The following is a 72,089-nucleotide window of genomic DNA, read 5'->3' on the forward strand; positions in this document are numbered from 1 at the left end:
GGGACACTTTCATTAGTGATCTCCACAACACGCACCCAGGCATCGTAATGATGAAAGCGATAGCCAGATCCTACGTGTGGTGACCCGGTATCGATGCAGACCTAGAGCCCTGCATGCACAAATGTAATACATGTTCCCAGTTAAGCAATGCACCCAGGGAGACACCACTAAGTTTATGGTCATGGCCCTCTAAACCGTGGTCTAGGGTCCATGTCGACTATGCAGGCCCATTCTTGGGAAAAATATTTTTAGTGGTTGTAGATGCGTACACAATGGATTGAATGTGTGATAATGTCGGCAAGCACGTCCGCTGCCACCATTGAAAGCCTACGGGCCATGTTTGCCATGCACGGCCTGCCTGATGTCCTTGTAAGTGACAATGGGCCGTGCTTTACCGGTGCCGAATTCAAGGAGTTCATGACCCGCAATGGGATCAAACATGTCACGTCTGCCCCATTTAGACCAGTGTCCAACGGTCAGGCAGAACGAGCAGTTCAAACAATAAGGCAGAGCTTGAAAAGGGTAACTGAAGGCTCACTGCAGATTCGCTTATCCTGAGTCCTGCTGAGTTACCGCAAAAGACCCCACTCGCTCACTGGGATTCCTCCCGCTGAACTACTCATGAAAAGGGCACTTAAGACAAGGCTCTCGTTAGTCCACTCTGATCTACACGAACAGGTAGAGAGCAGGCGGCTGCAACAGAATACATATCATGATCGCGCAGATGTGCCACGCGAAACTGAAATAAATGATCCTGTATTTGTGTTGAATTATGGACAAGGTCCCAAGTGGCTTGCTGGCACTGTTTTGGCCAAAAGAGGGAGTAGGGTGTTTGTGGTCAAACTTGCAAATGGATTCACTTGCACGAAATCAAATCAAATTTACGGACTATCCAGAACAACCCACAATAGACTCTACTTTTTTTGACCCTCCAACACACACACAGGTGGCACCGACCCAGCGGTTGACCACGAAGTAGAATCCATCACCCACAGCAGCCCAACAAGACTCACCACCCCCAGCAGCCCAGCAAGGCCAGCTGTGCAGCAGCCCAGTGAAGGCCCAACAAACGACTCACCAACATCAGCATTTGCACCGAGACGATCAACCAGGGAAAGGAAGGCCCCTGATCGACTCACATTGTAAATAGTTACACTATTGACTTTGGGGGGGGGGGGGCGGTGGGAGTGTTGTTATGTATGTAAACCTGTAAATACCATGTCTAACCACCAGAGGGCTTATCCCTTGGAGTCCCAAGGGATCCCACAATCCCTTGGGAGCACCTGTATATAATGAAGCCTCACAGGCTGGAAAGGCACTCTGAGATCTGTAATAAAGGACTGCGGTCACACTTACTTTGAGCTTGCAGTATCTAGTCTGACTTTTTATTCAAGACATAACAAAGCTGGTGGCCTCCAGCAGTTACAGTGGAGTCCCGGAGAGTGTGGTGCGAGCCCGAGTGGAATATGCGCATCACAGGCACAAGCTCTGCTTCAGCTTGGGCGATGATGCAGTCCATGCCTGCCTCCATACTCTCTGCATTCCCCACTATCACACGGGGTTCCGAAGCGGGCCAGCAAGGTGCTCCGGTTCTACGGACCAGCCCTGTCGGTGACTGAGTGGCTCCAGGGATATGGGAGGTGGTGCCATTCCTCTGGATGACAGCATTCCATCTCCCCCGCATATCAGTCGCCAATCAAGCATCAGCAACGGTTGTCACCCAAACCACCAGTGAGTGGCGACGCCGATGAAGAGGCTAGCCGATCAGAAGCCGGGCGTTCCATGCCAGGAGCTGGTCCAGTGCATCCCCAGATGGCGTCTCCATTGTCTCCCCTCCCCCAACACAGCAGCGCTCTGGCAGTCTTACTGCACACCTTGGTGCCACTTTGATTAGGAGCAGCAGATAAGGGAGGGGGATGAAGGGAAGGGGAGGGGGGGATGGGGAAAGACGGTGGTAAAAAATAGTGGGGCAGGAATTGATGTTATAGTATCACACTGCTGGACTATGTTCTTGATACTGGATGCACCGTATATTATGTTACAGTATCACACGACTGGATTATGTTCTTGATGCTGGATTATGTTCTGATAACGTTCCTGAAATAGCACACTGCTGGATACAGCTCATTATTTTATTTAAGTCTCACAATGAAGGTTACAAAGTTTACAATGCTACAATGTTCAACACATTTTTTCTTTACCTTAGCCATTTCTGTGTAGTGTCTCATTTGCAGAATAAGAGGGGGAATAGCCAATATGGTGGGATAGAGTGGCCAGGCAACACTCAAATGTGCCGCTCACTCTTCAAACAAAGCGTTCAATTATGAGCTGCCGACATAAGGCTTTTGCAGCAGCAAAATCTCCACAATGCCTCCCCTGTGGTTGTGGTGGTGGTGGTGGTGGCAAGGTTCCTCGTCAGGCTCCTTTTCCTCGTCTTCATCCTCCTCCTCCTCTTTCTCCTGAGGTGGTCCTGCAATCCCCATTGGCAATTCCTGTCCCCTCATGGGGCTCAAATTTTGACCTGAGTTGCTCCTATTTTTTTGGAGCAACTAGTTTAGAATGGAGCATCTTAGAAATTGCAATTCTCGGCATTTAGTTTGCTCCAGTTCTAGTTAGAATAGTTTCATAGAAACATAGAAACATAGAAAATAGGTGCAGGAGTAGGCCATTCTGCCCTTCGAGCCTGCATCACCATTCAATAAGATCATGGCTAATCATTCCCTCAATACCCCTTTCCTGTTTTCTCTCCATACCCCTTGATACCTTTAGCAGTAAGGGCTATATCTAACTCCCTCTTGAATATATCCAATTAACTGGCATCTACAACTCTCTGCAGTAGGGAATTCCACAGGTTAACAACTCTCTGAGTGAAGAAGTTTCTCCTCATCTCAGTCCTAAATGGCCTACCCCTTATCCTAAGACTGTCTCCCCTGGTTCTGGACTTCCCCATCATCAGGAACATTCTTCCCGCATCTAACCTGTCCAGTCCCATCAGAATCTTGTAAGTTTCTAGGAAATCCCCTCTCATCCTTCTAAACTCCAGTGTATAAAGGCCCAGTTGATCCAGTCTCTCCTCATATGTCAGTCCCACCATCCGGGGAATCAGTCTGGTGAACCTTCGCTGCACTCCTTCAATAGCCAGAACATCCTTCCTCAGATTAGGAGACCAAAACTGAACACAATATTAGAGGTGAGGCCTCACCAAAACCCTGTACAACTGCAGTAAGACCTCCCTGCTCCTATATTCAAATCCCCTAGCTATGAAGGCCAACATACCATTTGCCTTTTTCACCGCCTGCCGTATCTGCATGCCAACTTTCAATGACTGATGAACCATGACCCCAAGGTCTCGTTGCACCTCCCCCTTTTCTAATCTGCCGCCATTCAGATAATATTCTGCCTTTGTGTTTTTGCCCCCAAAGTGGATAACCTCACATTTATCCACATTATACTACATCTGCCATGCATTTGCCCACTCACCTAACCTGTCCAAGTCACCCTGCAGCCTTTTAGCATCCTCCTCACGGCTCACATGCCACCCAGTTTAGTGTCATCTGCAAACTTGGAGATATTACACTCAATTCCTTCATCTAAATCATTGATGTATATTGTAAATAGCTGGGGTCCCAGCACTGAGACCTGCGGTACTCCACTAGTCACTGCCTGCCATTCTGAAAAGGATCCGTTTATCCCGACTCTCTGCTTCCTGTCTGCCACCCAGTTCTCTATCCACGTCAACACATTACCCCCAATACCATGTGCTTTAATTTTACACAACAATCTCTTGTGTGGGACCTTGTCAAAAGCCTTTTGAAAGTCCAAATACACCACATCCACTGGTTCTCCATTGTCCACTCTATTAGTTACATCCTCAAAAAATTCCAGAAGATTTGTCAAGCATGATTTCCCTTTCATAAATCCATGCTGACTTGGACCGATCCTGTCACTGCTTTCCAAATACGCTGCTATTTCATCTTTAATAATTGATTCCAACATTTTCCCCACTACTGATGTCAGGCTAACCGGTCTATAATTACCCGTTTTCTCTCTCCCTCCTTTTTTAAACAGTGGTGTTACATTAGCTACCCTCCAGTCCATAGGAACTGATCCAGAGTCGATAGACTGTTGGAAAATGATCACCAATGCATCCACTATTTCTATGGCCACTTCCCTAAGTACTCTGGGTTGCAGACTATCAAGCTCCGGGGATTTATCGGCCTTCAATCCCGTCAATTTCCCTAACACAATTTCCCGCTTAATAAGGATATCCTTCAGTTCCTTCTTCTCACTAGACCCTCGGTCCCCTAGTATTTCCGGAACGTTATTTGTGTCTTCCTTCATGAAAACAGAACCAAAGTATTTGTTTCACTGGTCTGCCATTTCTTTGTTCCCCATTATAAATTAGAATCTGACTGCAAGGGACCTACATTTCACTAATCATTTTCTCTTCACATATCTATAGAAACTTTTGCAGTCAGTTTTTATGTTCCCAGCAAGCTTCCTGTCATACCTTATTTTCCCCCTCCTAATTAAACCCTTTGTCATCCTCTGTTGTATTACAAAATTCTCCTAGTCCTCAGGTTTGCTGCTTTTTCTGGCCAATTTATATGCCTCTTCCTTGGATTTAACACTATCCTTAATTTCCCTTGTTAGCCACGGTTGAGCCACCTTCCCCTTTTTATTTTTACTCCAGACAGGGATGTACAATTGTTGAAGTTCATCCATGTGATCTTTTAATGTTTGCCATTGCCTGTCCACCATCAACTCTTTAAGTATCATTCGTCAGTCTATTCTAGCCAATTCACGTCTCATACCATCAAAGTTACCTTTCCCTAAGTTCAGGACCCTAGTATCTGAATTAACTGTGTCATTCTCCACCTTACTAAAGAATTCTACCATATTATAGTCACTCTTCCCCAAGGGGCCTCGCACAACAAGATTGTTAATTAGTCCCTTCTCATTACACATCACCCAGTCTAGGATGGCCAGCCCTCTAGTTGGTTCCTCGACATATTGGTCTAGAAAACCATCTCTAATACACTCCAGGAAATCCTCCTCCACCGCATTGCTACCGGTTTGGTTAGCCCAGTCAATATGTAGATTAAAGTCGCCCATGATAACTGCTGTACCTTTATTGCACACATCCCTAATTTCTTGTTTGATGCTGTCCCCATCCTCATTACTACTGTTTGGTGGTCTGTACACAACTCCCACTAGCGTTTTCTGCCCTTTGGTATTCCGTAGCTCCACCCATACAGATTCCACATCATCCAAGCTAATGTCCTTCCTTACTATTGCGTTCATTTCCTCTTTAACTAGCAACGCCACCCCACCTCCTTTTCCTTTCTGTCTATCCATCCTAAATGTTGAATACCCGGGATGTTGAGTTCCCAGCCTTGGTCACCCTGGAGTCATGTCTCCGTGATGCCAATTACATCATATCTGTTAACTGCTATCTGCGCAGTTAATTCGTCCACCTTATTACAAATACTCCTCGCATCAAGGTACAGAGCCTTCAGGCTTGTCTTTTTAACACCCTTTGCCTCTTTAGGATTTTGCTGTAATGTGGCACTTTTTTCTTTTTGCCTTGGGTTTCTCTGCCCTCCACTTTTACTTTTCTTCTATCTATCTTTTGCTTCTGTCGCCATTCTACTTCCCACTGTCTCCCTGCATAGGTTCCCATCCCCCTGCCATATTAATTTAACCCCTCCCCAACAGCACTAGCAAACACTCCCCCTAGGATATTGGTTCCCGTCCTGCCCAGGTGCAGACCATCCGGTTTGTATTGGTCCCACTTCCCCCAGAACCGGTTCCAATGTCCCAGGAATTTGAATCCCTCCCTTCTGCACCACTCCTCAAGCCACGTATTCATCTGTTAACTGCTATCTGCGCAGTTAATTCGTCCACCTTATTATGAATACTCCTCGCATTGAGGCACAGAGCCTTCAGGCTTGTCTTTTTAACACCCTTTGCCCCTTTAGGATTTTGCTGTAATGTGGCCCTTTTTGCTTTTTGCCTGCTCGGACTAGCACGTGGCACTGATAGCAATCCTGAGATTGCTACTTTTGAGGTCCTACTTTTTAATTTAGCTCCTAGCTCCCTAAATTCATCTTGTATGACCTCATCCCATTTTTTACCTGTATCATTGGTACCTATATGCACCACGACAACTGGCTGTTTACCCTCCCCCTTCAAAATGTCCTGCACCTGCTCCGAGACATCCTTGAACCTTGCACCAGGGAGGCAACATACCATCCTGGAGTCTCGGTTGCGGCCGCAGAAACGTCTATCTATTCCCCTTACAATAGAATCCCCTGTCACTATAGTTCTCCCACTCTTTTTCCTGCCGTCCTTAGCAGCAGAGCCACCCATGGTGCCATGGATTTGGCTGCTGCTGCCCGCCCCTGATGAGTCATCCCCCTCAACAGTACCCAAAGCAGTGTATCTGTTTTGCAGGGGGATGAATGCAGGGGACCCCTGCACTACATTCCTTCCACTGCTCTTCCTGTTGGTCACCCATTCCCTATCTGGTTATCTAACCTTAACTTGCGGTAAGACCAATTCACTAAGCGTGCTCATCACTTCATTCTCAACATTGTGGATGCTCCAGAGTGAATCCACCTGCAGCTCCAGTGCCACAATGCAGTCTGTCAGGAGCTGCAGCCGGATACACTTCCCACATATGTAGTCATCAGGGACACTGGAAGCATCCCTGACTTTCCACATAGTACAAATTAACTTAATTTGGCAACAATAATGCTAAAGGTTACTTACTGATGAAAAAGAAAAAGAAAAAACTACTCACCAGTCACCAGCCAATCACTTACCCCCTTGGCTGTGTTGTCACCTTTCGATTTCTTTCTACTTCTTTTTTGCCTTCTCTCCCACATTATACTACATCTGCCATGCATTTGCCCACTCACCTAACCTGTCCAAATCACCCTGCAGCCTCTTAGCGTCCCCCTCACAGCTCACACCGCCACCCAGTTTAGTGTCATCTACAAACTTGGAGATATTACACTCAATTCCATCATCCAAATCATTAATATATATTGTAAAGAGCTGGGGTCCCAGCACTGAGCCCTGCGATACTCCACTAGTCACTGCCTGCCATTCTGAAAAGGACTCGTTTATCCCGACTTTCTGCTTCCTGTCTGCCACCCAGTTCTCTATCCACATCAGTACATTACCCCCAATACCATGTGCTTTGATTTTGCACACCAATCTCTTGTGTGGGACCTTGTCAAAAGCCTTTTGAAAGTCCAAATACACCACATCCACTGGTTTTCCATTGTCCACTCTACTAGATACATCCTCAAAAAATTCCGGAAGATTTGTCAAGCATGATTTCCCTTTCATAAATCCATGCTGACTTGGACTGATCCTGTCACTGCTTTCCAAATGTGCTGCTATTTCATAGAAACACAGAAAATAGGTTGCAGGAGTAGGCCATTCAGCCCTTCGAGCCTGCACCGCCATTCAATAAGATCATGGCTGATCATCACCTCTGTACCCCTTTCCTGCTTTCTCTCCATATCCCTTGATCCCTTTAGCCGTAAGGGCCATATCTAACTCCCTCTTGAATATATCCCCGAACTGGCATCAACAACTTTCTGTGGTAGAGAATTCCTCAGGTTAACAACTCCCTGAGTGAAGAAGTTTCTCCTCATTTTGGTCCTAAATGGCTTACCCCTTATCTTTAGGCTGTGTCCTCTGGTTCTGGTCTTTTACCTCCGGCTCTTCCTCCCCCCTCACCCTAACCCTCCTCCCTCACACCCCACTCCCTCGTATCATGACCCTACCCAAGTTGACACCAAGACGTCGTGCAGCCTGACGGCCAGAGTTCTGCTGTATTGGGGGGAGAGACAATGGAGACGCCATGTGTGGATCCACTGGAAAAGTTCGGGGTATGAAAGGTCCGGCTTCTGAGTGGAAAGCCTCTTGCTCGGCATCGCCACTCACAGGTGATGTGGATCTGGGTGTGACACTGGGGTTTGCAGTGTCACAGATGGAGGCCATCAATTGCGCATGGGCATTGACAACTTCGCAGGTTTCGCGGCTCACACGGACAATCTGTGACCCAACCTCCGTCATGTTTGCAGATAGTGTCGTGATGCTTGGGGGAATCCTACCCAATACCTCTAGGAGCTGTCTGGTGAACTGGACGCTCTCCCTGGACAGTTGTGCGTCCGCCTGTCTATCAAAGACCGGCTTTGCCGACTCACCCTCTGGAGAGATGACATACGGGATTCAACCCCGGGAGTACATTGCTGCACGTCACTAGTTCTTGGGGCTTCGGATGGATGAAAGCCCAAGAATGTTTCATCCTTGGACGAGGTGGTGTCCGGAGGGAAAAGTGGTGTCGAATGCATCGGCCCCCCCAACCCCAACCCTCCCGGAGCAGGCTGCTCTGTCCGCTTCTCTCCTTCAAGTTTTTCGTCCTCGCCCTCATCTTCCTCCTCCACCGCCCCCCCCCCCCCCCCCGCCCCGCCGCCCGACATGACGGCATGAGGTGGAGGCTTCCATTGAAGGATTTGGCGCGTGTGCCTCCTCATCCTCATTATCGATTGAGGGGTTCAGCACTCCCACGGGCAGTTGCCCTTCCTGGGGCACCGATCAGACCAGCCACTCTCTCCTCAATGTCTGTCAGAGGCATGCCTCGGGGTGGACCGCTGCCTGTCTGCCGCTGCTCCCAGTGGTTTTGGGACATCTTTCCTCATATGCCACCACCGAATGTCTTGAAGCAGGGCTGGAGGGTCGTAGGTTTTTATCTTTAATGATTGATTCCAACATTTTCCCCACTACTGATGTCAGGCTAACTGGTCTATAATTACCCGTTTTCTCTCTCCCTCCTTTTTTTAAAAAGTGGTGTTACATTAGCAACCCTCCAGTCCATAGGAACTGATCCAGAGTCGATAGACTGTTGGAAAATGATCACCAATGCATCCACTATTTCTAGGGCCACTTCCTTAAGTACTCTGGGATGTAGACTATCAGGCCCTGGGGATTTATCGGCCTCCAATCCCGTCAATTTCCCTAACACAATTTCTCGCCGAATAAGGATATCCTTCAGTTCCTCCTTCTCACTAGACACTTGGTCCCCTAGTACATCCGGAAGGTTATTTGTGTCTTCCTCTGTGAAGACAGAACCAAAGTACTTGTTCAATTGGTCTGCCATTTCTTTGTTCCCCATTATAAATTCACCCGAATCCGACTGCAAGGGACCTACGTTTGTCTTCACTAATCTTTTTCTCTTCACATATTTATACAAGCTTTTGCAGTCATTTTTTATGTTTCCGGCAAACTTCCTCTCGTACTCTATTTTCCCCTCTTAATTAAACCCTTTGTCCTCCTCTGCTGTTTCTAAATTTCTCCCAGTCCTCCGGCTTGCTACTCTTTCTGGCTAATTTGTATGCCTCGTCCTTGGATTTAACACAATCCTTAATTTCCCTTGTTAGCCACGGTTGAGCCATCTTCCCCGTTTTATTTTTACTCCAGACAGGGATGTACAATTGTTGAAGTTCGTCCATATGATCTTTAAAGGTTTGCCTTGCCTATCCACCGTCAACCCTTTAAGTATCATTTGCCAGTCTAATCTAGCCAATTCGCGCCTCATACCATCAAAGTTACCTTTCCTTAAGTTCAGGACCCTAGTTTCTGAATTAACTTTGTCACTCTCCATCTTAATAAAGAATTCTACCATATTATGGTCACTCTTCCCCAAGGGGCCTCGCCCAAGATTGCTAATTAGTCCCTTCTCATTACACATCACCCAGTCTAGGATGGCCAGCTCTCTGGTTGGTTCCTCGACATATTGGTCTAGAAAACCATCCCTAATACACTCCAGGAAATCCTCCTCCACCGCATTGCTACCAGTTAGGTTAGCCCAATCAATATGTAGATTAAAGTCGCCCATAATTACTGCTGTACCTTTATTGCACACATCCCTTATTTCTTGTTTGATGCAGTCCCCAACCTCACTACTACTATTTGGTGGCCTGTACATAACTCCCACTAGCATTTTCTGCCCTTTTTTATTCCATAGCTTCACCCATACCGATTCCATATCATCGAAGCTAATGTCCTTCCTTACAATTGCATTAATTTCCTCTTTAACCAGCAATGCCACCCCACCTCCTTTTCCTTTCTGTCTATCCTTCCTAAATGCTGAATACCCCTGGATGTTGAGTTCCCAGCTTTGGTCACCCTGGAGCCATGTCTCCGTGATGCCAATCACATCATATCCGTTAACTGCTATCTGCGCAATTAATTCATGCACCTTATTCTGAATACTCCTCGCATTGAGGCACAGAGCCTTCAGGCTTGTCTTTTTAACACACTTTGACCCTTTAGAATTCTGCTATAAAATGGCCCTTTTTGTTTTTTGCCTTGGGTTTCTCTGTCCTCCACTTTTCCTTTCTATCTTTTGCTTCTGTCTCCATTTTATTCCCCTCTGTCTCCCTGCATAGATTCCCATCCCCCTGCCATATTAGTTTAATTCCTCCCCAACAGCACTCGCAAACACTCCCCCTAAGACATTGGTTCCGGTCCTGCCCAGGTGCAGACCACCTTCTCCAGAACCGGTTCCAATGTCCCAGGAATTTGAATCCCTCCCTTCTGCACCACTGCTCAAGCTACGTATTCATCTGAGCTATCCTGCGATTCCTACTCTGACTAGCACGTGGCACTGGTAGCAATCCTGAGCTTACTACTTTTGAGGTCCTACTTTTTAATTTAACTCCTAGCTCCCTAAATTCGTCTCATAGGACCTCATCCCGTTTTTTACCTATATCGTTGGTAGCTATATGCACCACGACAACTGGCTGTTCACCCTCCCTTCAGAATGTCCTGCACCCTCTCCGAGACATCCTTGATCCTTGCACCAGGGAGGCAACATACCATCCTGGAGTCTCGGTTGCGGCCGCAGAAATGCATATCTATTCCCGTTACAATCGAATCCCCTATCACTATAGCTCTCCCACTGTTTTTTCTGCCCTCCTGTGCAGCAGAGCCAGCCATGGTGCCATGAACCTGGCTGCTGCTGCTCTCCCCTGATGAGTCATCCCCCTCAATAGTACCCAAAGCGGTGTATCTGTTTTGCAGGGGGATGACCGTGTGCTATTCACATCATTCTCAGCATCGTGCATTCTCCAGAGTGAATCCACCCGCAGCTCCAGTTCCGCAACGCGGTTCGTCAGGAACTGGAGACAGATACACTTCCTGCACACGTAGTCGTCAGGGACACCGGAGGCGTCCCTGATTTCCCACATGGTACAGGAGGAGCATAACACATGTCCAAGCTCTCCTGCCATGACTTAACCCCTAGATTAACTTAATTTGGCAACAACAATGCTAAATGTTACTTACTGAAATAGAAAAGAAAAAGAAAAGCTACTTACCAATCACCAGCCAATCACTTACCCCCTTGGTTGTGATGTCAGCTTTCGATTTCTTTCTACTTCTTTTTTGCCTTCTGTGCCCGCTGCAGCTGCACAAGCACGTCTTTATAGGCCTCACTCACGCTGCTCCCACCTCTCGCTGACTGCCGCCGCCTCAGGAACACCCGCTGGGCCTTTATAGGCCTCACTCACGCTGCTCCCGCCTCAGGAACACCCGCTGGGCCTTTATAGGCCTCACTCACGCTGCTCCCGCCTCAGGAACACCCGCTGGGCCTTTATAGGCCTCACTCACGCTGCTCCCGCCTCAGGAACACCCGCTGGGCCTTTATAGGCCTCACTCACGCTGCTCCCGCCTCAGGAACACCCACTGGGTCTTTATAGGCCTCACTCACGCTGCTCCCGCTTCAGGAACACCCGCTGTGTCTTTATAGGCCTCACTCACGCTGCTCCCACCTCTCGCTGACTGCCGCCGCCTCAGGAACACCCGCTGGGCCTTTATAGGCCTCACTCACGCTGCTCCCACCTCTCGCTGACTGCCGCCGCCTCAGGAACACCCGCTGGGCCTTTATAGGCCTCACTCACGCTGCTCCCACCTCTCGCTGACTGCCGCTGCCTCAGGAACATCCGCTGGGCCTTTATAGGCCTCACTCACGCTGCTCCCGCCTGTCGCTGACTGCCGCCACCTCAGGAACACCCGCTGGGCCTTTATAGGCCTCACTCACGCTGCTCCCGCCTGTCGCTGACTGCCGCCACCTCAGGAACACCCGCTGGGACTTTATAGGCCTCACTCACGCTGCTCCCACCTCTTGCTGACTGCCGCCGCCACAGGAACACCCGCTGGGCCTTTATAGGCCTCACTCACGCTGCTCCCGCCTCTCGCTGACTGCCGCCGGCTCAGGAACACCCACTGGGCCTTTATAGGCCTCACTCATGCTGCTCCCGCCTCAGGAACACCCGCTGGGCCTTTATAGGCCTCACTCACGCTGCTCCCGCCTCAGGAACACCCGCTGGGCCTTTATAGGCCTCACTCACGCTGCTCCCGCCTCAGGAACACCCGCTGGGCCTTTATAGGCCTCACTCACGCTGCTCCTGCCTCTCGCCGACTCCTCCGCTTCAGGAACACCCGCTGGGCCTTTATAGGCCTCAATCATGCTGCTCCCGCCTCTCACTGACTGCCGCTGCCTCAGGAACCTGTATCTTTACACGGTATACAATATACCTGTACCAGCAGTAGTTGCAACTGGTGGGACCTAGGAGGGGGGAGGGGTGTGGAGAGGGAGAGGCGGGCATGGAGGGTAGCCTTTTGTGGGGGGGCGGGAGAGAGAGACGGTGGTGGCAGGGGGGGAGACTGGTGGGGGGGGAGAGAGAGAGGCAGGGGGGAGAAAGAGGCGGGAGGGAAGCCTGCTGGGGGGGTTGGAGAGAGAGAGGCGTGGGGGAGCCTGATGGGCGGGGGGAAAAGAGAGAGAGAGCCTGGTTGAGGGGGAGAGGGGAGAGATACGGGTGGGGGGGGGATCGGAGAGGAGAGAGGGACCTCAGGGAAGATGGATCATGTTCTTCCATCCCCTTTACACCCACACCCGATTTCTCGCAAAGCTCGGTGCATGTGTTATAGGGGACATCGTTGGGGTGGATGAAATCCAGAAGGCACGACACCATCACTATTCACTTCATACCCAATAAACCTGTCAACAATCCGCACACAATGCCCCATCTATGGCGGTGGGGTGGGGGGAGGGTGGGGTAAGGTCATGCACTTGCGCTGGGGTAAGGGACTTCGGCTGGGGGAGGGATGCACTTGTGCTGGGGTAAGGGACTTCGGCTGGAATTTGGAAGACTTTTGCCGGGTTGTTCAAGATCTGTCCTCTAGGTCTTCAGAAGTCAAAAAGGATCAAATTACAATTTGCAAAGTCAGTGAGAACTTGGGCTGGGTGGTTCCATTTACACATTCCAGAGAAACTTCAGGGTGTGACTTATCCTCCAAGGGGACCAATCACCAATATATCATGTGATAATAGAGAGCCAATCAGAGATACGGCGGCCAAATAGTTAGTACAAATACTTGGCTCCATAAATTTAGCCTTTTCTAACAAGTGCAGTGCATAGGGATTTGGTGGTTAATGTAAAAAAAAAGCAAAAACTATGTAATGCAAATGGCATGCTTAAAGGGGAAGAAACCTAAGATCTCCGTTAAAAACTAGTTATTAAAAGAATAGAGACTCTAACAGCAAATTAACTACAATCACTGGATTTTGAAACATCCTAACAAAATGAACACATTTTGCAAAATTATGATAGTCACATGGGAATGCAGAAATAGCTCAACTACATTAAAGAATGACAGATTTTAAAGCTGGCTCAAAATAAAGATGTAAGAAGAACAGGGAAGGCTGTGGAGGTGTGAGGAGAAAACTGACCATCCCAAAAATAAAAGTTCTGTTTTTTTAAAAACCTGCTTAGAGAGAGGAGGCTGCACCCACAATGTCCTCGGATACTGGTGAATTATCTGTCAATATTTTAAAATTATGTCATGTAATTTACTGTATAAAAATATCACCCGGGTGTGGGCTAATATGATAATGGATGCCAATATTGCACCACATATATATTATGCATTTTAATATACATTTCAGAAAGCTTTTAACAAGTTGCCTTGGAAAGATGGATCTCTCAGCATCTGAAATGTATAATTTGCATTATATATATATCATCATAGGCAGTCCCTCAAAGCGAGGATGACTTGCTTCCACGCAAAAAAGGAATGAGTTGACAGGTGTTTCAATGAAGGACCTAATATTCCGGATCCCAAACTACATCTTGAAGGATGGAAGATGCCTGTGCTTGGATTTTTTTTAACGTGTGGTGGCCATTGCACACCAGCCATCACACAGGCTTGACAGAGCTAGGTCTTGGTCCAGTGGCAAGGATTAACCAAGACGACCGGAGACCAGCTCTGCCGCACAGACCGAGCGCGCACACATATCGCAGTGTGGGCTGGCCCGTGCTGCCCCTGGGCCTTCTACAAACTCTTGCTCCTTCGTCCCTCCTGCTGTGCCTGCCCGCACTGCAATCAGCGACCTGACTTCGCAGCCGTCGCCCTCCTGCAGTGGTATGCCGCTGCACGCTGCTCTCTCTGATGGCCCCGGCCTGCTGATGGTCTTATAGGCCGGGACCGTGCCGATTTCTGGCCGGGCGGCTGTACGGCCGGAATATATATTCACATACCGTATATACTCGCGTATCCTACGATCTCACGTATCATGCGACCCCTAAATTTTCGTCCCCAAAACATGATTTTATCATATATCTCATGTATCATGCGAGTCACTTTTTTGAGATACCAGATGCCACTAGGCTAGGCTTTCAAACAAGTTTAACAAGTACCCAACACGTAACAAGTACCCTAACACATAACAACGATCGAATACAGACCTTAACAACCGAATCATGAAACATCGAGTGGATTCTGTTGTGAAAGCTGTTCGCGAATCGAACACCGATATAGCAATCATTCCAGCTGGCTTGACTAGCGTCGTTCAGCCACTTGACGTATCCATTAATAAGCCATTTAAAGACAATATAAGAAAGAAATGGAATGACTGGATGATGGAAGGAGAGAAATCATTTACGAAGGGAGGGAATATGAAGGCTCCGGATTTGCCTCTACTGTGTTTGCGGGTAAAAGAAGCATGGGCTGAGATAGATGGAGATTTGATTGTTAAAGCCTCTAATAATGCAGTAAACTTCAGAGGGAGTTGTGGGTGGCGATCTCTAGACCACAGCAAAGATACAGTACAAGTGACAATAGAGGCTGCAATCCAGCCCAGGAGATACCTGCCGAGATTCAGCGTGGATACGGTCTGCTTAACAGCCTAACAGCCTAATCTTGGCCAGCACTTCACACCCGCAAATTTTGTATCTCGCGTATCATGCGACCCCCCAAATTTAGGTTACAATTTAGGTCTTCAAAAGTCGCATGATACGCGAGTATATACGGTATATAGCATTTGCTACTAATACCAGAAATGTTACTTTGTTAAAATCTGCCACCTTAGTAGCAAAGCAGAATCTCCTCGTAGGAGAAACACTGAAATGCCTATATCTCCAATTTCAGGTTAGTTGATTTATTCTCTACATACAGGTAGGTTCTGTCCTGGCAGAAGAGAGCAGATACACGCTTAAATCTTATAGTTGGGGGTTTGCTGTTGCTCCCTCTGGTGGTCTCTTGATGTGTTACAATATTTTCGACATGTTATTAACAATATAATACACCCATTTTTAAGGGCTCAATTTTTCCTAACTTTCTGCGCCGTTTTTTTGGCGTACACTGTTTTTTTTGGGAGTAAATAGAAATCTCCAAGTTTCCCCAAAGTTTCTGCGCCAGCGTAATTCACTTAGGTACGATTTTTTTAGGTTATTTTTTTTGCAAGTTTTAAGCAAGTTTGGCCAACTTACATTTTTCCTAGGACGGCGTATGTGACCACTCCCAAAAAACCGCCTGGGCACTTAAGAAAAATCAGAGTACATTACAAAATCAGCGCAGAAAAATTATTTTTAGCCGAAGTTTTGGAGGGAGTGAAGAAGGCAGAGAATATGCATCACAAATCTTAATTTTTTCAAAGTCAAAAGGGAGAAATTGGAGGTCTAATGCAATTCTTGAATTTTTGATTTTTTTCAAAGTACCACCACCGATCATCTCCTCACTGGGCTCAAGGATTGGAGCGTCCGCCGGCAAAATCGTTCCATCACAGGGGCTTGGCTTCACAAGAAGTCTGAGGGGGGGTGGCGGGGCGGTGGTGGTGGAGAGAGAGGAAAGATGTGTGCGTGCTTTGTCCTGCTGTTTTGAGGTTGTTGCAAAGTTACAATTTAATTACGGAGGCAATATTGACAATGCCAGACCTCGTGCAAGCCTTCTGCATGATGGTGCTGCGGAGGAGAAGATTGATTCGACAGCATCACCTGAGGAACCTCAGAGCACGTAGGATGATGGGCAGGAGGCCTTACCCACATCGGGTATATCTAGACAGGCATTCATACCTGCACCTCAGTGAGGCAGACTGCGCGAGAAGGCTATGTTTCCACAAAGAAGTTGAAACCGAGATCTGTGAGTTAATAAAAGCAGACCTGCACCCTAGAAGCGTCAAAAGGATTGCTTTGTCAGTTGAAGTAAAGGTTGCAGCTGTACTTTCATTCTATGCATCTGGATCATTCCAGGCCACAACTGGGAATGTGTGTGCCATTTCTCAGCATACAACACATATTCGGCAGGTGACTGCAGCACTATATGCCCAGAGGAATGACGACATAAAGTTTCCTATGACCACCTAGGCAATGCGTGACAAGGCTGTGGGTTTCTCCAGGATTGCTGGCTTCCAAAAGGTACAGGGCTGCATTGATTGTACCCACATCGCCTTGTGAACACCTTTGGAGGATTCCAAGATATACAGGAACAGAAAAGGCTTCTACTCCATGAACGTACAGTTCATCTGTGACGACATGCATCACATCATTTCAGTTGATGCGAGATACCCTGGGAGCACCCATGATGCAGTCATCCTACGCGAGAGTGCTATATCTGCCATGTTTCAGCAGCAGCCAGACGGGCAAAACTGGCTGCTGGGGGACAAAGAGTATGGCCTCGCCACCTGGCTCATGACACCCCTACGCGTAACCCGGACGGAAGCTGAGCGGGAATACAACATGTCGCACATTGTGATACGCAGCATAATAGAGAGGACCATTGGCATCTTAAAGCAGCGTTTCCGATGCCTAGACCATTCCGGAGGCTACTTGCAATACTCCCTTAAGATTGTCGGTCAATTTACTGTTGTCTGCTGCATGCTGCACAACTTGAGGCAACAACAGCTGGTAGTAGAAGACCCACCTGTGGTGAGAGTGGCTGGTGATGAGGAGGAAGATGCTGATGACGAGGAGGAGGAGGAGGAGGATGAGGAAGCGATGCAATTACTTGAACCTGGAGCACAACGGCGGAGGAAGGCAGGCCGTCGTGTCCCTTTAACGATTGCTCGAGCCTTGTGCCAGCTGCTCATCCATGAATACTTTGCTGCCTGAAGGCTCAGCGGCAACTATTCCAAATGGACCATGTTTACTGTTTGGACATGTTCCATAATGTGTTGTGTTAATGGAACAAATAATGGAAATGAGTCTTCTTCAGTTCAAAAAGTTGTGTTTGTTATATATGCATACTATAGATATATTCTCTGTAGTCACTGTATAGTTGCATAAGATGGAGATTTGTTCATCAGAGGTACCATCAACAAGGTTCACACTGTATACATTATGCTGGCACCACCACAGGGCGCAACTGGTGGAGGCCCAGGGGTCACCTGTACACCACAGGTAGCCAGGTATAAAAGGAAGTCCACCATGTGGTATCCTCACTCTGGAGTTATATTAAACTGACTAAGGTTACTACAGTTCAAGTGCAATACTTTGCCTCGTGGAGTTATTATCAGAGCATCTAAAGACATAACAATTGGCAAAGAGATTACGGACTTTCACGCGAAAATGGCTAACTTTGGTACATTGCAGCAGTTCGCCGATGGGGATGATTGGAATGCCTTTGTGGAGAGGCTCAACCATTTCTTCACAGCAAACGACCTGGCAGGCGATGATCCGGCCACACTGGCTGATAAGCGCAGAGCTATTCTGCTAACCAGTTGTGGGCCCACCATCTATGGCCTCATCAGGGACTTGCTGGCACCAGCGTATACAACGACCAAGATATGCGAGGAGTTTGTAATGCTGATCCAAGAACAACTCAAGCCCAAAAGAGCATCCTCACAGCCAGACACGGGTTTTACACCTACCGACGGCCCGAAGGCCAGGAAATCGCGAAATATGCTGCAGCCCTCAGGAGGCTGGCGGCACCGTGCGATTTCAGCGATCACCTCACCGAAGCGCTGTGGGATATCTTTGTCATCGGAATCAGCCATAAGGGCCTTCTTCACAGGCTACTATCTGCGGATACCACAGTCACACTGAATAAGGCCAGGCATTCATGATCTCGACCTGCGGCTCTAGGCGGCTGACTCATCCTCAGGACTCAAACCCGGCAAGTACTGTACACAGAATGGCACCTTTTAGATGCTGGACTGTAGAATGTGAATCTCCTCAGGAGAGAGAGAACAGGCCCCCGAGACCCTTAACTCTGAGTCCGCCGAGGGGGGCTAATCGGTTAGCACCATGCTGGCGGTGTGGAGGAAATCACCGGGCTCACCAGTGCCGTTTTAAGGACTATGTGTGCAAAGGGTGCAGCACAAAGGGCCACTTCCAGCAAATGTGTAAAAGAAATAGGACTCACCGTGTTGATGAAGAGTCTGCAGATGGCCATGTATCCAGCGCGAATTATGAAGAGGTGGTCAGAGAGGCAGCTCAGCCCCACAATGAGGTGTACGGAATGTTTACCTGCACCACAGAATGTTCCCTGTTGAGAATGGAAGTCGAGATAAACGCGCTGCAGTCTTCATGGATGTGGACACGAGGGCGAGCCAGTTAGTAATGAATCAAGAAGCCTTTGAGAGGCTATGGGACAATCAAACTGAACAAGTTGGTCCCAGTTCAAGAAAAGCTGCTCACCTACACCAATGAACTCAGCCCAATCGTTGGTAGTGTGAATGTTAAGGTACTCCATGATGGCACGGTGCACAAGTTACCACTGTGGATTGTTGCAGGTGATGGACCAACGCTACTCGGAAGAAGGTGGATGGAGAAGATCCATTGGAGCTGGGAAGACTTCACCCCTGCAACGATCGACGTCCCCTGCATTCAGAGGCAAAGCAAGCCCCCACCTGTGGTTGGATCCGGCACCAGAGATCTGACCAGCACAGCACCCGAGGCACAGACCACTCAGCACGACTGCGTGGAGATGATCCAGCTGAGATGACCCGAACGCACCTTCCAGGCTCCAGTGGCAGGACTCCAGAGGAAGAAAATCGGATCCAAAGGCGACTTCCCAGCATTGGTGGCAGAACCCGGGGAGAAGAGGATCACAGGAGCCGACATCATGGATGGAAGAAAGATGGCGCCCAAATCACGAGGTGAAGCGCTGAAGGAAAAGATGGCGGCGGCCAGACCACGAGGTGCAGCGCTGATGGAGTAACACGTTGCACCAAGCGAAGAAGAGGATTGGGGTAAAGATAGCAAGGCTCTCTTAAAGGAGGCCAGCAACCCACCACACTTAAAGGTACAGTCCCACATTCTCACACAACGTAATAACAACTGTGAGCTAAATGTAAAGCTTGTAATTGATGATCAGAGTTTTATACATGTAATAAGCAAAGAAAAGTCGGGCGATTGCGATTGGAGTACAGTTTATCTACAATAAGCAAGGAAACGTTGTGCGATGCAGGATTTCAACTGTATTCTGATTATGTAGCGGGCAAACACCCATCGGAAGCACACAGGTCCAGCGGGCTACCCGATGCTGTAGCCTGCGCCCCTGGGACCAGGGTGATGCACCACAGAATGTGGCCACAAGCAGCTAAAATGGACAAGCTGCAGAGCAAGCGACCTCAGGAGGGCAACGGCACCGGTATCGATACCCTGCCCCTGATCAGCTCCACCTTTCAGGCACCCGATGGCACCAACCGCCACGAGCCTGAAAGAGCAAACTGCACTAAGGCGCAGCCCCCAGACCCCATCGCCGCCAAGGCTATGCCCGGGATCACCCGCGGCGGTTCTCCCAATTGGGACCGGGACCAGCCAGGATCCCAAACCAAATAACGCCCAGGCAAGCGAGTTAGCAGTTCCCTGTACATTGCTAGATGACTGCTCCTCTGGGAGCAGCAGCCACCCGGGGTGCAAGGAGAGGACAGGGAGGTCACAGGCATCTGTGAACTTGCCCAACAATAGGAGTAAAGACAAAGGCCCCGAGAGCAGGCAACTCGAGCCAACTGGGTTCCCACGGCCAGCACTGGACAACGTGCCGTCACCAGATTGCCTGGACACCATCCACCAGTGCTGACCCCAGCACTGGTCCCAAAGATGCACCATCAATGCATCTCACCAGTCAAATGTACTTGCCTCACAACTGTACCACAAATGCAATGATGTAAATGCAAATTTCCTTTTCTGGACTTGAATGTATATGAATGTATATGAATGTGATGAGCCACCAGCATGAGCTACATGTGGAGGGTGGGGGGAAATAGATGCATGTAGCCATGGACACACAAATGGATCACACCCAGAACCCACTGAAGTCCCACTGTATCATCACACCATCCCAACTGGTAACTACTATCCAATGTTGTGGCAATAAGGACTTGGGGGTTAACAGGGAGAGAACCAAGCAAAAGCACAGCCAAGGTGCAAGGGCTATTGGCACTTAGGTCTGGGGAGAGCCAAGCCAGAACACATAGTGCAAAGGTATTGGCACAAAAGACTTGGGGGAGAGTGATGTTATATATGCATACTATAGATATACTCTCTGTGTAGTCACTGTATAGTTGCATAAGATGGTGACTTGTTTACTAGAGGTACCATCAACAAGGTTCACACTGTATACACTATGCTGGCACCACTAGAGGGTGCGACTGGTGGAGGCCCAGGGGTCACTCATGGCGTCATTATCAGAGCATCTAAAGACATAACAGTGTTAATCATGGAACATATAATGTAAATGATTCAGTTATAATTTAAAATATATATTTTATTCAAAATTTTAACACTTGTTCGTACTTAACTTTAATAAAAATATTCTTGTATCAAACTTTAAAGTATTCAGTTAAGATCACTTACAAACTTTAAGATCACTTACAAACTTTTAAACTTGTAAATTTACATCACTTACAAAAAAGTTTTAATTTGAAGTTACAACAGTAACAACAGCAGCAGCAAACAAAGGCTGCACCCATCTCTCCTCCACTTTATTCTAAGACTGTCCACTGCGCTTGGTCTTGGTGACTCCACCCCTGCCCCTAGGTAGTGGCATAGCATTTCTCGGGTTGGTACCAAGCTTATTCTTTCGAGCATCTCGGGTAATGTACACTTCCTGTCGGCCACGAGGTCATTCTTTGCAAGCTGCTGTCCGCCGAATCCCTACAGTGGGCAGGCGGTAATGTGGAAGGCCCGGCTTGGACCTCTTCAGATGTTGGTCTGGGGATTGGAGTGGGAGTGGCAGTTGATTCTGTCAATGGCCACGGGGTCTGGGCGTGTTCCCTTATTGCAGCAGCTAACTCCGACATTCCCTCCCTCATGTGTCCTGACAGTGTTCCCATTTCTCGCAAGAGCGTTGTTGTTATGTATCTAAACGGTGTAACTGTGTAAGACTTGCCACCAGAGGGCGCAACTGTTGGAGGCCCAAGGGTCACCTGCACACCTTGTGCAAGGGAATATAAAAGGTTGTGTGCCATGCTGCTTAGGCACTCTGGAGTTGTATTAAAGAGACTAAGGTCACATCAGTTTTAGCTCACAGTCTTGTGGAGTTCTTCCATACTTAACAGATGTTATTTCTCCCGACAGTCCCGATACCTCATCACCCACCCCACCGATGGTATCCAGGAGTGACTGTCTAAGGTTAATGCTCTCCCCATTCATTGTCATCATCTGAACCACATCTATTACATCCTGCATCTCAGGAGAGTGCTGTCGAGGTCTCCTTCCACTCCTCACCCTGGGTGTGGCTCGCTGTACCCCACTGGAACCCACAGCCTCGGACAGTGTGAAACCATGAAATGTCCCAACACCTGCACTACTCAGGAAAGGGGCTGGCACCTCACTGGGCAGCACCAGCACCTCCTCCAGAGTGAGTACAAAAGTGGGGGCTTCATCCTCCCACTCCCCCTCAACCCCTGCTCTTGGTCTGGAAGGTCAGATTGAAAGATGTTCTCTTCAGGCTCGTCCGTGTCTGAATCTTCTTCTGCATCGACTTCAGCCTCGTCAGGGTTGGACTCAAGTTCTGAAAAATATAACAGAACAGACAAATGGTTAGCAGCAGAGGAGGGGCCAGGGTGGCATGAGTAGGCTCACACAGCGCAGGCAGCAGGCTCATTTGAAGGACCACGATGAATGATAGCACATTGCATCAACCGAAGCGTAGCTGACGGAGACATCCCCATGAACCGAAGCATGGCTAGCCCGCGCAGTACTTAACATTTAGCAAAGCCAGACTGTAGAATTTGCAGGACTTACCCTCTCCCTCGAGTGTGGGCCCAGCTTGTGCAGTGGTGGTTGCTTTTCTCCAAGCAGGACCCATCAAAACAGCGACCCTGTCTTCCAAGTGTGTCAGTGGGTGCAGATTTGCTGGGCCTCCTCCTGTTAGAGTTCTCTCTCTTTTATTGTGGGCCACCTTCCTCTGCAAAGATGAAAATATAACTTTTTAGAGAGGGTGTCTTTCTGCTGGGTGGGACATACAGATGGTCACATTTACAACTGCAATTCCATTGAATAAATGAAAATATTACTTACGCTAACTGCTTTACCAAGGTCCTGCCACTTCTTTTTGCACTGGACCTGGATCTCAGGGTGGTCACCATTGCACAGTAATCTTGTCTTGGACCAGGGACCTGAGAACTCATTTTTAGCGTGAAAGCAAGTCTTCCTCGATTTCGAGGGACTGCCTATGATGATGATAAATCTTGTGAAAGTTTGTTCCAGCATTTCTTGATTTCTTTTGATGAAACTTTATGTGACCTCTGTTGGTGTCTAGATCGTGCCATCTGGCCTCAACTACAGTAACCAGGACTTCCACTTCGTCCTGTGCGAAATTCTTGGTCCTTGAGCTGTGTTGCATATTGCAGCTCCAATTTTTTCCACTCAGAATATAAGTTCTCGCACACAACTGGCTCTTTAAAAATGACTGAATGCAGACCGGGAGGTGTACTGGGCATGCGCGCCAATACCAGTCACGCAGAAAATGTATTTTTTTTGCGCATGCGCTGAAGGTGGGGGCAGGGGGGACATCCTTTTTTCGGCACAGACCCTAGGCTCCGCCCCCCCAAAGCTAAAGGACAGGCTGTGTGGCGCCAATTTCAAAAATTAGAATGGGGATACTTTAACGTTTTTTTTTGGCGTAGTCGGGCCCCCAAAAATTGGGCGTGACTCTTCAAAAATTAGAACGGGGATCTTTAACTTTTTTGGGGGCGTAATCGGGCCCCAAAAAAATAAGATTGAGGCAAATTGAGCCCATTGATACGATGAGTTAATTTTCAAATTTAGATTGGACCCTGTTTCTGTAATCTACGGTAACACAGTGGTCATGTTACTGCACTAGTAATCTAGAGGCCTGGATCCAGAAACATGAGTTCAAATCCCACTGTGGCAGCTGGGGAATTTAAATTCAGTTTATTAAATAAATCTGGAATAAAAAGCTTGTCTCAGTAATGGTAACCATGAAACTACTGGATTGGGGGTAGTGTACTGACATGGATTGAGAACTGGTTGTCAGACAGGAAGCAAAGAGTAGGAGTAAATGGGTACTTTTCAGAATGGCAGGCAGTGACTAGTGGGGTACCGCAAGGTTCTGTGCTGGGGCCCCAGCTGTTTACACTGTACATTAATGATTTAGATGAGGGGATTAAATGTAGTATCTCCAAATTTGCGGATGACACTAAGTTGGGTGGCAGTGTGAGCTGCGAGGAGGATGCTGTGAGGCTGCAGAGCGACTTGGATAGGTTAGGTGAGTGGGCAAATGCATGGCAGATGAAGTATAATGTGGATAAATGTGAGGTTATCCACTTTGGTGGTAAAAACAGAGAGACAGACTATTATCTGAATGGTGACAGATTAGGAAAAGGGGAGGTGCAAAGAGACCTGGGTGTCATGGTACATCAGTCATTGAAGGTTCGCATGCAGGTGCAGCAGGCGGTTAAGAAAGCAAATGGCATGTTGGCCTTCATAGCAAGGGGATTTGAGTACAGGGGCAGGGAGGTGTTGCTACAGTTGTACAGGGCATTGGTGAGGCCACACCTGGAGTATTGTGTACAGTTTTGGTCTCCTAACCTGAGGAAGGACATTCTTGCTATTGAGGGAGTGCAGCGAAGGTTCACCAGACTGATTCCCGGGATGGCGGGACTGACCTATCAAGAAAGAATGGATCAACTGGGCTTGTATTCACTGGAGTTCAGAAGAATGAGAGGGGACCTCATAGAAACATATAAAATTCTGACGGGGTTAGACAGGTTAGATGCAGGAAGAATGTTCCCAATGTTGGGGAAGTCCAGAACCAGGGGTCACAGTCTAAGGATAAGGGGTAAGCCATTTAGGACCGAGATGCGGAGGAACTTCTTCACCCAGAGAGTGGTGAACCTGTGGAATTCTCTACCACAGAAAGTTGTTGAGGCCAATTCACTAAATATATTCAAAAAGGAGTTAGATGAGGTCCTTACTGCTAGGGGGATCAAGGGGTATGGCGAGAAAGCAGGAATGGGGTACTGAAGTTGAATGTTCAGCCATGAACTCATTGAATGGCGGTGCAGGCTAGAAGGGCCGAATGGCCTACTCCTGCACCTATTTTCTATGTCTATGTTTTCTATGTTTTCTATGTTTTCTAAAACCCATCTGGTTCATTAATGTCGTTTAGGGAAGGATATCTGCTGGCCTATATGTGACTCCCGACCTGCAGCAAGGTAGTTGACTTTTAACTGCCCTCTGAAATGGCATTTCCTACATTACAACAGCGACTACACTTCAAAAAAAAGTACTTAGAATCATCCAATAGAATGGCTACAGCACAGCAGGAGGCCCGTCAAGCCCATGCCAGCTCTTTGCATTCAATACTTCATCCCGCTGCCCTCCCGTTTCCGCATAGCCCTGCAAATTTATTTCCTTCGGCACTTATCCAACTCCCTCTTGAAAGCCACGATTGAGACCATTAACCGGTCCAGGCAGCGGGTGGTCGAGGGGATCGTTCAGCCCGACTGCCTGCCTCTCTTCCGCGGTTACATCCGAGTCAGGGTGTCCCTGGAGATGGAGCATGCGGTGTTCACCGGTACGCTCGCGGCCTTCCGCTAGAGGTGGGCGCCGGAGGGACTGGAGTGCATCATCACCCCCGGCAACCAAATTTTAATTTGATTTTATGTCTAAAGTTTAATTTGTTTAATTTTCCGGTTTTAGTGCCCCCTTTTTAGCCAGGGGGCACTTGTATAATTTCTGTTTTTAGTGCCCTAACACTCCCCCATCCCCAGCAAAAAAAAGGGCACTGGAAAAAAATTATTTTGGAGTATGACCCCCCTCCCCCCTTGCATGGGGCATTTGTTTAAAGTGCATAACTAAAATAGTTGAAAGCCACGATTGAGACCATTAACCTGTCCAGGCAGCGGGCAGTCGAGGGGGTCGTTCAGCCCAACTGCCTGCCTCTCTTCCGCGGTTACGTTCGAGCCAGTGTGTCCCTGGAGATGGAGCACATGGTGTCCACCGGTACGCTTGCGGCCTTCCGCGAGAGGTGGGCACCGGAGGGACTGGAGTCCATCATCACCCCCGGCAACCAAATTTTAATTTGACCAGTTAAAGTTAAAAGTTTAATTTGTTGGTTTTAGTGCCCCTTTAACATAAGGGCGGAGTGCACTTGATACATAGTTTCAACTAAAATAGTTGAAAGCCACGACTGAGTCTGCTTCCACCACCCTTTCAGGCAGTGCAAAGTTTTTCGCTGGGTCATCTTTGGTCCTTCTGCCAAACTTCATTGGCTATAACGTGCTTTGGGGCATCTTGAGGTTGTGAAAGGAGCTGTATAAATGTTTTTCAAATTTTTTATTTCAGATTCCAGCTTCCGCAGTATTTTGCTTTTGTCTCTCTGTGTGTGAGTATATTTTGAGGAGAAAGGCGGGAGGGTTGCTGCATGAAGTTTGAGCTCTTGCTGACGCCGTGGTGGGGCAGCGGGCCGCAGTGCGCCTGCGCGGCTGGTGGAGGCGGTTGTGCGGAGCCGAGGGGCCGTTGCCATGTCGTACGTTTTCATCAACGACTCCTGCCAGACCGGCGTGCCGCTGCTGCAGGCCTGCATCGACGGCGACATGGCGCACGCAAAGCGGCTACTGGAGAGCGGATTCGACCCCAACATCCGCGATAGCCGTGGCCGCGCCGGCCTGCATGTGGCCGCTGCCCGCGGCAACGTTGACATCTGCCGCCTGCTGCACAAGTTCGGCGCCGACCTGCTGGCCACCGACTCCCAGGGCAACACGGCCCTGCACCTGTGCGGCCATGTCGACTCCATCCAGTTCCTGGTTTCCAACGGCCTCAAGATCGACATCTGGTGGGTGCTGCTGTGCCGCCTTTGGCTTTAACAATGCCCCCGGGGGGATGGGCTCGATCAGAGGAAAGGAAGACTTGCATTTATATAGCGCCTTTCACGACCACCGAATGTCCCAAAGCGCTTTGCAGCCAATTCAGTAATTTTGAGTGCAGTCATAAGAACATAAGAATTAGGAACAGGAGTAGGCCGTCTAGCCCCTCGAGCCTGCTCCGCCATTCAAAAAGATCATGGCTGATCTGGCCGTGGACTCAGCTCCACTTACCCGCCCGCTCCCCGTAACCCTTAATTCTCTTATTGGTTAAAAATCTATCTATCTGAATGTATTCAAATTACAATGAGCTAGCCTCAACTGCTTCCTTGGGCAGACAATTCCACAGATTCACAACCATCTGGGAGAAGAAATTCCTTCTCAACTCGGTTTTAAATTGGCTCCCACGTATTTTGAGGCTGTGCCCCCTAGTTCTAGTCTCCCTGACCAGTGGAAACAACCTCTCTGCCTCTATCTTGTCTATCCCTTTCATTATTTTAAATGTTTCTATAAGATCACCCCTCATCCTTCTGAACTCCAACGAGTAAAGACCCAGTCTACTCAATCTATCATCATAAGGTAACTCCCTCATCTCCGGAATCAGCCTAGTGAATCGTCTCTGTACCCCCTCCAAGGCTGGTATATCCTTAAGTAAGGTGACCAAAACTGCACGCACTACTCCAGGTGCGACCTCACCAATACCCTGTACAGTTGCAGCTGGACCTCCCTGCTTTTGTACTCCATCCCTCTCGCAATGAAGGCCAATATTCCATTCGCCTTCCTGATTACCTGCTGCACCTGCAAACTAACTTTTTGTAGTTTCATGCACAAGGACCCACAGGTCCCTCTGCACTGCAGCATGTTGTAATTTCTCCCCATTCAAATAATATTCCCTTTTACTGTTTTTTTTTTCCCCAAGGTGGATGACCTCACATTTTCCAACGTTGTACTCCATCTGCCAAACCTTAGCCCATTCGCTTAACCTACCTAAATCTCTTTGCAGCCTCTCTGTGTCCTCTACGCAACCCGCTTTCCCACTAATCTTTGTATCATCTGCAAATTTTGTTACACTACACTCTGTCCCCTCTTCCAGGTCATCTATGTACATTGTAAACAGTTGTGGTCCCAGCACCGATCCCTGTGGCACACCACTAACCACCGATTTCCAACCCAAAAAGGACCCGTTTATCCTGACTCTCTGCTTTCTGTTAGCCAGCCAATTCTCGATCCATGCTAATACATTTCCTCTGACTCCGCGTACCTTTATCTTCTGCAGTAACCTTTTGTGTGGCACCTTATCGAATGCCTTTTGGAAATCTAAATACACCACATCCATCGGTACACCTCTATCCACCATGCTCGTTATATCCTCAAAGAATTCCAGTAAATTAGTTAAACATGATTTCCCCTTCATGAATCCATGTTGCGTCTGCTTGATTGCACTATTCCTATCTAGATGTCCCGCTATTTCTTCCTTAATGATAGCTTCAAGCATTTTCCCCACTACAGATGTTAAACTAACCGGCCTATAGTTACCTGCTTTTTGTCTGCCCTCTTTTTTTTAAAACAGAGGCGTTGCATTCGCTGCTTTCCAATCCGCTGGTACCTCCCCAGAGTCCAGAGAATTTTGGTAGATTATAACGAATGCATCTACTATAACTTCCGCCATCTCTTTTAATACCCTGGGATGCATTTCATCAGGGGACTTGTCTACCTTGAGTCCCATTAGCCTGTCCAGCACTACTCCACTAGTGATGGTGATTATCTCAAGGTCCTCCCTTCCCACATTCCCGTGACCAGCAATTTTTGGCATGGTTTTTGTGTCTTCCACTGTGAAGACCGAAGCAAAATAATTGTTTAAGGTCTCAGCCATTTCCACATTTCCCATTATTAAATCCCCCTTCTCCTCTTCTAAGGGACCAACATTTACTTTAGTGACTCTTTTCCGTTTTATATATCGGTAAAAACTTTTACTATCTGTTTTTATGTTTTGCGCAAGTTTACTTTCGTAATCTATCTTTCCTTTCTTTATTGCTTTCTTAGTCATTCTTTGCTGTCGTTTAAAATTTTCCCAATCTTCTAGTTTCCCACTAACCTTGACCACCTTATACGCATTGGTTTTTAATTTGATACTCTCCTTTATTTCCTTGGTTATCCCTTCTATTACCACCCTTCTTTTTCACTGGAATATATTTTTGTTGAGCACTGTGAAAGAGCTCCTTAAAAGTCCTCCACTGTTCCTCAATTGTGCCACCGTTTAGTCTGTGTTCCCAGTCTACTTTAGCTAACTCTGCCCTCATCCCACTGTAGTCTCCGTCACTGTTATAATGTGGGAAACGCAGCAAGCAGCCAGTTTGTGCACAACAAGCTCCCACAAGCAGCAATGTGATAATGACCAGATGATTTTTTTTTTGTGATGTTGGTTGAGGGATAAATATTGGCCAGGACACCGGGGATAACTCCCCTGGTCGCCTTTTTGAAATATAGAAAAAAGGTGCACGAGCAGGCCATTCAGTATGATCATGCAACTTCAGTACCTCACTTCCGCCTTCTCTCTATACCCCCTGATCCCCTTAGCCACAAGGGCCACATCTAACTCTCTCTTGAATACATCCAACGAATTGGACTCAACAACTTTCTGTACTGTGGGATCTTTTGCGTCCATCTGAGCGAGCAGACAGGGCCTCGATTTAATGTCTCATGAGAAAGATGGCACCTTCGACAGTGCGGTGCTCCCTCAGCACTGCACTGGAGTGTCAGCCTAGATTTTTGTGCTCAAGACCCTGGAGTGGGACATGAACCTACAACCTTCTGACTTAGAGGTGAGTGTACTACCCACTGAGCCACAGCTGACACTGACATCCAAGGAAACAAAGACTAGTACTGTCAGCTGACAGTGAATAGCACTCTCACCTCTGAGTCAGAAGGTTGTGGGTTCAAGTCCCACTCCAGAGACATGAGCACAAAAATCTAGGCCGACACTCCAGTGCAGTACTGAGGGAGTGCTGCACTGTCGGAGGTGCCATCTTTCGAATGAGACGTTAAATCGAGGTCCCGTCTACTCTCAGCTGGATGTAAAAGAACCCATTGCACTATTTTGAAGATCATCGGAAGAGTTGGTGTCCTGGCCAATATTTATTCTTCAGTCATCATCACTAAAACAGATTATCTGGTCATTAATCACATTGCTGTTTGTGGAAGCTTGTTGTGTGTAATTTGGCTACCGTGTTAACTACATTACAACAATGACTACACTCCAAAAATACTTCATTGGGTGTAAAGTGCATTGGGATGTCCGGTGGTCATGAAAGGTGCTATGGAAATGCGAGTCTTTCGAGCAAAATAGTTTCTATCTAACCTATCCACTCCTTTTAATTATCTGCAATACCTCTTAATCTTCTATATTCAAGGTAATATAAGCTAGTCTGTGCAGACTGTTGTTATAATTTAGCCTTTTTAAACTCAGTGTTATTGTGGTCAATCTGTCCTCCAAGGCTAATATTATCCTCCAGATGCAGTCTAACTAGAGCTTTATACAACTCAAGCATGACTTGTACCATTTTGTATTCCAGCTTCCTTGAGATGCAGGCTAACATTCCATTCCAGTGTCTCCCTGGAAACGTCTAAAATATTAATTATGCACCAAAATACTTAAAAAAAAAAAAAAATTCCACAAATTAGTAATCTTTTATTAATTATTAATGAGTTAAGCCTGTTGCCCTTTAGTCATGATCCTGCTCCCTACTTGCCTTTGGATAAATGGTAACCCAATTTTGATGGATCTTTTGTTTCCCTACTGTTTACAACGTTTATACCCAACCCTCGTTTCACACCATAGGTAACAGTTAAATACTGTACAAGCTTTAACTATGATGCATCTTTTTAAACGTGAACTGTTGAGGAAATACCTGCTGGCAAATATGAGCTGTCATGGCAGTGTGTTATACCAATGTTTCATCATCCTAGGCAGTTCTTCAGAATCGAGGAAGACTTGCTTCCTCTCTTAGGTGAGTCCTTGGGTGGCTGAACAGTCGTTGAGGGAAAGGGTGGGTGGGACTGGTTTGCCGCACGCTCTTTCCGCTGCCTGCGCTTGATTTCTGCATGCTCTCGGCGATGGGACTCGAGGTGCTCAGCGCCCTCCAGGATGAACTTCCTCCACTTAGGGTGGTAGACCATGAGCTTGGTGGCAGTTTTGAGGGCTTGGTCTTCAAACATTCTTTTCCTCAGGTGGCCGAAGGCTGTACTGGCGCACTGAAGGTGGTGTATGCTCTTGATGACTGGGGGACAGTGCTTTGCGGTGAGGACAGGCTGGTGGAGGACCTTTGTCTTACGGATGTTTAGCGTAAGGCCCATGCTTTCGTACGCCTCAGTAAATACGTGGACTATGTCCTGGAGTTCAGCTTCTGTATGTGCGCAGACGCAGGCGTCGTCCGCGTACTGTAGCTCGACGACAGAGGTTGGAATGGTCTTGGACCTGGCCTGGAGATGGCGAAGGTTGAACAGGTTCCCACTAGTTCTTTAGTTTAGTTCCACTCCAGCGGGGAGCTTGTTGACTGTGAGGTGGGGTATGGCAGCGAGGAAGATTGAAAAGAGGGTTGGGGCAATGACGCAGCCCTGTTTGTCTCCAGTCCGGACGTGGATTGAGTCTGTAATGGATCCGTTGGTAAGGATCACGGCCTGCATGTCGTTGTTGAGGGAATAGCTGCTGGCAAATATGAGCTGTCATGTCATTCTGTTGTACCAATGTTTATGCAGGCAAACGCACTATAGTTTGTATTTTATCGTTCAGTTTGGCATGTTTCTATATACAATGGAGTGGAAATTTTGGTCCAAGGCTTGCCGCGGGCGAGCATCTCCGAACCACAAGAAAAGTCCGCACCTACCCAATTGCTCCGGATTTTCGAAGACTCGCGCTCCTTGGCCGGCAGGTGGACGCCTGTGTAAAGGCCCAGGTGTCCTGGGGTGCAGGTGGTTTGCAAGCCTCCCTGGGATCACATAGGCCGGCCCAACCAATCACAATTGGGGATTCCTATTCTGCTTATGGGGATTCAATTTATGTACGAAATCCCCATAAGCTGAATAGGCAGCCCCGAAAAAATACACTTTCACAGCACTTAAATCAAAAATAAATCATCACAGGTTCAAAATTAATTAAAATACAATTTAATTTAATGTTTAAAACAAAAATTAAATGAAATTTAAACATTTTGAATGGGGCTAAAAATAACCTAAACTAATTCTAAAGGTTTTTGAATGATTAAATCATTAAAAAAAAAATGATTTTACTATTTATTTAAACCCTTACATTGGTAAACGGTCCTACACTTGCTTTTACTAGGCGTAAAAATTTTGTGGGCATTCGCTGGCCAGTAGTTGGGCAAATAGCGGATGCGTGCGATCTGTCAAACCGAATCTTGACAGATCGCAAGTTCCGGGTTTTCGCGCGTGCACATTGCACGCGGAAACCTGGAACTTGTGGGGCACTTACGAGCGTGTATGTGCGTACGTGGTCATAGGCCCCAGAAATTCCGGGCCGGTGTATTTTGTCATTCAGTGTAGCATGTTTTTATATAGTTGCTACAACTCAACTGATTGTTTTTCCTGAAGTTGGCACTGTAGTCGCTTCCTCCTCCTCCCACACAGTTTGTTTACGACTTTGGTGATTCTGGGAGGAGCAGATTGGGTGTTTTTTTTCCATAAGGACGGAGGTAACAGATGTTTACTGAGCATCATTGGCAAATGTGTGAGGAACAGAATGCCCGAGGAGACTTAACTGTGAGGAGGAGACGAGTGGCTAATTAGTCCAGCTTCATTTTAAAGATTAAATTGTTTTTCAGCGGACAAAATGAAATTGAAACTATTTGCATATTGACATGGTATTTGTAGCTGAGTACCATGGGAATGTGGAAAGCTCTGTGATGCAATTGTAACAATGTGTGCTGCTGTTGCATACAGCTTCAATTGCATCCTGAAAATAATATGGGGCTAGCTGTTTGCTGATTTATTACATGTATACAAGTATTTGCTTTTTCACATTTAGTACAACACCGTTTTTAAGGCCATGCTAAATGTTACAATTACTACCCAGGCACTACATCAATGTGGTATTTAGGAGTGATCAGTTGGGAGATGTTTATCTTGACATTTGTATGAGAAACATGTCGAATCAGTATGACTCGGTCTGGCAGCTTTAAAACCAGACAGCAAGGAACTCGGGCAATGAGTTCTGTCGGACATCAGCTTAACTCCCGATAGGCACTTCTCGCAATGGCAAATGGGTTGTCAGCATTAAGATTGAAGCAGTAAAACCTGATTTTTTTTTTAATCACTATTTCTCATGCAAGAAAGCAAGGAACAAAACAAAGGTATATTGCCCATTTCTTAAAGCAGATTATACACAATCTATCGATCATGGGCTGAGGGAAGATTCTGTGAAGCAGATCAATTTCTTCCAAGGTAAATTGAGGAATAATTCCACAATAGTTAGATAGCCCCCACATTATACATCCAAGACCAGATGGCCTCTTTAGTGCCAACAGCTTAGGAATCATTATATTTCACACAGCTTGTAGTTATCCTATAATGCTCAGTCATGTTTCTAGGCAAATCTTTACTTGCCTCATTCTAAAGGTGACACAACATTGATTTATTTTATTTGGAATCTATTTAAAAGATCCAATCTCAATTTTTGCTTGTAGCTTCTCCATTTTATTTTGCTGTTACAGCTTGTCAATATTATCATCGTATTACAGCTTTTTAAACATCATCTCCTTTTCAACTCCAGATTCTCTGCGAATGAACACAGATGAACAATGCTGCTCATGGTCTACGAGTGTATAATATCCTATGTGACTGACTGTGGTGCACTATTCCTCGTTGTTCTCTTCAACTTCCTGTAGACTTTTGACTTGGTCAATTGCTCCCTTCTGTTCTATGGTCTTTCCTCCATGATACTGCCCTATCTTAGCACCAATCCTACATATCCTGTTATAGTTATTACATGTCCTCTAATGGCTTCACTTCCTGGTCCTGCCCAGTCACCCCCAGAGTGTTCTAAGATTCCATCCTTGGCTCCTCCTCTTCCTTATCCACTCGACATATCATCCTTAAATATGGAGTTGAGACACCCAGCTCTGCAAATGCTTTTGACTCCACGGCTGTTGTTGCAGTGCCTGCTGTTTAGACATGAGGTCCTGGATGAGCCAGAACTTTCTCCAGGTCAACATCAACGAGGTGGAAGCTTATCATGTTTTGCTTCTGTCAGAAATGTGCACGTCAGATGTGCCAATTCCATTACACTTTCTTGGCTGCTTTCTCAAGGTGAAGGTGCATAGCCTCAGTAATCCTGTTCAATCCCGTGCAGAGTTTCAAACCGGTAATCAGTCTGCCACCAAAACTACCGACTTCTCCCTCCATAAAATCACTTATTACATGTTGTTATTGTATATTGCAAACTCAGCATCACCGCTGGAAACTCATCCATGCATTTGTCATCTCCAGGTTTAACGTATCCAGTGCTCACCACAGAGCTATTGGTGTGTTTGTTCATGAATTGATGCCTTTATAATCTTTGCATTTAAGCACACAGTCACTTGGATCAAAGAAGGTCTTTTAATCAAGAATGATTGCAAACTGTAGCCCCTCTATTTTAAACTTGGGAAAGAAGCAACCTTTAATCTATATAACATAAGAACGTAAGAATTAGGAACAGGAGTAGGCCATCTAGCGCCTCGAGCCTGCTCCGCCATTCAACAAGATCATGGCTGATCTGGCCGTGGATTCAGCTCCACTTACCCGCCCGCTCCCCGAAACCCTTAATTCCCTTATTGGTTAAAAATCTATCTATCTGTGATTTGAATACATTCAATGAGCTAGCCTCAACTGCTTCCTTGGGCAGAGAATTCCACAGATTCGCAACCCTCTGGGAGAAGAAATTCCTTCTCAACTCGGTTTTTAATTGGCTCCCCCGTTTTTTGAGGCTGTGCCCCCTAGTTCTAGTCTCCCCGACCATTGGAAACAACCTCTCTGCCTCCATCTTGTCTATCCCTTTCATTATTTTAAATGTTTCTATAAGATCACCTCTCATCCTTCTGAACTCCGAGTAAAGACCCAGTCTACTCAATTTATCATCATAAGGTAACCCTCTCATCTCCGGAATCAGCCTAGTGAATCGTCTCTGTACCCCCTCCAAGGCTAGTATATCCTTCCTTAACTAAGGTGACCAAAACTGCACGCAGTACTCCAGGTGCGGCCTCACCAATACCCTATACAGTTGCAGCAGGACCTCCCTGCTTTTGTACTCCATCCCTCTCGCAATGAAGGCCAACATTCCATTCGCCTTCCTGATTACCTGCTGCACCTGCAAACTAACTTCAACAAACGACTCCACTCCCCCCCCCCCCCCCCCCCCCCCACAATAGGTTAAGGTAGAGGTTGCACTATGCTCTAGTCATGAAGATAACCATAGCCAGCCTCAACATCAACGGCGGCAGAGGGGCACGCCATAGATTTGACAATTTTTCGCTCCTGCGGGAGGGGAAATATGCGGTGTGCTTCCTGCAAGAAACCCACACCGTTCCGGGAGACGAAGCCACGTGGCTCCTGGAATGGCAAGGAGAGGTCCGCATGAGCCACCTCACCGCCATTTCTAGTGGGGTGGCCATCTTGCTGGGCCCGCATTTTCAGCCGGAGATCTTGGGGGTCGAGGAGCCCGTGCCAGGCCGCTTGCTGCACGTCACGGTTCGCCTGGGGGACGTGCCGCTCCATCTCGTGAACGTGTACGCCCCTCAGCCCGGCCCGCAGCAAACGCGCTTCTTTGAAGAGGTGTCCGCTCTTCTTGGCTCCGTCGACGTCGGCGACTGCATTGTCCTCGGGGGGGATTTTAACTGCACCCTCGAGGCGAGGGACCGCTCCGGTGCCCTGCAGTGCATTACGGCGATGGAGAAGTTGAGGGACCTGGTCGGGTCCTTCGACTTGGTGGACGTCTGGCGAAATCTCCACCCCGACTCCAGCGCCTTTACTTGGGTGAGGCCTGGAGTAGGATGGTCCAGAGTCGACCGCCTTTACATGTCTCGGGCGTACGTTTCCTGCGGCCTCCATGCGGCCGGTGCCGTGTTCGGACCACCACCTGGTGTGGGCGGAGCTCGCTTCGCTCCGCGCGAGGACGGGGTCCGCGTACTGGCACTTTAACAACCAGCTGCTGGAGGACGTGCGGTTCCAGGACTTGTTCCGTCGATTCTGGTCCGACTGGAGAAGGAAGCAGGGGGGCTTCCCCTCCTTGAGGCTATGGTGGGACGTGGGCAAGGCTCACGTCCGCGTCTTCTGTCAAGAGTACGCGAGGGGGTCGACCAAGAGGCGGGCGGCCAGGGTCGGGCGCCTAGAAAAAGAGGTGCTCGACCTGGAATCCCGTCTCGGTCAAGTCGTCCAGGACCCGGCCCTGCGGACGGTGTACGAAGCGAAGAAGGCCGCGCTGAAGGACCTGCAGCTCGTCGGGTCCCGAGGCGCGTTCGTGAGGTCGCGGATCCGGTTCCTGCGGGATCTGGACCGCGGCTCCCCTTTCTTCTACTCGCTGGAAAAAAGGCAGAGTGTCCGTAAGCAGCTCTTGATGCTGCTGGCCGACGACGGCTCTCTCGTCTCGGATCCGGAGGGCGTCAACAACAGGGCCCGTGAATATTACGGGGCCCTGTTCTCTCCGGATCCGTCCAGCGAGGAAGCGCGTAGAGTTTTGTGGGAGGACCTGCCGAAGGTCAGCCCGGAGGGCGCTGAAAATCTGGAAGCTCCGCTAAGCCTGGCGGAGCTGACCGGTGCCCTCGACCGGCTCTCGAGGGGAAAATCCCCGGGGCTGGACGGGCTGACCGTGGAGTTCCACAGGGCGTTCTGGGACGTCCTGGGGGGCGACTACGCGCGGGTCCTAGGGGAAAGTCTGGCGACCGGGGAGATGCCCCTCTCTTGGCGCAGGGCAGTAATCGTCCTGCTGCCTAAGAAGGGCGATCTCTGCCTCCTTAAGAACTGGCGCCCGGTCTCCCTCCTCAGCACGGACTACAAAATTTTCGCCAGGGCGATGTCTGCTCGCCTTGGTGCCGTGCTGGACCACATGATCCACCCCGACCAGTCCTACACGGTCCCGGGCCGGACAATCCACGATAACATCCATCTGGTCCGGGACCTCATCCATTGTTCCCAGGAGGCTGGTCTGTCGGTCGCCTTCCTATCCCTCGACCAAGAGAAGGCGTTCGACAGGGTGGATCACGACTATCTGCTCGGATCTCTGCGCGCTTTCGGGTTCGGGACGCATTTCGTCGCCCGGATCCGACTTTTGTACGCCGCCGCGGAGTGTCTGATTAAGGTTAACGGGTCCTTGACGGCGCCCCTTCGCTTTAGGAGAGGGGTGCGCCAGGGATGCCCCATGTCCGGCCAGTTATACGCCGTTTGCGTGGAGCCTTTCCTGCGCCTCTTGCGGACGAGGTTGACGGGACTGGCTCTGCAAGGGCCGGGCGTGGAGGTCGTCCTCTCGGCTTACGCCGATGACGTGCTCCTCGCGGTAGAGGATCCCGCTGACCTGCTGAGGATGCGTGAGTGCCAGGAGATTTACTCGGCCGCGTCCTCCGCCAGGATCAACTGGGAGAAATGTTCCGGACTCCTGGTGGGTCAGTGGCGGGTGGACTCCCTGCCGGAGGAGCTCAGGCCTTTTGCCTGGAGCACGACCCATCTCCTCTATCTGGGATTCTACCTTAGCCCCGACGAGGGAGCCTGGCCGGCGAACTGGCAGGAGCTGGAGGCCAAGGTCGCCGCTCGCCTAGGGCGCTGGACAGGACTGCTCCGAGTGCTGTCCTACAGGGGTCGAGCGCTAGTCATAAACCAGCTGGTGGCCGCAATGTTGTGGTACCGGCTGGTCACTTTGACCCCTCCCCCTGCGTTTGTCGCCAAGATACAGAAGAAGCTGGTGGACTTCTTCTGGAACAACAGGAAGCACTGGGTCTCTGCTGCGGTCTTGAGTCTCCCGCTTGAGGAGGGCGGTCAGTCGTTGGTGTGCGCCCAGCTCGCGACTTTCCGTCTTCAGACCCTGCAGAGATACCTTTACGTCGAGCCCCCTCCTAGGTGGTGTGCTCTGGCGAGGTATTTCTTCCGCCAGCAGCGCGATCTCAATTATGACACGCAGCTCCTGTTTGTGAACTTGGGGGGTGCCAGGACCGCCCTCCGGGAGCTGCCTGTCTTTTACAGGGAACTCATCAGGGTCTGGAACAAAGTCTCCACCAAGCGCAGCTCTCCGCCGGATGGAGTGGCGGCCGTCCTGCAGGAGCCGCTGCTCAGGAATCCGTACCTCCACGACCGAGGTTTTATGTGGCGGTCGGAAGAGAGGGCTGTGGCTGGTGAGGTGACCAGGGTCAGGGACCTGCTCGATGGCGGAGGAGCGGGCTGGATGGCGCCAGACACGCTGGCGCGGCGCCTAAATTCTGCCAACGTCCGCCACGCGGCCGATGCCATCGAGTCGCTAAAAACAGCTCTGGGCCCTGACTCCGTTAGGTGCATCGAGGAGGCTCAAGCACGTGGGGAGATCCCGTCCGAACTGACCCCCGTCCGGACGGAATTCCTCATCGGCGCCAAACCCCCGAACCTCCCTCGGGGGCCGGCGCCTCACAACTTGAGCCGCCTCGGGGAAATCCCCTCCGTGCCTTTCAGTTCCGCGCGGAGGGGTTTCCTGTACGGGCTGCTCCTGCACACTCTCAACTTTGCCATCCTCGCCGGCCGTCCGGACACGCCGTGGCGTACCATCTTGCCGTCCGGAGGAGGCGGGGGTCCCCGATGGAGGGCACTCTACGCAGGGGTCCTCCCACTATTCATCGGGGACTTGGCCTGGAGGGTGGTGCACGGAGCAGTGCCGTGCAACAAATTTTTAAGCCGGTTCACGGACTCCCAGGCCGCCTGCAATTTCTGCGGTCTGGAGGAGTCCGTGTTCCATGTTTTTATTGAGTGCACAAGGTTGCAGCCCCTGTTCCATTATTTGAAGGGGCTGCTCCTGAAATTCTGGCTGCACTTCAGTCCCACTCTCCTGATCTTTGGGCACCCTGTGCGGAGGGGAGCGGGTAGGTCCGAGGGCCTCCTCGTAGGACTGCTCCTGGGCACGGCCAAGGGTGCCATCAGCCGGTCCAGGCAGCGGGCGGTCGAGGGGGTCGTTCAACCTGACTGCCTGCCTCTCTTCCGCTCTTACATCCGGTCCAGGGTGTCCTTGGAGATGGAGCACGCGGTGTCCACCGGTACGCTCGCAGCCTTCCGCGAGAGGTGGGCACCGGAGGAACTGGAGTGCATCATCACGCCCGGCAACCAAATTTTAATTTGATTTTACGTTTTAAAGTTTAATTTGTTTTAATTGCCGGTGCTTTTAGTGTCCCCCTTCCCTTTTATAGGGGGCACTGGGGAAAATTGTGATTTTAGTGCCCAAAAAAAAACCTCAAAAAAAGAAAAACACAAAAAAAAACAAAAAAAAAAGGGGGAAAAAAAAAGGGCCTTGTAAATGTCTGGTGTGTCACCCAGGTCGGGTGGCACCGTTTAATGTTTTTTGTTTTGCAAAAAGAATTTCATGCACAAGGACCCACAGGTCCCTCTGCACCGCAGCATGTTGTAATTTCTCCCCATTCAAATAATATTCCCTTTTACTGTTTTTTTTTCCCAAGGTGGATGACCTCACATTTTCCGACATTGTATTCCATCTGCCAAACCTTAACCCATTCGCTTAACCGATCTAAATCTCTTTGCAGCCTCTCTGTGTCCTCTACACAACCCGCTTTCCCACTAATCTTTGTGTCATCTGCAAATTTTGTTCCACTATACTCTGTCCCCTCTTCCAGGTCATCTATGTATATTGTAAACAGTTGTGGTCCCAGCACCGATCCCTGTGGCACATCAGTAACCACCGATTTCCAACCTGAAAAGGACCCATTTATCCCAACTCTCTGCTTTCTGTTAGCCAGCCAATTCTCGATCCATGCTAATACATTTCCTCTGACTCCGCGTACCTTTATCTTCTGCAGTAACCTTTTGTGTGGCACCTTATCGAATGCCTTTTGGAAATCTAAATACACCACATCCATCGGTACACCTCTATCCACCATGCTCGTTATATCCTCAAAGAATTCCAGTAAATGAGTTAAACATGATTTCCCCTTCATGAATCCATGTTGCGTCTGCTTGATTGCACTATTCCTATCTAGATGTCCCACTATTTATTCCTTAATGATAGCTTCAAGCATTTTCCCCACTACAGATGTTAAACTAACCGGCCTATAGTTACCTGCCTTTTGTCTGCCCCCTTTTTTAAACAGAGGCGTTACATTAGCTGCTTTCCAATCCGCTGGTACCTCCCCAGAGTCCAGAGAATTTTGGTAGATTATAACGAATGCATCTGCTATAACTTCTGCCATCTCTTTTAATACCCTGGGATGCATTACATCCAGACCTGGGGACTTGTCTACCTTGAGTCCAATTAGCCTGTCCTGCACTACCCCCCCTAGTGATAGTGATTATCTCAAGGTCCTTCCTTCCCACATTCCCATGACCAGCAGTTTTTGGCATGGTTTTTGTGTCTTCCACTGAAGACCGAAGCAACATAATTGTTTAAGGTCTCAGCCATTTCCACATTTCCCATTATTAAATCCCCCTTCTCCTCTTCTAAGGGACCAACATTTACTTTAGTGACACTTTTCCGTTTTATATATCGGTAAAAACTTTTACTATCTGTTTTTATGTTTTGCGCAAGTTTACTTTCGTAATCTATCTTTCTTTTCTTTATTGCTTTCTTAGTCATTCTTTGCTATCGTTTAAAATTTTCCCAATCTTCTAGTTTCCCACTAACCTTGGCCACCTTATACGCATTAGTTTTTAATTTGATACTCTCCTTTATTTCCTTGGTTATCCACGGCTGGTTAACCCTTCTCTTACCGCCCTTCTTTTTCACTGGAATATATTTTTGTTGAGCACTATGAAAGAGAAAGAGCTCCTTTAAAAGTCCTCCACTGTTCCTCAATTGTGCTACCGTTTAGTCTGTGTTTCCAGTCTACTTTAGCCAACTCTGCCCTCATCCCACTGTCGTACCCTTTGTTTAAGCATACTACGCTCGTTTGAGACACTACTTCCTCACCCTCAATCTATATTACAAATTCAACCATACTGTAATCACTCATTCCGAGAGGATCTTTTACTGGGAGATCGTTTATTATTCCTGTCTCATTACACAGGACAAGATCTAAGATAGCTTGCTCCCTTGTAGGTTCTGTAACATACTGTTCTAAAAAACAATCCCGTATGCATTCTATGAATTCCTCCTCAAGGCTACCCCGTGTGATTTGATTTGACCAATCGATATGTAGGTTAAAATCCCCCATGATTACTGCCGTTCCTTTTTCACATGCCTCCATTATTTCCTTGATTATTGCCCGCCCCACCATGAAGTTATTATTTGGGGGCCTATAAACTACACCCACCAGTGACTTTTTCTCCTTACTATCTCTAATCTCCACCCACAACGATTCAACATTTTGTTCATTAGAGCCAATATCGTCTCTCACAACTGCCCTGATATCATCCTTTATTAACAGAGCTACCCCACCTCCTTTCCCTTCTTGTCTATCTTTCCAAATTGTCAGATACCCCTGTATGTTTAACTCCCAGTCTTGGCCACGCTGCAATCACGTTTCTGTAATGGCCACCAAATCATACCCATTTGTAATGATTTGTGCCGTCAACTCATTTGCTTTATTTCGAATGCTGCGTGCGTTTAGGTAGAGTGTTTTAATACTAGTTTTTAAACCATGATTTTTAGTTTTGACCCCTTCCTGCAGCCCCTTTTATATTCATACATATTGCCCCTTCCTATCACCTTGTGGTTTACACTTACCTCAGTGCTACTCTGCTCTGTTGCCTCCTGCCTTTTGCATTCGTTCTTGGGGTCCTGTTCATTTGAGCTCTCACCCACTCTAACTAGCTCAGAGCTCTCTCCTGGGTTCCGAATACTCCTTGCATTGAGGCACCGAGCTTTCATGCTTGCCTTTTTATTACACTTTGACCCTTTAGAATTTTGCTGTACAGTGGCCCTTTTTGTTTTTTGCCTTGGGTTTCTCTGCCCTCCACTTTTACTCATCTCCTTTCTCTCTTTTGCTTTTGTCTCCATTTTGTTTCCCTCTGTCTCCCTGCATTGGTTCCCAGCCCCCTGCCATATTAGTTTAACTCCTCCCCAACAGCACTAGCAAACACTAGGACATTGGTTCCGGTCCTGCCCAGGTGCAGTCCGTCCGGTTTGTACTGGTCCCACCTCCCCCCAGAACCGGTTCCAATGCCCCAGGAATTTGAATCTCTCCCTGCTGCACCACTGCTCAAGCCACGTATTCATCTGAGCTATCCTGTGATTCCTACTCTGACTAGCTCGTGGCACTGGTAGCAATCCCGAGATTACTACTTTTGAGGTCCTACGTTTTAATTTAGCTCCTAGCTCCTTAAATTCGTCTCGTAGGACCTCATCCCTTTTTTTAACCTATATTGTTGGTACCAATGTGCACCACGACAACTGGCTGTTCACCCTCCCTTTTCAGAATGTCCTGCACCCGCTCCGAGACATCCTTGACCCTTGCACCAGGGAGGCAACATACCATCCTGGAGTCTCGGTTGCGGCCGCAGAAACGCCTATCTATTCCCCTTACCATTGAATACACACATTCATCCCCTGATATTTCTCGGGGGTAATATGGTTTGCAGTCAGTTTGTAATGTTTAGTTGCTGACCTAGCCTATTCCCCCAAGTATTGCCTGTGGGAATCCAGGTAAATGTAACTGCTAGTAAATTCCTGGGGTGAATTAGAGGTCAGTGAATTGCTCATAAATTGCAGATCAGAACCCATGATGGAATGACTGCCTTTCTCAAAGCTATTAATATAATAAACAAGCTTGCTGAGACTAAATTTGTTTTGGTCACATTCATGCCCTCTAGTTCTGGCTTCCAGTTCAAGTTACAAATCCTGCTACATTACCCTTTTTGCACCTACATTACCTATTACATTTAGTCCATAATCTCTAGTTTCAATCACAGAGCCTTTATGTATTCTGGTCTAAGTAGTTAATGTTCTGATACTTTCCTTTTCAGTAAGTAAATTTCAATTTCCAGTGCCATTTTAAATTTGACTTGTATCTGTAAAAAATACACAGCAACAAATCCACTGTGTGTAGCAGCTGCTCAACAACCATGTTATTAGAAGCAGTAAGCCTCTTGCATATTATTGTGATTTCCTTGGAGAATTTAACATGGCTGTCTTTTTTGAAATGGCATCCCCCAGTCTGATTGCAGTACATATAGTACCAAGAGTAGCATCTGAATTAATTCCCTACAAACCTGTGGTTACAAAAGTTCAGATCTATTAAGGCTGCAGAGCAGTTTTTTTTATGTTCGCGTATGCGACAGACCGAGGATCCATGCTGTTTCATTTCATGGCAAAGCAAGTCAAAATGGGCAAATTTAAAACCAGAAATGGTGGAAACACTCAGCAGCTCAGACGGTATCTGTGGAGAGAACAGCCAAATTAATGTTTTAGGCGTCAAAACTTTGTCCGAGCTGGAAGCAATTACGCAATAGGCACATTTTAAATTGGTTCCTTAAATTTCTGGCTGAAAGAGTTTAGCTGCTGCATTTATATGTTTGAATACATACTACCTCTATATCTGAGACGATTACAATGTTAATCCTCCCTGATAAAATGCAACATCCCCAAAAACGTTAGTGGGAGTTGTGTACAGACCTCCAAACAGTAGTAGTGATGTTGGGGAGGGCATCAAACAGGAAATTAGGGGTGCGTGCAATAAAGGTGCAGCAGTTATAATGGGTGACTTTAATATGCACATAGATTGGGCTAACCAAACTGGAAGCAATACGGTGGAGGAGGATTTCCTGGAGTGCATAAGGGATGGTTTTTTAGACCAATATGTTGAGGAACCAACTAGGGGGGAGGCCATCTTAGACTGGGTGTTATGTAATGAGAGAGGATTAATTAGCAATCTCGTTGTGCGAGGCCCCATGGGGAAGAGTGACCATAATATGGTGGAATTCTGCATTGGGATGGAGAATGAAACAGTTAATTCAGAGACCATGGTCCAGAACTTAAAGAAGGCTAACTTTGAAGGTATGAGGCGTGAATTGGCTGGGATGGATTGGCGAATGATACTTAAGGGGTTGACTGTGGATGGGCAATGGCAGACATTTAGAGACCGCATGGATGAACTACAACAATTGTACATTCCTGTCTGGCATAAAAATAAAAAAGGGAAGGTGGCTCAACCGTGGCTATCAAGGGAAATCAGGGATAGTATTAAAGCCAAGGAAGTGGCATACGAATTGGCCAGAAATAGCAGCGAACCTGGGGACTGGGAGAAATTTAGAACTCAGCAGAGGAGGACAAAGGGTTTGATAAGGGCAGGGAAAATGGAGTATGAGAAGAAGCTTGCAGGGAACATTAAGACGGATTGCAAAAGTTTCTATAGATATGTAAAGAGAAAAAGGTTAGTAAAGACAAACGTAGGTCCCCTGCAGTCAGAATCAGGGGAAGTCATAACGGGGAACAAAGAAATGGCGGATCAATTGAACAAGTACTTTGGTTCGGTATTCACGAAGGAGGACACGAGCAACCTTCCGGTTATAAAAGGGGTCAGAGGGTCTAGTAAGGAGGAGGAACTGAGGGAAATCCTTATTAGCCGGGAAATTGTGTTGGGGAAATTGATGGGATTGAAGGCCGATAAATCCCCAGGGCCTGATGGACTGCATCCCAGAGTACTTAAGGAGGTGGCCTTGGAAATAGTGGATGCATTGACAGTCATTTTCCAACATTCCATTGACTCTGGATCAGTTCCTATAGAGTGGAGGGTAGCCAATGTAACCCCACTTTTTAAAAAAGGAGGGAGAGAAAACACGGAATTATAGACCGGTCAGCCTGACATCGGTAGTGGGTAAAATGATGTAATCAATTATTAAGGATGTCATAGCAGTGCATTTGGAAAGAGGTGACATGATAGGTCCAAGTCAGCATGGATTTGTGAAAGGGAAATCATGCTTGACAAATCTTCTGGAATTTTTTGAGGATGTTTCCAGTAGAGTGGACAAGGGAGAACCAGTTGATGTGGTATATTTGGACTTTCAGAAGGCGTTCGACAAGGTCCCACACAAGAGATTGATGTGCAAAGTTAGAACACATGGGATTGGGGGTAGTGTACTGACATGGATTGAGAACTGGTTGTCAGACAGGAAGCAAAGAGTAGGAGTAAATGGGGACTTTTCAGAATGGCAGGCAGTGACTAGTGGGGTACCGCAAGGTTCTGTGCTGGGGCCCCAGCTGTTTACACTGTACATTAATGATTTAGATGAGGGGATTAAATGTAGTATCTCCAAATTTGCGGATGACACTAAGTTGGGTGGCAGTGTGAGCTGCGAGGAGGATGCTGTGAGGCTGCAGAGTGACTTGGATAGGTTAGGTGAGTGGGCAAATGCATGGCAGATGAAGTATAATGTGGATAAATGTGAGGTTATCCACTTTGGTGGTAAAAACAGAGAGACAGACTATTATCTGAATGGTGACAGATTAGGAAAAGGGGAGGTGCAAAGAGACCTGGGTGTCATGGTACATCAGTCATTGAAGGTTGGCATGCAGGTGCAGCAGGCGGTTAAGAAAGCAAATGGCATGTTGGCCTTCATAGCAAGGGGATTTGAGTACAGGGGCAGGGAGGTGTTGCTACAGTTGTACAGGGCATTGGTGAGGCCACACCTGGAGTATTGTGTACAGTTTTGGTCTCCTAACCTGAGGAAGGACATTCTTGCTATTGAGGGAGTGCAGCGAAGGTTCACCAGACTGATTCCCGGGATGGTGGGACTGACCTATCAAGAAAGACTGGATCAACTGGGCTTGTATTCACTGGAGTTCAGAAGAATGAGAGGGGACCTCATAGAAACGTTTAAAATTCTGACGGGGTTAGACAGGTTAGATGCAGGAAGAATGTTCCCAATGTTGGGGAAGTCCAGAACCAGAGGTCACAGTCTAAGGATAAGAGGTAAGCCATTTAGGACCGAGATGCGGAGGAACTTCTTCACCCAGAGAGTGGTGAACCTGTGGAATTCTCTACCACAGAAAGTTGTTGAGGCCAATTCACTAAATATATTCAAAAAGGAGTTAGATGAGGTCCTTACTACTAGGGGGATCAAGGGGTATGTCGAGAAAGCAGGAATGGGGTACTGAAGTTGAATGTTCAGCCATGAACTCATTGAATGGCGGTGCAGGCTAGAAGGGCCGAATGGCCTACTCCTGCACCTATTTTCTATGTTTCTATGTTTCTATGACACCTGGGAGTCCCTGGCCAAAGACTGCCCAAAGTGGAGGAAGTGCATCCGGGAGGGCGCTGAGCACCTCGAGTCTCATCGCTGAGAGCATGCAGAAATCAAGCACAGCCAGCGGAAAGAGCGTGTGGAAAACCTGTCCCACCCTCAACGACCATCTGTCCCACCTGTGACAGGGACTGTGGTTCTCGTATTGGACTGTTCAATCGCCTAAGGACTCATTTTTAGAGTGGAAGCAAGTCTTCCTCGATTCCAAAAGACTACCTATGATGATGATGATAAATAGCATTAGGAATTCACTGGCTGTGAAAACTTTGGATCGTCTCAGTATTCCTTTGTGCTACACTGTACTATCTTCTTCGGCAGTCCTTCGAAGTCGAGAATGACTTGCTTCCACACTAATAAATCTCCGGTGACTGATGAGACTGATGCGGGATCTACAGTCTTTGTCACAGGTGGGGCAGATGGTGGTTGGAGGGACGGGTGGGTGGGGTGCTTGGGTTGCCGTGCGCTCCGACTGCTGTTTGTGCTTGACTTCCACGTGCTCCCAGCAAAGAGACTTGAGATGTTCGGCCCCTTCCCGGATGCTTCTCCTCCACTTTGCCCGGTCTTGGGCCAGGGATTCCCAGGTGTCGGTGGGGATGTTGCATTTTTTCAAGGAAGCTTTGAGGGTGTCCTTGACTATACTAATCCTTTATTGAACAATAGTGGGTTAATTTGTAGTCCTATCAAATACCTGCAGTCATTTAGAACCGCGCTATTTGCTTAACAAACATTGGACAATGCAAAAATCTATTTCAGTGATAGAAATAGTTAAATAAAAAGCAAAATATTGACAATCTGAAGCAAACAACCAGGAAAAAGTGTGACCCTAAGCTTCCTGTGGCCTGCTACTTTAACACTCTCCCTCCTCTCCCACTTTCATTCTGACCTTTCTGGACACTGCCTTTTATGCATTGTACCAACAAAATTTAATGCGAGCTTCAAATACAGTACCTCGTCTTTCTCTACAGCCCACTGGTCTTCACACATTGATTTCAGTAACTTTTCCTCCACAGCAGTGGTTGCTGGTGATCTGTGGTAAATCTGTGAGTATCCTGATGTGGGAGAACAGGCTGGTATTTTGTGGGGTGCAGTGATTTTTTTCAGAACGCTGTGCTGGCAGGGGTTTTGTCCTCTCCCTGTTAATTACCTTTCTCTTCTCGGAGTTGTGGAACCACTGTACTTCTGCTTTAATTTTAAACTGATCCCCCAGGTTTTTATTTTTTTCAAACTCTCCCCATTTCTTGGGCCTCTCACTCTCGGGTATTCACACACTTTGTTTTTTTAATGTCTTTTATTTATTTAATGCTTCTTTCTATTACTTAATTGAATGAGAGAAGAACTTGCATTTATATAGGGCCTATCACGACAGGACAATCCAAAGTGCTTTACAGCCAATTAAGTATTTTTGAACTGTAGTCACTGTTGTAACGTAGGAAACGTGGCAGTTAATTTGCACACAGCAAACTCCCACAAACAGCAATGTGATAACGACCAGATAATCTCTCTCAAATGATGTGGATTGAGGGATAAATATTGGTCAGGACACCGGGCAGAATTCCCCTGCTGTCCTTCTTCAAAATAGTGCATGGGATTGTTTACATCCATCTGAGAGAGAAGGGGCCTCGGTTCAACATCGCATCACAAAGGTGGCACCTCCGACTGTGCAGCATTCCCTCATTACTGCATTGGAGTTTCTGCTCTATTTTTCTGCTCCAGTCTCTTGAACCCACAACTACCTGATGCAGAGGTGAGAATGCCAACACTGAGCCATGGCTGACAGGTGATCTATTACATCATCCAGGAATGAATCCACCTATACTTCCTCTCTGTTTGTTGATCAGCTTGTGCCCCCCCCCCCCTCCTATTTCTGGTTGAGGGTCTGAATTGCCTACTCCTGTCCATCTCTTACTTTTTGAGAAGAGTATGAGCTGAAACATCAGCAATTTGTTTCTGCCACAGATGTTGACGGACCTGATAGAAATAGTTAATGTGGATCAACTGCCTGTCAATTACCTATGCATAAAATATCGTGCTTGTTCCAGGCCTCTGCAAGGTTGAATATCGAAGGCACCTCAAGCCGCTGGAGATATATCACCAACGATGTCTCCGCAAGATCCTGCAAATCCCCTGGGAGGACAGGTGGACCAACATCAGTGTCCTCGACCAGGCTAACATTCCCAGTATTGAAGCACTGACCACACTCTATCAGCTTCGCTGGGCAGGCCACATAGTTCGCATGCCAGATACGAGACTCCCGAAGCAAATGCTTTATGCGGAGCTCCTTCGTGGTAAACGAGCCAAAGGAGGACAGCGGAAACGTTATAAGGACACCCTCAAAGCCTCCCTGGTAAAGTGCGACATCACCATTGACACCTGGGAGACCTTGGCCGAAGACCGCCCGAGGTGGAGAAAGTGCATCCAGGAGGGCGTTGAGCTCTTCGAGTCTCAACGCAAAGAACGTGAAGAGGCCAAGCGCAGGCAGTGGAAGGAGCGCAAGGCAAACCAGCCCCACTGACCCCTTCCCCCGACGAATGTCTGTCCCACCTGTGACAAGGTCTCTGGCTCTCGTATCGGACTGTTCAGCCATCAAAGAACTCACTTGGGGAGTGGAAGCAAGTCTTCCTCGATTCCGAGGGACTGCCTATGATGATGAGACATGTTTGCAACCTCTGATCAGACATCAGGATTCCTGGTTGATATTACTTTCACAGTTTTGCTGTGCCTTGAAGATGTATGAATTGCTCGAGCCACACATCCTAGAGGCTACACTTCTAGGGCTAGAGTTTCCCTAACCTGTTTTTCTGGCGCCCTCACCCGAGGTGCGCCGCTTTTGTCCGCCTCCAAGCCGCCGAAAAAAGATGTCCGTATTCTGGCCGCTCCCCAGCCTCTCCTCGGTCGTGGCGCAGCGTGGCCCAGTGGATTATGGACGGGGCCAGAGTCTGCGCGCATGTGCAGTAGCTCCTGGCAGGCCGTTTCTGCAAATGCATGCTGCAGACTGTGTGGGAGGGGCCCGAAGCATGCTGTCCCTAGCCCTGGTTGACTGGGCTCCCTCATCGGCGACCCGCTGTGTTCCCTAAGGTAGGACTTCTATTTTTTATTATTTACTGATTGATTTTGGTGCTTTAGGTGCAGGGTTCCTTCTATTTTTTTTATTTTTTATTTATTGATTGCTTATTACTTTTTGTGCTTTGTTTGGTGATTGGTGGTGCTTTAAATGTGATTACTTGCACCGATTCCTTAACTCTAGGTAAGGTTTTTCTGTGTGGACAGATTTGGCAACATACGCTGGTCTAAGTTAGTTTGGAGCAACTATTTGCTGCCAAACACCTAAAACGGGTAAGTGGGTGGGAACACCCTCTGGGGGGGGGGTGGGGGGAAACAAACTTTAAAAAAAACCTAACTAACTCACTAGCGCAAATTAAATAGCCAGAATTGCAACTAAAAAGATAGTCCAGAAAAATCAAGTTGCTCCAGAAAAAAAGGAGCAACTTCTGTGGGAAACTTGGGCCCCTACTTTTTGAAACTTGACATGATTGACAGTATTGTAGCAGAAACTGCCTGAATCTGGGGATAACGGTCACCTTAGTTCATCAATTCATGCAGTTCCATCATTGATATATACCCAAAAACTCACTTGGAGTGCAAGCAAGTCTTCCTCTATTTCGAAGGACTGCCTATGATGATGATTATCACACATATAGGTGGCAGCAGTGAAGCAAGGCTCCGTTACTGCAATTGTATCTTCAGTTTTTTTAAACCTCAGAAGATCTTTAATTTGGTTTGAAAAACACTTTATTTTTTGTTTTATGTTCTAATCATTAAAGGCCCATTGGTATTTCGGATATAGTTCCTGTTTTTTCCACAATGGCACTGCAGATAGGTGGTTCTGCAATTAATTAAAGAAATAACAAATTTGCGTTTATATATTATCGTAACGTGTCGCAAAGCTCTTCACTTCCAATTAATTACTTTGAAATACAGTTACTGCAGGCAAAAAATTAAAAAATTGTTTATAATCAGTTGGTGGTCTTACTTTTAAAAGTAATTGTACCAATGATGACATTTTATTGCAAACTAAAAAGATGTGGAGGAATATACTCTATTTTGGTCTGACTTGGAAGTAATGCGTTTGGGAGTGGGGGGTGCGACTTTTTAAAAAAAAAAATTACTTGGTCGCTTTAGTTTCCAACATTTCAACAGTGACTGTACTTCAGAAGTACTTAATTGGCCGTAAAGTGCTTTAGCATGTCCTGAGGGCACTCCAAAAATGCATGTCTTTCTTTAAAAGGGACTTCTAGTAACAAATTAAACAGCTGCCTTTTGATTCAGTTTCTGCAAAGAATTTCTATGCATTTTGATTAAAATGCCCTGCTATTTAAAACTCTGGGTTGCCAAATAGCAATTCTTCATGATTTTTGAACCAGACAGCTGCTGCCTAGGTTTGCATGGGCTTGTAACATTACCAATTATATTTTAATGTTTTTCTCTGATAAAGGCTTTTTAGTGCCGTGTATGAACACTAAATTTGGATGCACTTTTAGTTTATCTATTTGATCCTTAGGATTAAGCCAGGGTGGATTTTCGGTGTCTTTTTATTCGTTCATGGGATGTGGGTGTCGCTGGCAAGGCCAGCATTTATTGACCATCCCTTGAGAAGGTGGTGGTGAGCTGCATTCGTAAATCGCTGCAGAACGTGTGGTGATACTTCTTTCTAGCAGTTTGGTACAACTGAGTGGCTTGCTAGGCCATTGCAGAGGGAAGTTAAGAGTCAACCGCATTGCTGTGGGTCTGGAGCCACACATAGGCCAGAGCGGGTGCGGTCAGAAATTATAAATGAAAAGCCATTGGTAGCTGTTGCTGTTTTATTGTTTTAAAGCAGTCACTGGGAACAACCGAGGGTGGCCTCTCGCAAGGATATAAATCATTATTTTATTTTTTTGGCAACTCAGCAATCATCATGGTGCCACGCCACTTGTACTGGCTAAACGTAGAGGGGTGAACAAAGACGCCATCAAGTTGCTGGAATCCTTGGAGGAGCAAGAAATGAAAGGATTCAACCGTGGAACTCACTCTAAACTAGAGATTATGCAGACTGCGGAAAATGAGAGGTAAACATCTAATTGTAAGGGAAAGTTGAGCTGCATGGATAATTTTATACAGTGTGAAGTAGAAATGTTTAGAATGCAAACTTTTACCAGATTAGCTTTTGATATCACAGACCATAGTATTGTTTTAAGGGCACCTTATTTCTATTCATTCTTTCAGCAGGTTAAATGACTTGAAAAGTGCATTAATAATTTAACTTGCAAATCTAACTATATAGTATGCTCAGGTTTCTTGTTATGATCGCAGCTATTCCTGGCCTTCTCCCAGATCTCGGCCAAAACAGCTTTTCCGATGGGTAATAGAAATGGGTATGACCTTTACACCCATCCTCTTCTCCTCACTCCCCAGTCCCTAATCTTTGCTCCTCATGAAATAATGCATCTCCTTGACTCAGCTGAGATCAGGAATCTGCTGTGAGGCATGTGCATAGTTTATGTAATTTTGGAAAGGATATTTCTTGCTGCCCGGTTTGTGTTGTGCAAATCATGATTTGGGGATTTGTTTTATGCCAGTTCCAAAAATACAAAGCGCGGCATTTTCAGTTACAATTTGTAGAGTAACTTCTCTGTGATTGGTGTGGCTGATAAAAGCAGTAAGTCGCTCTGAGCCATGCATCACAGGAAGCTCCCAGTTTTGATCCCTAATCTGCAGTTCGTTGGCTGATCAGAGCTGTGGTACATATTACAAATGGCCTCAGTGTTGTGGGTTAGAGGAATATAGAAGGCTAAAGAGTGATTTAATTGAGGCTTTTAGGATGTGGAAAGGAATTGATAAAGCAGAGAGAAACTTTTTCCACTGGTGAAGTCTAGAACAAGGGGACATAACCTTAAAATCAGAGCCAGCCCATTCAGGAGAGAAGTTCAGAAACACTTCTTGATGGTAGAAGTGTGGAAAACCCCCACAAAAAGCAGTAGATGCTAGCTCAATTTAATAATTTTAAACCCAAGTTCAATAGATTTTTGCTAACCAAGGGTAATAAAGAATATGGAGCCAGGATGGGTGGATGGAGTTAGGATCTGGATCAGTTATGATCTCCTTGAAAGGCGAAACATGCACGAGGGGCTGAATGGCCGACTCCTGTTCCTACATGGATAGGGGAAATTGGTTCGGGGTTCTGCTCTGGACAGCCTTTCAGTGTCCCTGGATGGAAGTGTGGATGCCAAACAAGGGACAGCATCGGGTTTGACTGTGGTGCCCCTTATAGTTGAATAGCTTAGTCAATGCTCACTTTCTTGATGTACCAAATGAAGAATGATCACTTGCAGAAGTACTGGAATCGTACCCAGTGAGAAGTTAAGACCTTTAGGCATAGTAGTGGGGAGCGGGGGGAGAAGTGGAAGTTTAAAGATGTATAGTTATAGAATTTGTTGACTAAAATTATGGCATTGATTTTTAAAACAAACTACAGTCATCAGTGTTCAAAATACCCGTAAGGGCAATGTGACCGTTGCAAAGTAAGCTTCTGAAATTATTTCTATTCATATGTAGTTGAAAGAAATCATGTAAAGAAATGAAACTGCACTCGGTAGTTGCTGCACTTGATCTTGCCATAAAAAGCAGTGATCTGTGGTACTACTGTTTTTTTTCTTTGGTGGGGAAATGGAGTGAAAGCGATGAAGTTCAATATTTCATTTGTTCTGTTTGTTTTTTTTCTGCCCAATCCTCTTTGCTCACAAAGGATGCAAACATCACTGTTTGTTTTTTTTAAATCCTATTCTGTTTACCCTCCACGGTCTGACTTTAATCTAGTCAGATTTTCATTCCTATATCTGCCAATACATGGCATCACAGCATCCGGTATGTAGGTTCCATGTCCTCCATACCATGGAGTCCCTGATCTCAGTCGCACATTATAGGAATATACTGAGTTGAGGATTGATGCTTCCCCACAGGAGGGGGGAGTTGTTCCCTAACTACTCTCTTGCATCTTCTAGCGAGCAGGAGACTCAGAACATCATCATCAGAGGCTGGGAAACAGACCATCAGCCCCTCAGGTAAAGTTGGTGTGTAGCTTGCCGAGAAAACTAATTTGAACCTATCTGCAAAAAAAAACAGCTCTTGTTTTTTTCAGTTGATTTAAAAAGAAGTTAAATGAAATCTCTTGAATCCTAAAAGTAACATTTCCCTTCCTGGTAATCCAAGTGAAGGTTTAAAAATAATTTCATTGGCCATATTCTGAAGTTGTATTGATGATCCATATGCAAACTCTTTTTTTTCCCCCAAGTGCCATGGAGAGCCACTCGCTCCTGAATCCGAACCTCCAGAATACAGAAGGTGTTCTTTCCAGCTTCCGATCCACCTGGCAGGAGTTTGTGGATGACTTGGGCTTCTGGAGGGTTCTACTGCTCATTATTGTCATCGCGCTGTTGTCTCTTGGCATTGCCTACTACGTCAGTGGAGTTCTGCCCTTCGTGGAAAACCAGCCTGAACTGGTGCATTAATAACCTGAACACCATTCAGTGTAACCGAGTTTGAGTTCGATCCTGGCTGTCTACGCTAGAAGATGAGAATGCTAGCAGACCTGTCCGCCTTTGGTAGTCAACATTCCAATTACTAAAACCTTTTGCTACCAAGATTCAGCATCTGCAGTCTTGGCACCAGTTTTAATTTTTTTGGACTTAAATTCCAGTTGTCCCTTTGATTCCAGCCACTGAACACATTTTGTTTTTGAGAATCGTAACACCATAAAAGTCTTGCAGCGCATTTGAGCCCCGTAACGCAAAGTAAGCTGAAGACAGAGCTTCAAACCGATGTGCTCAAATTGCTAAATGCATATTTTTACCTTTTTATTGAACTCCTTATTTCTATCGCATAAAGGTGAAAATATCTGTTGAAATGTGTTTTTGTTTCCTAGGGCACTCCTTTTAAGGAAATGTAGTAAACCATATTCCTCTGTGTACAAATTGAAGAATTTAGAAATGATGGCTTCATGTTTTAAGATTAATGTTGATCATTATTGAAGCAGTCATGAGTACAGTAGAATGCTGACTTTAATAATCACTGGGATATTTAAAACTTGTACGTTTAGCCAGTAGAATTTAATAGCCTTGATCTATGTCTTGTTTTGCAACCACAACTGTTTTCAGTACGGGCCTGACTAAACCTATATGTAGAACATTAAATCAGCACTTTTAACTGTAATAATGTAAATTTTAACTGTATTCATGCAAATTGTTATACTCAGTATATTGCAGTAAATACTAAATACATGAACTGATGTGCTTGTATTATTTGAAGCAGTATCATCCATAGGTATATTTAAAGTAGTAAATTTAGAAAAAATATACAATTGTAATGCTGTATTGAAGTACAGTGTTATTTCCCAGTAATCACTGCTGGGGAGAGTTACAAATTATGATATTTATAGGTGTTATATCAATATCCTCTATTACACCTTCATAACTCCGTATTGCTTCCCATGCCTGCTGCATAAAGGCATTAAATCAAAACTTTTTTTAAAATAAGGTGTTTTTTGTATTAATATAGGCGGGAGCATTAGTGCAACGCATTGAAGTAATTGAGTGATGTCCTATCTATTTCTCCTCTCAATTGCATTATTGATCTCCGCTGTATTATTGTGCGGAGATGCCAAGTAGAAAGCAAGCGTTGGTACAAAGCAAATCAGAGTGGATGACCAATATAAACACACATCTCTTGGTCAGTTCAAAGGTAATCATGAAATAAAAACAGAAACTGCTGGAAACACTCAGCAGGTTAGGCGGTATTCACTCACCAATAATCTGCTCATTGATGCTCAGTTTGGGTTCTGCCAGGACCACTCTGCTCCAGACCTCATTACAGCCTTGGTCTAAACATCGACAAAAGAGCTGAATTCCAGAGGTGAGGTGAGAGTGACTGCCCTTGACATCAAGGCAGCATGTGAAAGAGTGTGGCTTTCACCACACTTTTTATTTTACAAGGAGCCCTTGAAAAAAATCAATGGGAATCGGGGGAGGGGAGGAGGAGGAGGAGGAGGAGACGACTCTCCACTGGCTGGAGTCTTCCTAGCACAAAGGAAAATGGTTTTGTTTGTTGGAGGCCAATCATCGCCATCCCAGGACATTGCTGCAGGAGTTCCTTGGGGCAGTGTCCTAGGCCCAACCATCTTCAGTTGCTTCATCAATGACCTTATCTCCATCATAGGATCAGAAGTGGGGAGGTTCGCTGATGATTGCAGTGTTCAGTTCCATTCGCAATTCCTCAGATAATGAACCAGTCCATGCCCGCATGTTGCAAGACCTGGACGACATTCAGGCTTGGGTTGATAAGTGGCAAGTAACATTCAGGCCACATAAGTGCCAGGCAATGACTATAAAATCATAGAATGGTTACAGCACGGAAGGAGGCCATTCGACCCAGAAAACCCGTGCTGGCTCTCTGCAAGAGCATTTCAGCTAGTTCCACACCACTGCCCTTTGTCAGTAGCCCTGCAAAAAAATTTGCTTCAGGTACTTATCCAGTTCCCTTTTGAAAGCCATGATTGAATCTGCCTCCACCACACATTCAGGCAGTGCATTCCAGATTCTAATCACTCACTGTGTAAAAAAAAGTTTTTCCTCATGTTGCTTTTGGCTCTTCTGCCAATCCCCTGTCCTTTGGTTCTCAACCTTTCTGCCACTGGGAACAGTTTATCTCTACTCTGTCTAGACCCCTCATGATTTTGAACGCCTCTATCAAATCTGTCAACCATCACTACTCTAAGGAGAACAACCCCAGCTTCTCCAGTCTATCCACGAAACTGAAGTTCCTCATCCCTGGAACCATTCTTGTAAATGTTTTCTGCACTCTCTCCAAGGCCTTCACATCCTTCCTAAAGTAATGCCCAGAATTGGACACGATACTCCAGTTGAGGCCGAACCAGTGTTTTATAATAACTTCCTTCTTTGTGTACTGCATGCTTCTATTTATGAAGCCCAGGATCCTGTGTGCTTTTTTTTAACCACTTTCTCAACCTGCCCTGCCATCTTCAATGATTTGTGCTCATATACCCCCAGCTCCCTCTGTTAATGCACCCCCTTTAGAATTGTACCCTTGCCTCTCTTCGTTTTTCCTAACGAAATGTATCACTTCGCACTTTTCAGTGTTAACATAGAAACTAGGTGCAGGAGTAGGCCATTTGGCCCTTCGAGCCTGCACCACCATTCAATATGATCATGGCTGATCATGCAACTTCTGTACCCCATTCCTGCTTTCTCTCCATACCCTTTGATTCCCTTAGCTGTAAGGGCCACACCTAACTCCCTTTTGAATATATCTAATGAACTGGCCTCAACAACTTTCTGTGGTAGAGAATTCCACAGGTTCACAATTCTCTGAGTGAAGAAGTTTCTCCTCATTTCGGTCCTAAATGGCTTACTCGTTATCCTTGGACTGTGACCCCTGGTTCTGGACTTCCCCAATTCTTCCTGCATCTAACCTGTCCAATCCTGTCAGAATTTTATGTTTCTATGAGATCCCCTCTCATTCTTCTAAATTCCAATGAATATAAGCCTAGTCGATCCAGTCTTTCTTCATATGTCAGTCCTGCCATTCCAGGAATCAGTCTTGTGAACCTTCACTGCACTCCCTCAATAGCAACCACGTCCTTCCGCAGATTAGGAAACCAAAACTGCAATAAAACTGAATATGTAGTCTCACCAAGGCCCTGTGTAATTGCAGTAAGACCTCCCTGCTCCTATACTCAAATCCCCTCACTGAGGGCAGTGTGCCATTTGCTTTCTTTACTGCCTGCTGTACCTGCATGCTTACCTTCAATGACTGATGTACTATTGCACCTCCCCTTTTACTAATCTGTCACCATTCAGATAATCTGCCTTCCTGTTTTTGCCACCAAAGTGGATAACCTCACACTTACCCACATTATACTGCATCTGCTCATTCACCTAAGATGTCCAAGTCCCCTTGCAGCCTCCTAGCATCCTCATCGCAGCTCGCACTGCCACCCAGCTTAGTGTCATCTGCAAACTTGGAGATATTACATTCAATTCCTTTGTCTAAATCATTAATGTATATTGTAAATAGCTGGGGTCCCAGCACTCAACCCTGCGGCACCCCACTAGTCACTGCCTGCCATTCTGAAAAGGACCCGTTTAATCCCACTCTTTGCTTCCTGTCTACCAATCAGTTCTCCATCCATTTCAATACATTACCCCCAATACCATGTGCCTTAATTTTCCACGCTAATCTCGTGTGGGACCTTGTCAAAAGCCTTTTGAAAGTCCAAATACACCACATCCACTGGTTCTCCCTTATCCACTCTACTAGTTACATCCTCAAAAAAACTCTAGATTTGTCAAGCATGATTTCCCTTTCATAAATCCATGCTGACTTGGACTGATCCTGCGCTGCTATTACATCTTTAATAATCGATTCCAGCATTTTCCCACCACCGATGTCAGGCTAACTGGTCTATAATTCCCTGTTTTTTTTCTCCCTCCTATTTTAAAAAGTGGGGTTACATTAGCTACCTTCCAGTCCATAGGAACTGATCCAGAGTCCATGGAATGTTGGAAAATGACTACCAATGCATCTATTATTTCTAGGGCCACTTCCTTAAGTACTCTGGGTTGCAGACTATCAGGCCCTGGGGATTTATCGGCCTTCAGTCCTTTCAATTTCCCTAACACCATTTCCTGACCAATAAGGATTTCCCTCAGTTCCCCCTTCTCGCTAGACTCTCGGTCCCCTAGTATTTTCGGGAGGTTATTCGTGTCTTCCTTAGTGAAGACACAACCAAAGTATTTATTCAATTAATCTGCCATTTCCTTGTTCGCCATTATGAATTCACCTGATTTTGACTGCAAGGGACCTACATTAGTCTTCACTAATTTTTTTCTCTTCACATATCTGCCATGTATCCGCCCATTCCACCGTCTGTCCACTTGAAGCCTATCACTATCCTCACTATTCACTGTACTTCCAAGTTTTGTGTCATCTGCAAGTTTTGAAATTGTGCCCTGTACACTCAAGTCCAAGTAATTGATATATATCAAGAAAAGCAGTGGTTCCCAGTACCTATCCCTGGGGAACACCACTGTGAAACTTCCTCTGGTCCGATAAACTACTCTCTCTTTCCTGTCACTTAGTCAATTTTGTATCCATGCTGCCACTGTCCCTTTTATTCCATGGGCTTCAACTTTCCTGGCAAGCCTATTATGTGGCACTTTGTCAAACGCCTTTTGGAAATCCATGTACACCACATCAACCGCATTGCCCTCATCAACCTTCTCTGTTACCTCAACAAAAAACGCAATCACAGTTCATTACACGATTTGCCTTTAACAAATCCATGCTGGCTTTCCTTAATTAATCAACACTTGTCCAGATAACTGTTAATTTTGTCCCAGATTATCATTTCTAAAAACTTCTCTACTACTGAGGCTAAACTGACTGGTCAGCAGATTTATCCTTATAGCTCTTTTTGAACAAGGGTATAACATTAGCAATTTTTCAGTCCTCTGGCACTATCCCCATATCTAAGGAGGATTGGAAGATTATGGCCAGTACCTCTGCAATTTCCTTCGCAACCGAGGATGCATCCCATCCGGTCCTGGTGACTTATCTACTTTAAGTACAACCAGCTTTTCTAGTACCTCCTCTTTATCAATTATTATCCCGTCTAATATCTCAATTACCTCCTCTTTCATTATGACTTTGGCAGCATCTTCTTCCTTGGTAAAGACTCTCCAACAAGAGAGTATCCAACCACAGCCCCTTGCAATTCAATAGTATTACCATCACCGAAACCCCCACCATCAACATCCTGGGGGTCACCATTGACCAGAAACTTAACTGGGCCAGACACACACATACTGTGGCTACAAGAGCAGGTGAGAGGCTGGATATTCTGTGGCGAGTGTCTCACCACCTGACTCCCGAGAACTTTACCACTATCTACAAGGCACAAGTCAGGAGTGATGCTATAATCTCCACTTGCCTGGATGAATGCAACACTCAAGAAGCTCGATACCATCCAGGGCAAAGTAGCCCATTTGATTGGCACCGCATCCACCACTTTAAACATTCACTCCCTCCACCACCGGCGTACCGTGGTTGCAGTGTAGAAGATGGACTGCAGCAACTCGCCAAGGCTTCTTTAACAGCACCTCCCAAACCCATGACCTCCACCACCTAGAAGGACAAGGGCAACAGGTGCAGAGGAACGCCACCATCTCCAAATTCTCCTCCAGGTCACACACCATCCTGACTTGGAAATAGATTGCCGTTTCTTCATCGTCGCTGGGTCAGAATCCTGGAACTCCCTAACAGCACTATGGGAGTACCTTCACCACACTGAAGCGAGGCGGCTCACCACCTCTTGAAGGCAATTAGGAATGAACAATAAATGTTTGCCTTGCCAGTGACAGGCCCATCCCATGAGTGTGGCACTTGGATCCATTTCCTTACTCCAAAAGGTTGATCAACCCTGGTTTAATGTCTTCAGAAATTGTACAAGGCAATGATTCAACTGCTCATCTATTAAAACATCAATTTTTCATACATCAAAAACAGTACCTCTCCCTCCAAATGCCACATTTTGTTACAGATGGAAACCAATCTTCAAATTCTGGGTGCTTCAGTTCTACACTTCTAACCTCCAACTTGAAAGCCATGAGCTATTTCCAGTCTCCAAAGTTCCTTAACCAAACTACAATTAAATTCTAAATGAACGTAACAAAGTACTGTGCAACCTTACTTTCCTACATTACAACAGTGACTATACTTCAAAAAGAACTTCATTGGCTGTAAAGTGCTTTGGGACGTCCTGAGATTGTGAAAGACGCTGTATAAATGCGTCTTTCTTTTTTTTAAAGGAGACACAGCTTCACTGTAGCAGATTAATACATTGTAGATTACATAGTATAATACGCCTGTCATATATCAGGACCTTACCGCACTTGCTGTAAGCAATCCTGCAGGAGATTCACTAGTATGTATTAAGAGTAATCAAAGAATATGTTGCTTACTCTTTGAATGAGTGCACTCTCCACACACCACAATACATCCCATATATCCCCTAAGGTAGTGAATATAATTAATAGTTCATGTTTATTTTTGTGTATTTACATATTTATCGTCACAAATTCTCATTGTAGGCTAGTTAAGGTAGCTAGGCGTAAATGAGCTGCTGCTCTGGTGACGACCTGGGTTCTCATAGGTCTTGGGACCAGGAGGCCATGTGGATATCTATGCTTTCCAATGTTGATCATCATCCTGCTGTCAGAACATGAAAACCATCTCTGAATTTGCCCACTGTGTAGATTTCTCAGAACGTGATCCAAGCTTGGCTGAGTTTTAGGGTTGTGGTGGTGGATGCATTCATCCCAAGGATGAGAAAGACCCTGCGGTTCAATATTCTCTCTTTTGTAGTGTTTGACGGCACTGTACCCAACATCATACGACTCGCAGTTTCTGTAGTTTGGCCTTTCAGCTTCTTTAATACATCGATTGTATTAACACAGTGAATTTCAACTGTTTTCTCTGTGTGGGAACCATCTGCAAATATTAATCCTGTCCTCTCATCTTAGCTTCTGAAGGACAAGGTTGGCCACCCAAATAAAAACACTGCTATCATTGTAGAAGACATTAGTATGGAGCAAAAAAAGAACATGAGTAAGTCAACATATACCGAAGAAAATATAGAATTAAGAATTCTCAAGACACAGTAGTTGTGGCAGCAGTATGCCCAACGCCAAACGGACCTCATGACTTTGTGGGTCCCCAGTGCCCATGGACTCCAGTTGAAAACCAACATTTTAACTGGATAATATTTTTCCAAAAAAAAGGCAAATGTGCCAAAGCTAACCTCTATTGATTGATGGCTGCATACAATTTTCTCTTACTTCAACCTTGCTGTAATAAGAACATAAGAATTTGCAGCAGGAGTAGGCCATTTGGCACCTCGAGCCTGCTCCGCCTTTTAATAAGATCATGGCTGATCTGATCCTGGGCTCAGCTCCACTTCCCTGCCCGCTCCCCATAACCCTTCACTCCCTTATCACTCAAAAATCTGTCAATCTCCACCTTAAATATGTTCAATGACTGTGCCTTCGCAGCTCTCTGGGGCAGAGAATTCCACAGATTTACAACTCTGAGAGAAGAAATTCTTCCTCATCTCAGTTCTAAATGGGCGACCACTTATTTTTAAGCTGTGCCCCCTAGTTCTCGATTCCCCTACGAATGGAAACATCCTCTCTGCATCTATCTTGTCGAGCCCCCTCAGTATCATACATGTTTCAATAAGATCACCTCTCATTCTTCTAAATTCCAATGAGTATAGGCCCAAACTGCTCATCCTTTCTTCATAAGTCAACATCTTCATCTCCAGAATCAACCTAACGAACCTTCTCTGAACTGCCTCCAATGCAAGTATATCCCTCCTTAAATAAGGAGACCAAAACTGTACGCAGTACTCTAGATGTGGCCTCACCAATACCCTGTACAGTTGTAGCAGGACTTTCCTGCTTTTATACTCCATCCCCCTTGCAATAAAGGCCAATATTCCATTTGCCTTCCTTATTACTTGCTTGTACCTGCATACTAACATTTTGTGTTTCATGTACAAGGACCCCCAGGCCCCTCTACTGCAGCATTTTGTAGCTTCCATTTAAATAATAATTTGCTTTTTTATTTTTCCTGCCAAAATGGATAACCTCACACTTTCCCACATTATACTCGCCCAACTGCCAAATGTTTGCCCACTCACTTAGCCTGTCTATATCCCTTTGCAGATTTTTTGGGTCCTCACCCACCCATCTTTGTATCATCAGCAAACTTGGCTACATTACACTCGATCTCTTCATTCAAGTCATTAATATAGATTATAAATAGTTGAGGCCCCAGCACCGATCCCTTTGGCACCCCAGTAGTTACCGTTTGCAAACCAGAAAATTACCTATTTATCCCTACTCTCTGTTGTCTTTTAGTTAGCCAATCCGCTCTAGAAACATAGAAATTTACAGCGCAGAAGGAGGCCATTTCAGCCCATCGTGTCCGCGCCAGCCAACAAAGAGCCGCACGGTCCTTGGTCAGCAGCCCTAAAGGTTACATTTAAACCTATGAACAATGACGGAAAGGCAAAGAGCACCCAGCCCAACCATAACTGCGACACCCCTTATACAAAAACATTCTACACTCCACCCCAACCGGAGCCATGTGATCTCCTGGGGGAGGCAAAAAACCAGATTAAAAACCCAGGCCAATTTAGGGAAAAGAAATCTGGGAAAATTCCTCTCCGACCCATCCAGGTGATCGAAACTAGTCCAGGAGATCACCCCGGCAGTATTCTATTCCCTGCAATACTTACCATTATATCTGCTCCGTCCAACAAAAGGCCATCCACTCTAATCCCAAATATCAGCTCTGGGTTCGTAACCCTGCAGGTTACTGCACTTCAAGTGCCCATCCAACCATCTCTTAAAAGTGGTGAGGGTTTCTGCATCCACCACTTTTCCAGGCAGTGAGTTCCAGATCCCCACAACCCTCTACGTAAAGAAGCCTCCTCCCCCCCTCAAATCCCCTCCTAGCCTTTCACGAACCACCTTAAAATTATGCCCCCTCGTAATAGACCCCTCCACCAATGGAAATAGACCCTTACTATCCACTATGTCCAGCCCTTCAATATTTTGTACACATCAATGAGGTCTCTCAACCTCCCCTGTTCCAATGAGAACAAACCCAACCTATCCAATCTGTCCTCATAACTAAAATTCTCCATTCCAGGCAGCATCCTAGTAAATCTCCTCTGCACCCTCTCTAGTGCAATCACATCCTTCCTATAATATGGCGACCAGAACTGCATGCAGTACTCCAGCTGTGGCCTAACTAAAGTATCATACAATTTAAGCATAACCTCCCTGCTATTATATTCTATGCCTCGGCCAATAAAGGCAAGCATTCCGTATGCCTTCTTAACCACCTTATCCACGGAGCCTGCTACTTTCAGGGATCTGTGGACAAGCACTCCAAGATCCCTTTGTTCATCTACACTATTAAGTGGCCTACCCACTTAATGTGTATACCCTTTCCTTATTAGCCCTCCCAAAGTGCATCACCTCACACTTCTCTGAATTAAATTATATTTGCCACTGCTCTGCCCTCCTGACCAGTAGATTAATATCCTCCTGCAACCCATGACTTTTCTCTTCATTATCAACCACACAGCCAATTTTAGTGTCGTCTGCAAACTTCTTAATCAAATTCCCTATCTTCAAATCTAAATCGTTGATATATACCACAAAAAGCAAGGGACCCAGTACTGAGCCCTGCGGAACCCCACTGGAAACATCCAGTCACAAAAACATCCTACCTCCAATCCAATTTCGGATCCAACTTGCCACTTTGCCCTGTACCCCATGGGATTTAACTTTCATGACCACTCTTCCATGTGGGACCTTATCAAAAGCCTTGCTAAAGTCGATATATACTACATCGTCACACTACCCTCATCGACCCTCTTGGTTACCTCCTCAAAAAATTCAATCAGGTTAGTCCAACACGACCTTTCCTTAACAAATGCGTGCTGACTGTCCCTAATTAATTCTTGCCTTTCCAAATGCACATTTATCCTGTCTTTCAGGATTTTTTCCAATAATTTTCCCAACACTGAGGTTAGGCTGACAGGCCTATAAGTACTCGACCTATCCCTTTCTCCCTTCTTAAACAAGGGTACTACATTAGCAGTTCTCCAATCCTCCGGCACCATGCCCAGATCCAAAGAGGCTGGAAAATGATGGTCAAGGCCGCTGCTATTTCCTCTTTTACTTCGCTCAACAGCCTGGGATGCATTTCATCTGGGCCTAGGGACTTATCTACTTTCAAAGCTGCTAAACCCCTTCCTCTCTCACTATATTTATTTCATCCAGAATATCACACTTCTCCTCAATAGCAGTAGCTGCATTATCCCTTTCCTTTGTGAAAACAGATGCAAAGTATTCATTAAGAACCCTACCAACATCTTCCGCCTCCACACAAAGATTACCCTCATGGGGCTAGAACCTCCACTTTTTTTGCCTGCTTAACGCCCACTTAATGCCCATTTAACCACTGAAATGACGTATAACGCCCAGATATTGCCCATTTTGGCACAAAATGGAAACTGACAGGCTTTTTAAGGAGACTTATTGCCAAACGTTATTTTCCCCATGTGCTTAATGCTGAGAAAAAATATTACCTCCCGCCCACTTTGTTTGGGCGGAATCAGCAGAATGGGCGATTTCAACGCCCATATTATCGCCCAGTGTTACTTTCCTTACGGACTTAACGCCAAGATTCAATAATAATGCCCGGCGACTGTTTTTTGTAGTAAAGAGCATATTTACCCAAACTAGTGGCCATGGAGATCGCCCACCGTCAATTTCACCACCTCGCACACATATCGCCCAGAATATCGGCCGCTCAAAAAACCGCCCACAAAAAGTGGAACTAACCAGGATGGATGCCAGCGGTGTGGCTGGCATTTGTTACATTCTACTTTTACGTGAGGAGCTGATAATCGGAAAGATTTGCCTGAAAGAGCGCTGATGTGAGTGACATCACTGACACACTGCTGTGTGTGAGCAGCTCAGACATCAATGGTGCCCATCACCTTGGTGCCAGTTAAAGTTTATGTTGATTGATGTAAAGTTGTAATTAACCTTTTCACGGTAAGGAATCACCAGTGTGTAATGGTCCAGCTATCTGAGACAATGAGTAACAAGGTTATGTTCAATAACAAAAGTTTAATACCAACATTGGTCTGAAATCATAAGTGACATAGCCAATAACACCCAATCCCCGCCCACACCCTACTTTTTCCACCATTGACATAAAACATGTCTAGCAACACAGAATACAAAGGCAAAGCAGGGGCGTGGTCCCCAGCCCCCATACATTGCAACAAATTGCATACACCCAGATGGAGATATAACACAGCCATCACCTGTGCACATGCACCTCACTTTCCTTCCCCCCTCTCTTTCTTCTCCCCACCTCTATCCCTTCCCTTCCTCGCTCCACAGTGCCTGGCCGAGGAGCTCCTTGGCGGTGCCTCATTGGGGGGGATAAAGGCAGATGCGGTGGGTGCACCGGTATGGGAGCAGGGGCTGCTGATGGGGCAACATTCTCTGATGCAGAAGCAGGATCTTGGTCCTTGCTCTCGTCTGTCATTTGCAGTGGTAGTGCGGAACCTAGGGGTGTAGTGCCGTGCTCGGGGACCATTGGGAGCTCTCTGCCACCACTGTTCCTGGCTACCAGCTCCAGAGCTTCCTCCATCCTTCCATGTTATATCTTATTTGTTGGACAAAAACTCGGTGCCAACTATGTTGTTGGTGCTTGGTAGGCTTTTTGCTACTGGTGAATCTCCGCCGTGCCTCCCACAACAGCCAGCCAAGCACACACCACAGCCACACTCGCTTTCAGTGCCTCTGAGCTTCCTCTCTCTCTGTCTCCTCTTCTGCACATGTCATGATGACCCTTGACCTCCTGAATCGCGGGAATCGAGTGTTGCCATGCTGTTGCTAAGGATGGCCACACTTTACGGCAGAAGATCAAAAAAATTTAATGCTACTGCCCATTTGATATCGCTCACGGTAATGCCCATTTTCAAAATTGTAAACTAGGTGTTTTGAGAATGGGCGAGAAGCCGGCGACCTGAAAACCCTTTTTTACTGCCCACGCCGGAAATAACACCCATTTTTGGGCGATAAGCTCAAAAGTGGAGATTCTAGCCTATGGTCTCTAATAGGCCCTACCCTTTCTTTAGTTACCCTCTTACTCTTAATATATTTATAGAACATCTTAGGGTTTTTCTTAATTTTACTGGCCAAGAATTTCTCGTGCTCTCTCTTAGCTTTCCGAATATACTTTTTAATTTTGCCTTTTAACTTTCTATATTCCTATAAAGATTCTAAAGTATTTAGCCATGCTAATATATTACCCCCAACCCTGTGAGCTCTTATCTTGTGCAGTAACCTTTTATGTGGCACGTTATCAATGCCTTCTGGAAATCCAAATACACCACATCCACTGGTTCCCCATTATCCACCCTGCTCATTATATCCTCAAAGAACTCCAGCAAATTTGTCAAACATGATTTCCCTTTCATAAAACCATGCTGACTCTGCTTGACTGTATTATGCCTTTCCAAATGTCCTGCTACTGCTTCTTTAGTAGTGGATTCCAGCATTTTACCAAGGACAGATGCTAGGCTACCTATAGTTTCCTGCTTTCTGTATAGTTTCCTGCTTTCTGTCTGCCTCCTTTTTTAAATAGGGGTGCTACATTTGCGGTTTGCCAATCCGCTGGGACCTCTCCAGAATCCAGGGAATTTTGGTAGATTACAACCAATGCATCCACTATCTCTGCAGCCACTTCTTTTAAGACCCTAGGATGCAGGCCATCAGACCCAGGGGACTTGTCCACCTTTACACCCATTATTTTACTGAGTACTTTTTCTTTAGTGATAGTGATTGTTTTATGTTCTTCCCTCCCTATAGCCCCTTGATTATCTACTATTGGGATATTTTTAGTGTCTTCTACCGTGAAGACCGATACAAAATATTTGTTCAAAGTCTCCACCATTTCCCTGTTCCCCATTATTAATTTCTCAGTCTCATCCTCTAAGGGACCAACGTTTACTTTAGCCATTCGCTTCCTTTTTATATACCTGTAGAAACTTTTACTGTCTGTTTTTATATTTTTTGCTAGTTTACTCTCATACTCTATCTTCCCCTTTCTATAATTCTTTTAGTTATCGTTTGCTGATTTTTTTAAATTTCCCAATCCTCTGGCCTCCCACTAATCTTGGCAACTTTGTAAGCCATTGTTTTCAATTTGATCCAATCCTTTACTTCCTTAGTTAACCACGGATGGTTCTCCCTTCTCTTAAAGTCTTTCCTTCTCACTGGACTATATTTTTGTTGAGAGTTATGAAATATCTCCTTAAATGTCTGCCACTGTTTATCAACCATCTTACACTTTAACCTATTTTCCCAGTCCACTTTCGCCACCTTCATACCTTTGTAATCGCCTTTATTTAAGACCAGGACACTGGTTTGAGATGCAACTTTCTCACCCTCCAACTGAATTTGAAATTCAACCATGCTATGGTCACTTTTTCCGAGAGGATCCTTTACTATGAGATAATTTATTAATCCGGTCTCATTACACAGTACAAGATCTAAGATAGCCTGCTCTCTGGTTGGTTCCGCAACGTACTGTTCAAGGAAACCATCTCGGATACGCTTTATGAACTCTTCCTGTGGAAATGTATTTTTATCTAAGCTGATACCATACGGTATTTGTGTGCCCTTTGCAATATATATATATCAAAATGGAGTCCTGGCCCTTCCAGAACTTTCTGCATTTTAGCAGTCAGCTTGCATAAACAGCTAAACCTGGTTTGAGATGGCTGATGACCATCAGACAGCTAGGAGACAAGTCATGCTGAGACAAGTACCCCCCCCATGGTGCTCTCCTATTGTCTACACGACACCAGTTCCATGTCACCCCACCTTTCCTATGTACTCCATTCCACCAGCTACTATCTCTTGTAAAGACCTCATCCTTTTGATGTAAACGATAAACTGACCAGGAAATTGAACAATCCTGACACAATACAAGACAGGTGATAGCCCATTACATATGATTCATGGAGTAATGGCCGGCTGGCCAACTGATAACCCTGACAAAAGGAAATATCTGTAAAGCATGTCAGGACCAGGATATAGTAATTAACTCTTTATCTGTATTCACTGACTGTGAGACAGAGCAATACACAGGGAGAGGCCAGAACTTGGGTTTTACTGTATAAATATCTTGTGAAGCTGTACCATTTCGGAGGTGTTCACTTAGCCCTTGACTGAGTGTGACCTACCCCTTGCTAGCAAACGAATTAAAGAAACTTCTGCCGGAGCTGTAAGTGTCGGAGTTATTCTTTTCGGAGGTCGAGATTTCGACAGTTACTTCTAAATCTGTGAAAATTGTGTTATCTGTCAGACAATGAATCCGGGTAAGATGGAAAAAGTAGAATCTGCCTCCCACCCAAATCCAGTGGGGCCTTTTGTACATTTACAAATGGATTTTATTGAATTACCTATGTGTATGGGATTCAAGTATGTATTAGTTATTGTAGATGTGTTCTCTAGATGGATTGAAGCCTTTCCATGTAAGAAGGCCGATGCCACTACTGTTGCTAAATGTTTGTTAAAAGAAATCGTACCGCGCTTCGGAATTCCTGCTAAGCTTTCTAGTGATAACGGGTCACATTTCACGGGAACTGTTATAAGAGGGAAATCCTTATTAGCCGGGAAATTGTGTTGGGGAAATTGATGAAATTGATGGGATTGAAGGCCGATAAATCCCCAGGGCCTGATGGACTGCATCCCAGAGTACTTAAGGAGGTGGCCTTGGAAATAGTGGATGCGTTGACAGTCATTTTCCAACATTCCATTGACTCTGGATCAGTTCCTATGGAGTGGAGGGTAGCCAATGTAACCCCACTTTTTAAAAAAGGAGGGAGAGAGAAAACAGGGAATTATGGACCGGTCAGCCTGACATCGGTAGTGGGTAAAATGATGGAATCAATTATTAAGGATGTCATAGCAGTGCATTTGGAAAGAGGTGACATGATAGGTCCAAGTCAGCATGGATTTGTGAAAGGGAAATCATGCTTGACAAATCTTCTGGAATTTTTTGAGGATGTTTCCAGTAGAGTGGATAAGGGAGAACCAGTTGATGTGGTATATTTGGACTTTCAGAAGGCGTTCGACAAGGTCCCACACAAGAGATTGATGTGCAAAGTTAGAGCACATGGGATTGGGGGTAGTGTACTGACATGGATTGAGAACTGGTTGTCAGACAGGAAGCAAAGAGTAGGAGTAAATGGGTACTTTTCAGAATGGCAGGCAGTGACTAGTGGGGTACCGCAAGGTTCTGTGCTGGGGCCCCAGCTGTTTACACTGTACATTAATGATTTAGATGAGGGGATTAAATGTAGTATCTCCAAATTTGCGGATGACACTAAGTTGGGTGGCAGTGTGAGCTGCGAGGAGGATGCTGTGAGGCTGCAGAGTGACTTGGATAGGTTAGGTGAGTGGGCAAATGCATGGCAGATGAAGTATAATGTGGATAAATGTGAGGTTATCCACTTTGGTGGTAAAAACAGAGAGACAGACTATTATCTGAATGGTGACAGATTAGGAAAAGGGGAGGTGCAAAGAGACCTGGGTGTCATGGTACATCAGTCATTGAAGGTTGGCATGCAGGTGCAGCAGGCGGTTAAGAAAGCAAATGGCATGTTGGCCTTCATAGCAAGGGGATTTGAGTACAGAGGCAGGGAGGTGTTGCTACAGTTGTACAGGGCATTGGTGAGGCCACACCTGGAGTATTGTGTACAGTTTTGGTCTCCTAACCTGAGGAAGGACATTCTTGCTATTGAGGGAGTGCAGCGAAGGTTCACCAGACTGATTCCCGGGATGGCGGGACTGACCTATCAAGAAAGACTGGATCAACTGGGCTTGTATTCACTGGAATTCAGAAGAATGAGAGGGGACCTCATAGAAACATATAAAATTCTGACGGGGTTAGACAGGTTAGATGCAGGAAGAATGTTCCCAATGTTGGGGAAGTCCAGAACCAGGGGTCACAGTCTAAGGATAAGGGGTAAGCCATTTAGGACCAAGATGCGGAGGAACTTCTTCACCCAGAGAGTGGTGAACCTGTGGAATTCTCTACCACAGAAAGTTGTTGAGGCCAATTCACTAAATATATTCAAAAAGGAGTTAGATGAGGTCCTTACTGCTAGGGGGATCAAGGGGTATGGCGAGAAAGCAGGAATGGGGTACTGAAGTTGAATGTTCAGCCATGAACTCATTGAATGGCGGTGCAGGCTAGAAGGGCCGAATGGCCTACTCCTGCACCTATTTTCTATGTTTCTATGTTTCTAAGAGAAATGTGTAAAGCTTTGCAGATTAATCAACGTTTTCATTGCAGTTATCATTCACAATCAGCTGGACTTGTTGAAAGATATAATGGAATGCTTAAAAATAAGCTGGCAAAACTATGCAATGACACTGGACTGAAATGGACAGAACTGCTGCCCTTAGCTTTGATGGTAATGCGATCTACAACCAACAGAACAACAGGCCTGTCACCGCATGAGATAGTTATGGGACGTCCCCAACGACTACCTTTTACAGCACCATTTACTGCAAAACAGATGGACATCCACAAAATGGAGGAAAATATGTTGAATTATTGTATTGCACTAACCAAATGTATTTCCAGCTTTCATTCACAGGTAAAGGAAGCTCAAGTCAAGCCAGCGGAAGGGAAGTGTCATAACCTGGAGCCAGGGGAATTCGTTTACATCAAGATTTTTAAAAGAAAAAGCAGTCTACAGCCAAGATTCGAAGGACCATACCAGGTCTTGCTGGCGACCAATACTGCAATCAAGGTAAAGGAAAGACCAACATGGATCCACGCATCCCATTGCAAACGGGCACCCGACCAGGAGGAAGGGAAGAAGGAACCAGAGGAACAGAAAAAGGAAGACTGAATAAGGAACTGTATGGACTATGGGGACTGATGGTGCTGGACTTGACAGGGTTTTACTTCGCATTATTGATTACACCAGGGGTACAGACCCGCCACCGAAGGGAATTGCACGTAAACGTATTTATGGCACTGAGTCATAAGTATGCTTAAGAAAGAAACTTGTCGAGTTGTTGGATATGTTCCCATGTACCTGTCCACTCCGAAGTGGGTATTCCCCTGAGATCTGTCCCCTTTAACGAATCAGAAATGGTAGAATGGTTGACAGTGCAAAATAGGACAAACCGAACTAAGGGGCCAGAAACGAAGGAGCAAACAGAATGGAGGTCGGCAGGGTATAAACTTACAGCCTTCCAGGGATAGTACCAGCCCAATTATGATAATAACCATCAGCCTCCCTTCCTAAGCATTACTCCCAGAATAGGAAATCCTGAAGGTATAATATGACTAGTGAGTAATGAGACTACAGGACCAGAAATGGGACGCAGCAAGTGTTCCCAAATGATTAAATGGCAAGCCACAACTAATCCCACTGAGAGAAAGATAGCAACCGTTGGCTGGACAACGGTCCATAACAAAGCCCCAGGTGAAGGGTGGGAAGGTGAGACCACTCGAGTACGGATAGTGCGAAAGGACCAGGAGCTGACGCCCTATAATTGCACCTACTTTATTTGTGGCCATAAAGCCTACCCATGGTTACCAGCCAACTGGACAGGGTCCTGTTACTTAGGATATGTGGTACCCCTTATCAGATCAGTAAAGACACTAAGGGAGGCCTATGGAAGCCACAGATTTAAACGGGATTTGACGTGGCTAAATGGAATATTCAAGGTAATGGTGCCACCCTATGGAATAGCATCGACCGAATGGCAGTTACGGGAACTGGCTAACTTAGTCGAATCAGTAGCCAACGCAACTTCCCAAGCCTTTGAAGGGATAAATGACGAAATGGTAGCTATTCGAACAGTGGCTCTCCAAAATCGTATGGCCTTAGATTATCTCCTAGCCAAGGAGGGAGGGACATGCGCATTAATAGGTGGAGAATGCTGTACGTATATCCCAGATAAATCAGAAGATATCGGCAGTCTAGCTGAAAACATCAGGAAAAAGGTAATAGAGTATAAACAGACAGTTGGCCAGGGTGGTATCACCTTGTGGGGTTGGGCATCGGGATGGTTGGGATCCCTAGGGAAATCTGTGGAACAGAGTTTGATCATATTCCTGTTGATAGTCTTCGCCCTGTATCTATTATTTGTCGTCATTAAGTGTTGCTGTGCCAGGGTGGGAGAAACTATGTTACCTACCGAGACCACAGCTAGAGTTATGGTAGCAACAACTGCTGAAGGCTCTTGTGTGGAAATGGAAATGGAGAGACTGTACAAGATCAGAATGGATTAAGTTGTCCTTGTGAAGGACA

General features: G+C 46.3%; 1 protein-coding gene across 2 annotated transcripts; it reads left to right on the top strand.

The window, feature by feature from the left end:
- Positions 1 to 26,238: 26,238 nt before the first annotated feature.
- LOC139265140 (ankyrin repeat domain-containing protein 46) lies at positions 26,239 to 54,355 on the top strand. Of its 2 annotated transcripts, XM_070882050.1 has the most exons (4): positions 26,239 to 26,607; positions 50,986 to 51,144; positions 53,077 to 53,136; positions 53,367 to 54,355. In XM_070882050.1, exons 1-4 carry the CDS (start codon positions 26,297 to 26,299, stop codon positions 53,581 to 53,583), a joined length of 747 nt encoding a protein of 248 aa, XP_070738151.1. In that variant the 5' UTR covers positions 26,239 to 26,296; the 3' UTR covers positions 53,584 to 54,355. The 2 variants fall into 2 exon arrangements, with proteins under 2 accessions (XP_070738151.1, XP_070738152.1); XM_070882051.1 differs by lacking the exon at positions 53,077 to 53,136.
- Positions 54,356 to 72,089: the final 17,734 nt, after the last annotated feature.

This window comes from Pristiophorus japonicus, chromosome 6 (genome assembly GCF_044704955.1).
Source record: "Pristiophorus japonicus isolate sPriJap1 chromosome 6, sPriJap1.hap1, whole genome shotgun sequence".
NCBI classification, from domain to species: Eukaryota; Metazoa; Chordata; class Chondrichthyes; family Pristiophoridae; genus Pristiophorus; species Pristiophorus japonicus.

Bases quoted from the DNA above. Each gene is read 5' to 3' on its own strand.
- LOC139265140 (XM_070882050.1), top strand. From the start codon at position 26,297: ATGTCGTACGTTTTCATCAACGACTCCTGCCAGACCGGCGTGCCGCTG. The intron at 26,608-50,985 runs GTGGGTGCTGCT...TTGGCAACTCAG, and splicing joins GGCCTCAAGATCGACATCTG to CAATCATCATGGTGCCACGC. The intron at 51,145-53,076 runs GTAAACATCTAA...TGCATCTTCTAG, and splicing joins CAGACTGCGGAAAATGAGAG to CGAGCAGGAGACTCAGAACA.